Below are 70,518 nucleotides of genomic sequence, written 5' to 3' on the forward strand. Positions count from 1 at the left end.
GCCACGCTCTCAACTGAACGCAAGATAATGTACACTTGTGTAGTACTTTTGAAGTTATAGCCTAATTAAATGCACTGCAAAACAAAGCATGTTATGACATTAGAAACTATATGAAGGGTAAAGTCGTTAAACATAATCAGAATTTACAATACCATTGATACTGTTTGTATCCATTTTCATGTAGAATGCGATGTAAACACTATATAGCACAACAAAGCATAAAATTTAAATCATACGCCCTTGTACAATTTTATGAACTCTTTCATAACGAAAATCTTCAGCAAGATCCCTTGTTTGCTATTCAAAACATCGATATTCACTTCCATATCGCGTATCACAAAATCCTCCGCCTTCAACATCGTCTATTCCAGGGGTTTCAGATTTATCTTTTTAACAGTCAGTTCCAAAATAGCCTGCTTCGCATTTCCACACACCTATAATAATAATTTGATTAAATAGATAGCAAACATTAACACATGACATATGATTAGGAGAGTAGAATATTTCAGTTAAAATGTTTCAGTTTATATCAATTCAATCAAGCATTAGAGTAATAAATAAGAGTAACGGCGGTACGTAGGAAAATATGAAGCAATACTTTTTTAATTTATCGGACTTCTACATTTGAGTCTCATGGTACATCTACGGTCTCTTCCATGAACTATTTGAATGCGTAGTTTACATATGAACACGACATAGCAGAGTACTTCTTGATTTCGAACAAAACCTGATATACAAAAGGTAAAATTATCGCATTGTTATCAAAGACAACTCAGTGAACTGTGTAAGTGCAGAAATACAAAAACGTACAAAAATAATTTAACGATAAGTAGCGTATGTACATTTGCACTCTATAAATCCTATAAATCATATGAGTAAAGAAGTGTCTGTGAAACATTTTGTTTATTCTTACCATCTTCATTGCAATAACCATTTCAGCTGCAGTTTGATGGACAATACTGTATTTTGAAGTCGACCAATTTATGGTTATACGTCAAAGTATAGTTTATCCATCGAGGACTTTGACTGGTCTACATGAATGAGGTTACATAGTTTTTTAGACTGAGCTGAATATAAGGTATCCGAATCAAAATAGTATAAAATATATGTATATATATCTAAAACTGCTTTAATTACGTGTTATTTAATTGTTGCATTCCATTTAAGAATTTTACACTAAATTTCCTTTTTGTCTTCTGCTTTACGTTAATATATTTCTCTGAAAATAATTCAATTTTTCCACATTTGTGTATATATATTTAACATTTTCAATCTATCTTTACTAAAATATCCAAACAAACTACTCCATAGGATTCAGTATTATTGAGAGTTTTTCATTAATATCTATCTATGGCGAGCTGCCATTGTACCCTTTATGTGCTTAGAATAACTAACGTAAACATCCATAATTATGCATTCCTGAATGAACGTTGAATATTTGTATCCACCAAACAAATCCGAAAACGTTTGCACTGAAGCAATACCAGTAATTTTCTTTGTACTCATCATTATAGCATTCTCCTTTGAAAGAATGTATTCTATTTGACGTTGACATTTATTCAAAAAAACATAATAATAATTGAGCCGCACAATGAGAAAACCAACATAGTGCATTTGCGACCAGCATGGATCTAGACCAGCGCAAATGCATACTGTGTTGGTTTTCTCATAATGCGGCTCATATGGGGAGACACTCGAAATCCCTTCAGTCAAAACCCCCTTGGCTGAAAAATGATATGGTGGTCAGAAACACTTTTGCAGAAATAAGAAGGTGTTCATAATTTTCTCACTGGATAGTCAAAATCCACTTGGCAAAAATAATAAAATGGTCAAAATCCTCTTGGCAAAAATGATGAAGCAGTCAAAATCCCATAAATAAGATAATAATCCCCTTTATTCAAATATCAAATTTCTCTTTTATCTTTGTCATTTTGAAGACAGCAATTGTATTGAGTAGTGGACTATTCGGAAAAAGCAGGTAGTTTAGTAAGGGAAAAGAGTACAAGTTCACAGTCAATAAAGTTGACATTTCGTTGAAAAAAATAACTTTTAACTTTTATAAAAATTAAAAGACAAACAAATATACATTTCTTTATCATTTTAATTCAAGCCACCATTTTGTTACTCTCTTCATAACATTTGGCAAAATATAATAGTTTTTTCATGACAATATAACATTACATTTCTCCATTTAATTTCTAAGCAAATTGTTGTGAAATGTAACTATCAGAAATCTTTTAATAGACTAAGCACAAACCATCAAATTCTTCTTAAATCTGTTAAGGTGTTGACTGAGGGGATTTTAATATACACTCAATTATATGTTTTGTCTGTTGGTGGTTCCTATGTTGAATAATTTGTTATATGTACAAGTACAGCGCATCACATTAAATTACAGATGTATAAAGCTAATCTGAGTTTATAGATAATTTCAATGTGCAATTTGAAAGCTGCATCTCATTGCCTTTTATTTGATTTTATATGTATTTAAATAAAAGCATAATAACATTTGTAAAAAGATCCTTTTCAAACACATCTTAATGTATAAAGATGTTACATTTGGATATAGAAGCTATATAGAGTTTTGCAACGGAGCTAATTATTAATGATATTAGTATAGATCTGCATTTGGAAATATCTAAACTTATAAAAAATATAGTTTGACTGTGCCTACTACAAACAGTCATTTCTAAACAGCAATAATTATTGAAAGATATTTTACCTTTGCATAGGCAATTTTCTTGTGATTAGAAAGTTTTGCCTTTCTTTGCATTTCTGTTTCGGGATCAGACGTAAGCGCTTTGTATTCTCTGTTATGCATCGTTCTGTAAACTCATTACACAGTCTCACACTTGCTTCACGATTGACAGTACGGTTTAGATATTACGACGGAGAACACATTGCCTCAATTTTCACTGTGCCACAGCTAGTATCATAGCAATTACAGCAACAAAATAACCTTTGATTTTTTTTCCCATTTCATAACATCGGCTTTACAGGTTGTTGTCAAATAATTTGTATCAGAGTCTCTCAGACTGATTGAAATGGATAACAATGAATAATGTATCAAGACAAGAGGAAAGGCCTGAAAAAATAATCTCCGTAATATTTATATGTTATTAGACGGGGTGGCAACGGTTAACCGAGTACTCACTCGGTATTCCGTGCATCTATTACGAAATTTAGTAATCAAGTACTCAAAACAATTAAATAAATAAAAGTCAAAAGACTAGACAATTTCAACGCGCCCGGTTACACGACACCAACGTATCTACCTGTCATATGTTTGATCAATTAACCTGATTTTACAAACATGGAGCTGTAGTTTGATGCACAATGGTAAATAATGACGCCTGACAGGTAACACGTGTTTGCAAAATCATGTTCCTTTTAAGTTGTAATTATGCCGCTTATTGCAGTAGCGCTTATATAACAAACTGTTAGAAAATAACACCACACAGTGTTTTGATATTTTAATTATCTTAAGTTATTACGTGAACCAAAACGGTTACTTATAACATATCAATAAAGTTGGTTTTACATTCTCGAGTTTTCTCTTTAGCATTACAACTGTATCCGACAACAAAAACTGGTTTCGAAATATTATATCCCTGCTAACGGGAGCTAATGATTAAAGATTTTATTATATTTCCCTTAAATAGTTAACAAGTTCTTAATACGTCCGATTGTCGCCTTTTCGGGTACGGAAACCACTTTAAACGAGTAACCGAGTCTCTATCGAAAAAATTGCCATCCCTTATAATTAGCTACATTATGAATTTAACTGTAAATACACAACACATATAAATTGATTCTTAATTATTATATCTAAAAATAAAAACAACTACTAGTCGAACGGCCAGATGCATACATTGCAAAGGTATGCCATTGAAGCTTTTTGAACACATTTCTGCAAAGTTTATCTTAAAGAAAAAGATGACAGATAAGAATCATTTCGTTCCAAATTAAAAGAGATATAGATGTTTACTGTCCCTATTAAGTGTAAGCATGAAAAATGGTAAAGAACCTACTTCCACTTTTCGATAAATTGTGTCCTGTTTTGATAACCTATAGGATCACCATTTCTGTCATGAAAATCATGATTAGTGTCAAACAGGCCACACAATCCACGTATACATTCATAGTCTTTTGGTTCCATAACAATGTCAATGTTCATCAGTTTGTCAAAGATCAAACCAAGGCGTTCCTCATGAGGACGTATGCGAATTTTGATAAGCGAGCCTATGTTTGTTTGTAACTACAAAAGATAAAATGTTCGGCTACAGAAAACATAATGAATGTGACTCAAGCACAAGTAGTATATAACCGTAACATCATACATTTAACTTAATTGTAGCCGATACTGAGTCTATTTTGTCAATTCACTACAGGTTTAAATAATGAATGGTGACAGTCATGATATTGATTACCGACAGTTAGACCATTTGTAATAGTCTACGTTTTAGTAAATTTGAACGATACTATCTCAAAACCGAAAACTTATAAATATGTCTTTTATCTAATTTTCCGATTATAGAAAGCTTTTTATTGCAATTTCAAAATCTGACTGTTGGTACCTTTGGTCAAACAAATGCTTTTAAAGACTTACGTATCACAGTTATTATTTTTGAATATGATCTATTCTGTTCTAGAATATGTAGTCCGTTTTTGTGTAGAACTTCAAAATATCAAATAATGTTCTACCCTACCAAGTGACCGCTACTAAATTCTTCTACCAGTGCATTACACACTTTTTCATCTTTTATAAATGTAGTTATATCAACAATATTTCTACTAAATACCTACAGAAACAATCCGCATGTAACTAAAACGTGCAATGTCAATAACTAGAATTAAATAATTCAGTTTATATTACTAAGATCAGAAAGGTAGATCATATGTTGGAATATACGCCAAATATCTAAAAAAGAATATAAAAATATGGAAAAAAAATCTAAGAGGGTGTTAGAATATGTTACATAACAAGATAAAAAGTCAAGAAGTATTTCAAAACATAATTTTGTTTAACTGGTACTCCAGTTCGCTGTATTTTTGAATCACTAGAGAATTGTCCTTACACGAAGTCATCCCAATAAATTTAAGATCATTGCATAGATTGATAAGGAAAATGTCACCACCGGACCTTAGAGCAATAGCACATGTACAGAATGATCGCCGGAAATGATCACAAAGTGTTGTTCTTTCTTGTACCTCAAATCAAATCAGCACAAGACTATGTCTCTCATGTTCCATAGAAAGGTGATGATAATAAATAAAGATATGTGTATGCTTGAGTAGCATATTTTATTCTTTACATCAATATCATTTTGTGTATTTATCTTAAAGAAATTAGATATAAATGTTTTGAAATGACATATGGGAAATAAAATCTAACGTTTTTACATGACTTAGATAAAATAAAAGGCGGTCCCCTTATTTTCAACTTTGTTTTCATCCGTTTCGTGTTTTACGTTTCGTATATTGTCTTGTTTGTTGTAGGTGTTTCTTTCCTCTTTCCCTCCCCAACTCGCCCTCCCTCTTTTTTGTTTACATCCTCTCCTTTTACTATGATGAATGTACATTATATATTGGCCACCGACTGTCCCTTGCCCGTTCCCCACTGTTTTGTTTTTCCTGCCTGTCTGTTTGCTTTTTTATTGTGTAGCTTGTTTTAGTGCGTGCGTGCGTGCGTGCGTGCGTGCGTGCGTGCGTGCGTGTTGGCGCTGATGTAGTTTGTGTTGTGGGGATAACACGGTTATTGAACATAGCCTTCCCAAATGAATATTCATCCTTGCAGTTTTCACTTTCCCCAACACCCCTACCCAGTTTACTGAAATCTTAATTAGTAGTATAAGTTTACATATACATGTCTACTGAATGCTTAAATGCGATGGTCACAGGAATGCTTTGTATATTAAATTTCTTATATTCAAACAGTATATATTATATAGGTATATTACCATACTACAGTTCCACATTGATGCTTTCTAATTTATGATGGTTAGTGTTGACAATTATCTCTATACAGGATTAATGACTAACTTTAACCTTTTATGTGTAAGTTTCAGTTGAAAAATATGTCTAACCCCTGTTCGTTTGTATATGACTTTTTGGCTGCGTAACAGGAATATTGAAGCGTCGTCGATATACTTATTTATGTCTTTATGGTAAAAGGTGTTTTGCCAGAAGTTTTAAATTGTTATAACACTAAGATAATTCTGTTAAACGTCTTTCAAAGTTTTTTTCTTTCAATGGCGTTTATCTTTAGCTAAATATATTTATGATTTGATATCCATTTTCACTGTGCCAGTGAAAATAAATGTTTCTTCCATCTTCATCAAGGCTGAAATACAGTCTATTTAATCAGGAAAGATGTCAATAACTATTGGACTTTATTTTATAACAGGAAAAGACTTATTGGTATCTTTTATTTTCATGATTACAAATGTATCAATCTCGACGCCTCTGAACACTTAAATAATGCGAAAAAAATATTATCTTCGACGCCAGCAAAAAAGTCGTCACTTATTGTTAGATCGCTTTTCAGACCTGTAATACTGCTAACAGTTTTCACTCCGCATCGCATTTGCAAAATAAAATCAAGAATATAGAATATAGGAACGCCGAATGGAAACATATTAATAGTTGTTGCATAAAAGTAATTAGGGTCATGGAAAGGTTGATACAGGCGATAAATGTGAGCAAGGTAGTTCTTAATATACACTGGACGTTTCCTTATTTCTCTGTTTGCAGTTAAAATAACGTTTAAAGTCATGACTTGTTTTAATGTCTTTTCTTATTAGAGTGAAGGTTCTGCAAACTCTCTCATTTTTAAAAAGTTCAAAGTTATGGCTCAAGACAAGGTGTCCTGACACGGACAGGTTATCCCTCTACGTATACCTAGTACCAAAAAAATCAATTTTACTGACACTATAGTTGCGGTCCGTCCGTGTCTTGATTTTGCAGCTAGAGATGTATGACTATTTAAAGATATACCTCAACAATTATTGTCAATTGGAATCTAAATCTGTCAGAAATATTTTGAAATAACCCGCTAAGGTTTGAAAAGAAAATATCAAATTGAAACTACACTCAGAAATGGTTGATGTTGCAATCTAACCCTTTGCTGCTGAGATGTAATAAGAAAACGTATATGTACATAAAGAGTAGTGTTATTGTTGCGTTTCAAATCAACAGTGGAAACTAAAACGTTTATATTAGAATTGGCTGGCAAGACAGACAACCAACTATAATATACGATAAACGTTCCTCACAATAATTTCATATACCTTGAATGAAATCATAATTTGACTACCTGGACTAAATTTAGACTTAAATCACCAAACATTGACTTACAATATTCCTAGGCTATATCCATTACTCTTCAGATCATTTTCAGATATTTTGGATATAAATGCATTGTTGCCAAACACAGAAACAAGTTCATGGTCAATATACCTGTAGTATATTTTCATTGATGACAAATCAAGTGTAATTTTTGTATGTCTTTTAGTAATATTTGCTGTCTGATCCTCACATAGTAAAAATAATTTCTAAATTTAACTTGCTTTGCAAAATATTAAAAATTACCTTCCCTTCATTGACCTCACGCGATAATGTTTATACTTGTTTTAATACCATGAAATATTTTGTTTTGTTACATATAACGCTGTCTATTTTAAAAAGGGAATGTCCAGACATTCCCAATTAAAATCCAAAATATGGCCAATTTACCCTGCTAAATAATGACCTTATTTTACCTCTGATGATAAAAGGACAACAACAAACACGTATAATTTGTTAAATAATTTATTTCAATTTAATTAAAAGTCATTTAATCTGAAAATAAATAAACAAAAATATACATTTATTATACATATTTATATCATTTGTTAAGCCAGCATAACAACTGAGCTGAAATGTTAATGTTTCGGTTAACAACTGTTAAGCCAGCTTAACAATAACTATCTGTAACAACATAATTGTTATGCTGGCTTAACAAAATCTTATCATGAAAAATTTACCAGTCTTTTTAAATCATTTCTTAAAGCAGAATTTGTTCGGCAAGCGGAATTTTCTAGTTGTAAATTATTTTCTATTCCAAAAGTACAAGTTCGCTCAAGGAATCGTTAAGCCGGCTTAACATAATCTTATCAAAAACATCGATGTAACAACTATGTTAGCAATGAGACAGATTCATTCTGGTGGAAGCCTATTTATTTTCAAAACAAGCAGCAAGGAGCTAACATTTGTTTGGCTGGCTTAACAAAAAGATATACATAGTATCTTGAAACAAATATGGTAGAAACTATGCATTTCTTACAATTTGTTAAGCTGGCATAACAAATTAATTTGTGATAAAAGCACTTGATATAATACAGTCAATACTATAAATAAAGAGCTAACATTTGTTTGGCCGGCTTAACAATGAAACGTGTTCAGTTTCTTGAAACAAATATCGGATGGTAGAAACCATAATGCATTTCTTACAAATTGTTAAGCTGGCATAACAAATTAACTCGTGATAAAAGCACTTGATATAAAACAGTTCTGTACAGAAATGATTTAAAGAGGTGACATTTGTTCGGCCGGCTTAACAATGAAACACGTTTAGTTTTTCGAAACAAATATGGTAGAAACCATGATGCATTTCTAACAATTTGTTAAGCTGGCATAACAAATTAATTTGTGATAAAAGCACTTGATATAATACAGTCAATGCAGAAATAAATAAAGAGCTAACATTTGTTCGGCCGGCTTAACAATGAAACATGTTCAGTTTCTCGAAACAAATATCGGATGGTAGAAACCATAATGCATTTCTTACAAATTGTTAAGCTGGCATAACAAATTAACTCGTGATAAAAGCACTTGATATAAAACAGTTCTGTACAGAAATAATTAAAAGAGGTGACATTTGTTCGGCCGGCTTAACAATGAAACATGTTTAGTTTCTCGAAACAAATATGGTAGAAACCATAATGCATTTCTTACAAATTGTTAAGCTGGCATACAAATTACCTGGTGATAAAAGCACTGGATATAAAACAGTTCTGTACAGAAATCATTAAAAGAGCTTACATTTGTTCGGCCGGCTTAACAATGAAACATGTTCAGTTTCTCGAAACAAATATGGAAAAAACCATGATATATTTCTTACAATTTGTTAAGCTGGCATAACAAAGTAACTTTTGATAAAAGCACTCGGTAATTATAAAACAAATCCGTACAGAAATAAATAAAAGAGCTAACATTTGTTCGGCCGGCTTAACAATGAAACATGTTAAGTTTCTCGAAACAAATATAGTAGAAACCATGCATTTCTTACAATTTGTTAAGCTGGCATAACAAATTAACTTGTGATACATGCACTTAATATAAACAGTTCTATACAGAAATAAATAAATGAGCTAACATTTGTTCGGCCGGCTTGTACAAACCATAATGCATTTCTTACAAATTGATAAGCTGGCATAACAAATTAATGATACATGCACTTGATATTAAACAGTTCTATACAAAAATAAATAGAAGAACTAATTGTTCGGCCTGCTTAACAATAAAACATGTTCAGTTTCTTGAAACAAATATGGTAGAAACCATGATGCATTTCTTACACTTTGTTAAGCTGGCATAACAAATTAACTTGTGATACATGCACTTAATATTAAACAGTTCTACGCAAAAAATAAATTAACAAAAGAGCTAACATTTGTTAGGCCGGCTTAACAAAGAGACATGTTCTTTTTTTTTTAAACAAATATGGTAAAAACCATGATAAATTTTTTAAGCCGGCGTAACAAATAAACTTGCGATACATCCACTTAATATTTTTAAAATAGTTCAATACAAAAATTAATAAAAGACCTAAAATGTGTTTGGCCGGCTTAACAAAGAGACATGTTCAGTTTCTTGGAACAAATATGGTAAAAACCATAATTCATTTCTTACAATTTGTTAAGCTTGCATACCAAATGAATGGGTGATACATGAATTCATGTGATATATATATAAAAAAAAGAATTGTATAAAATAAGTTAATATTTGTTCGGCTAGCGCAACAATGAGACATATTTAGTTTCTTGGACATCATAAATCAACCTGTAGAATTTATTCAAAAGACCTGAGAAATGAATTGATTTGTGACACATGAATTCATTTTTTTAAAATAAATATTTCTATACAAATATAAATAAACAAGAGGGTCATGATGACCCTGAATTGCTTACCTGAGTAATATGAGCCACATGTTTCAAATGACAAACTGATGCTAAAATATTAGAAAGTAGGTCAGTAGGTGAAATTCATGATCACTGAAAGTCAGTTTTAAGATTGGGATGCAAAACTGTACATGTCATCCAAATTTCAAGGCTGTATCTTAAAAAAAAAAAAAGAAAGTAGGTTTGTAGGTCAAGGTCACAGTAAGGCGAGTCATAATCACTTGGGTACATCAGGTAAATATAATTAAACAGTCTAGGAAATATGATCTGATAATTTTTTAAGTATCTTTTTTCTATATAATTCATATAACAAATGACACCCCAAGCTGGGGCCTCTTTTTACCCCAGGGGCATAATTTGAACAATTCTGTTAGAGGTCCACTAGGCAATGCTACATACCTAATATCAAAAGCCTAGGCCTTTCCTTTTCAGACAAGATTTTAGATGTTTTTTTTCTTATATAAAGCTATGTAAAACTTGGAACCCCTAGGGTGGGGCCTCTTTTCATCCCTGGGGCACAATTTGAACAATCTTCATAGAGGACAATTAGATGATGTCACATGCCAAATTTCAAGGCTCTATGCCTGTAAGTTTTGGACAAGAATACTTTTTTCCCTTTTGGTTACCATGGCAACCAGAGTTCTGCATGGAATTCAATTCTTTGAACAATTTTGAAAGGGGACCACCCAAGGATCATTCCTTTTAAGTTTGGTGTAATTCTGCAAAGTGGTTTTCAAGATGAATTTTTTTTAGAGAATGTTGATGGACGAACGACTGACACTGCACGACGGACATTGAACGGTCACAAAAGCTAGCCATGAGCCTTTGGTTCAGGTGAGCTAAAAACTACTTCATATAATATTTATAAAACACTTGAAATCAACCTGGTCGGTTAGACAGCTTATCTTATTTCTGAAGTATAAAAAGGAACACAAATTGCAAATAACATTTGAGCAAAAATGAACTGTACAATTAACTAGCTTATTGTAGATCACTGCCTTTGAACGGTTATTTTTTCTCAAAAAGGAGATGGAGTATTTCGCACTAACCCTAAATTCACAAAATAAAATTCCCCATGGAGATAATATCTTACGCTTGTATTTTATGAAATAAAAACATTTGTTATTTAAATAGGTACAATCCAAGGCATTAGTACACCAATAAAACAGCTAAAATTTGTTTGGACGGCCGGCTTAACAATAAGACAAGTATGGTTAAAACCAACATGCATTTCTTACACTTTGAAAAAAAAAATGTGTTTCTATTTCAAAAACTTTTGTCCTATAAGAGATGTAGCACCTGGTTTGGAGATGACCTTATAATGATTGTATTGATACTGTTTGATACAGATTAATCAAGCGGTTCATGAAAAGAAACTTTTTAATTAATTTATTTTGTTAGATTTAACTGGCACCAACACATGATAGGTCATATGGCGACTTTCCAGCTTTAATGGTGGAGGAAGACCCAAGGTGCCCTGAAACTATTTCAAATGTATATTCATTTTAGTACTAGAGGCCCTTAATAGGCCAGTAAAGCCCCTATCTCAACATATTTGGGAGCCAACATGATGTTAAATACTAAGAGTGATTAAGACCAAAGTTAACATGAGATTCATGAGAAGAGTTAATAAATGTATTTTCTGTTGTTTATTTAAGTTCTACGGCCCCTTGCCCACATTTTAACAAATTTGATAGTGGACCTTATAAAGATGTCATTCAAGCAAAAAGATGCCACATTTGAACATACTTAAGACATGACCTCATATAAACAATGTTTCATAAGATGCATAAAGTTGTCAAATAAGGAGAAATTGTTCATTTTTCTCTTGTTGCTCTGGTGGCCCCTAAAAGTGGCCAAGCTCAACCATTTGAACAATCTTGATAAAGAACCATACCAGAATGTAACTTACTATCTGAACAGTGTAAATACTTAAAATGTTTTCATTAAGTAAGAGTGTAACATCAACCTTATCGAAAACAAAATACAAGGCTGGTATTTTTCAATTCTCTTAATTTACACCATTCAGTTATGATGCATAAATTTAAAACATGAAAATGTATAGATCCATAATTTGCCCAATATCATTCAAGGTCCTAATATTGTTTCAAATTAATTTACACAAAAACCATTGTCAAATGAACTTTAAGAAATGTAGTGGAGCAGACTGACTGAACATCCAATACATGGAATATAACAGTTTCCTTGCAACTTTTGTGCTATTAGTATACCAGTAACAAGCATAATTCTAAGTTTTATAATTGATGTTATGCCCTCACTTCAGGTCACACGAACAGGCAGAACTAAAACCATCACATATAACACGAAGGTTTATAATAAAATTTTATGTTCAACCAAATCGAAACACAAAAACATTTTCAATCAAAAATTCCAGGTACAAAAGAAAAACACTAAGTAATATGTGTATATCTGACAGTAAAATTCTACTAATTAAACAATACAACTGTGTTGACCTTTAAACATACCCGATCTGATTTAAGTCACTGGATATTTCGATTCATTTATCAATATCGTAATAACTTGATCACATTTTAAACAACACAGCTAACTCTGTATCCATGTTTAATACTCTCATTAACTGTAATGCTCAAGGCTAAGTGTCCAGTATGACTTTCCACTAAAGAAGCGAACAATGCCATTAGATAATGTAACAATTCCAATAAACAGCAGAGCTTTATATAATTCAGGAAGATCAAAAGAAACAAAAACATAATCATACATTTTTCAAACAAATCTAACAAAATTAGAAGCCAGATATGTTTCTTTATCTCATCCAGTAGTGGTATCTGAACTAGCCTGTATGACATCTTCCTCAATCGTTTACGAGCATGGCCTACAAAAAAGAACACAGATTGAATTTCATTATTGGTAATTTCAATAACATAATTGCTTGTTTATTTATAGGGTTTTATAAACCAAAGAAGGTTCTACTTAAAAGTTTAGCCGATAAAAGTATCTCTAGAAAGCTGAAAGTACAACACTCTTTTTAAGAGTACTACAAATAGTCATTTACCTAGAAATATGTAACATTAAGGGCTGACTTTCCTTATAAACTGGATGTATAGAATAAGGTGTGACATTGTTCCATCAAGTACACAATAAGTAAAATATCTCTGCCATATACTGTTAGGTAGGAATAAAAACTGTACTGAGGATGGCCCTGATAAGCTTATCGGGAGGCTAAAACAAGAGATGTCATTCACCAAGTTTGATCGTAGCTTGACATTTGGATGCTTAACTCAAAATAAAAATGGCAACAATTTTGTTTAAAATTTTTTTTTCGTTTTTTCCAACCTAAACCTACTTAAAATCAATAGCTGTCCATAAGACAGCCAATGCTCAATTATTCGAATTGCCAATGCTCAATTATTTGAATTATTGTCCCACAAGCAGGAAAATGTTACCCTAAATGTTAAAATATCTATAGAGTTTCAACCCAGTGTCTGCATTAGTTATGGAGATAGTAACTTGCATGTAGTCTAAGTCCAAAAGGGGGCATAATTTGCCCAAAATACATATCAGAGTTATGGGACTTGACCATGTGAGGTTGGTAATTGATCTAGAAAAGAAAAGATAAGGTTTAAATCTGAATGCCTTTTAGTAATACTTCTTTGACTTACACGCAAAACATTAACCAGGATTTTCTAAGTCCAAAAGGGGGCATATTTTGGCAAAATGCAGGTCAGAGTTATGGGACTTGATGCTATCAGCTAATTTATAACCCCAAAGACACATGTCAATTTTCAATTCAATATCTGCATTAGTTTTGGAAGACTTGGTAACTTGCATGTAAAACTTTCACCAGGAATTTCTAAATCCAAAAGGGGGCATAATTTGTTCAAAATACATGTTAAGAGTTATGGAACTTGACCTAGTGAGGTTGGTAATTGACCTAGGAAAAGAAAAAGTAAGTATCAAAGCTATATGCATATAAATGATAGCTGTATGTACTTGCATGCTAAACTTTACCCAAGGTGTAATGCCGATGAAAAGTGAATAGTATAGCTAGACTTTTATTCGAATAGTCAAGCTAGAAAAACTTCTGTCTATTGTTATAAGAAGAAAAGATAACCCGACTACATACCCTTTGTGGATGAGTTGGTCTTACTCTTTGGGTTTTTCTTCTTTGTTTGCCCTGAAATTTTTTATAAAAGAAACAGTACTAAGAGTATGATGTCTTAAGTTAAATCAAAATAATCACACAGAATATTAAATTTCTGTCTTCAGCATGCATTTCCAAATGTCAAAATATTTTGACTTTAAGCAGTCAAATGTAAATTTTATCTACTTGCAAGCTTAATGCAGTGAAATCCCTCTTTATGGTCCGAAACTGTCTTGAATAGGTATCGCAAAAATATGTAATTTGAACTAGGGTAATACTTAGTATTCTTATCAAATCTACAACACAAAACTGGAAAATTTCATGCTTTACTCAGGGAAAAAAAATGTGTTATGAAAGCTGTTAAAACTTGCCAAATACAAATAATAGAACTTAAAAGAAGACCCTGTGGAAGTACAGAACACAACCAAGCAAGTATTCAACCTATAACACAAGGTACAAAAAGACTGATCTAATTACCAGTATTTTTGGTTCCACTGTTTTGTGTCTTTCTCCTTTTATTGGCTGTGTTTCTTCTATCTGCTGTGTGTGCTAATCTCCTTGGTTTCTTTACTGTCACCTGCAATTATCATGAATATTATATCAGAACTGTCACTGTAATGTAAGAGCCTTTACTTAAAAACCAATACAGATATTCCTTAAGTGCATCTTTGTCACTGTGTAAAATTTGAAAGTTTAAGCTACTATATACTTCATATTTTACATACTGGAAACCATATCCAGTTACATGATCTTCATCTTAGCAAATGCAGTCATTTTTAAAACTGGGCTTACATAAGAGATTCTAACTAAAAAAGACAGAGCTCCGAAAGAGCTGTATCATCTTTTGTCTAAAGACTTTAAAAACAATAGGGGAACGATCAGGTTGTGTTTAGACTTAGAATACTGCCTCAATTAGAAAAGCTCGAAGAATGTTATGCCCACAGAAAAAAAGCACTTATATTGATAATAGCAGATTTAGACTGAAATAACATCAAAACTTTCACCTGAAATTTAACAGAAAAATGAACATAATTCATGAAATATTGGTGCAAAATACCTTTTTGTAAAATGATATAGGTATTTATGTGGAACATTGCTAAAATTTGAACCAAATCCTTTTAGGAATAACAGAGATGTGAAAAGTACACAAAAATTAACCTTAAATTCATAGTAAAAAGGAGGCCAAAAAATAATGAAAAATTGCCAAGAGTTTGCACTTTCTGTCATTTGATGTCCCATATGATGGGGTATTGTTTTTATGTTAATTCAATTTAAAAACAGACTTAAATATGAGGAAGTTACAAACATTTAAATATTTGATTAAAATGGAAGTCATTTTGTTTCCATGGCAACATTACTGGTAAAGAAAATGGTTGATTATTGAATTTCTAAGTGTGCATTTAAACTGTATTTACTTATTTCAGTGAAATCATTTCTCTACTTTTTTTCTAACTATAATCATGAAAACAAATGTTCTACATCTTATAATCAAGAAACATTGGAAAGTAATTTATTTCATCGACTATTTGCTAAACAAGAGGGTCACTGATCCTAAAGCGCTCATCTGAGTACAAGACTTAAGTGTGCCTGTGTAGGGATAACGCATGTTTTTTCGTGTTATAACATCTGCAGAATCCCGAGGGATTCTGAAGATGTTATAACACGAAAAGAATATGCGCTAACGCTATTCTAGTGTCGCAGGTGTGATAGAACCCTAAACGAATGTAAATTATGTATACACTTACCGACATATAAATCAAATGGTAGTGTTTGGTGAAATTGTCGTGACGTAGGCCGTATACTTGCAAGTAGGTTGTATACTTACCTGTGTTTCAGTTTTCGGTGTATACTTACCTAGCCCATTCTTACACGTGTCCATACTTACCTGTGTCTGTAATTACCTATGTCTATACTTACCTTTATTCATTGAGAGTCACCAAGATACATTGAATCCTATAATTATTTCCTATATTTACCTATCAGTAGTAAGCCGTAACATATACAATAGATGACTAACGTGACTAACAAATTACCTGTCCTTTTACCTGTATCTTATTATCCCTTTGTTATGGTAATTATTTATTATTATTCCTATACTTTTCAGCCAATCGTATCAACGTATTAGTTTACGATGATATTTTGAAAGGGTATAGTTGTTCGGTTTTTATAACCTAAATAAATTATATTACATATTATATAATATATTAATAAAGGGATTATATATTGTTACAGTTACAGTCGCTGAACATCCCCAGTCCCCAGATAGTAAATCACTCTACCGCTGAGACGAATCAGCATCCCTACTCAAACAAAAAAAAGGGACACAAGGCGCCTCGGCGACAAATGGCGCCCAACATGGGACAACGAAGATCATCAATTCAGCTGACGATACGCCTTATGGGAATCTGTAATTCTACATATGAATTCCTCTATAACAACAAACATCAGAACTGCATAAACCTAGGTATGATTTATCTGGCCGGCGAATAGATACAGCATCATAGCGTTAACATCTGATCAGGAACAGGTGCACTAGAACTTTCTGATCGCCATTGGAAGAAGATCCAAGGATTCCAGGAAGTGGTGTGAATTTGACTATTTGTCAGTTTTGACAGATAGCAAAATAAACAATAAATGTTGGAACTGACATATTCAGTGTATATCTCTGAAACGGTGATAATTCTGCGTTTTATACGTTGATGTGGCCGACGATGAATGTAAAGTATTTACTTTTTGTTCAATTGTTCCTGTAATGCATATTTGAGTGATTTTTAATTGTTTACATTTTTGACAGTTGTCTAGATTATGACATACATATATTGACCAGTCTACCCTGTACTTGTTGTGGTCAGTCAAGTGTATAAGGTCGTCTGTTTTATATATCAAAGAGATAAGTGTACAAGCTTGTTATAGATCTGTGATCAGTTGTGTTGATGAAGTATATATATAAGGGTCATATATTTATATAGGACTATATTTGCATATATTATATTTATTCTCCTTCTTTCTATCTCTCCCTCTCAGATTAATAACCTACTAATAAAGATCAGATTTAATACTTGGCCTATATAACCCTTATACAGGTATAGTAAGTAAATATATGAGGTATACTATAGATACCAGTGTGTTTTGTTTTGGAACTAAAAGTACAATTCACCGACAAATAATGATTGCTTCAATATATAGCTTATAAGTAAAAGCAATATATGAGTGCACGAGTAACAGCGCATCTTCTACAGGACTTATATTGATAAGTGCTGTAGTCTAAATAAAACTGATCCAACAGATCCGAAAAAAAAGATATGCTGGATTTTTGATAGAAATTTAAACAATCGTAATTTTAAGAAAAGGGTAAATATACCTTGGGTGCGTATGTAGTCAAGGAATTTTACCTTTTTGTGAGTTGAAAAACGCATATCGGTATTATTATATTTAAGAGATCTACCTGTATAAAGGATATTCCTCGGGTAACCGATTTAACACCGCTATCGGCAATAAGTATTGATAAAAGCGTAAAGTTAATCTACGTCTTATCAACTGTCCCCGTAGCTCAGTCGGGAAGACGTTTAGATTGTAAAGCCAGAGGTCTAGGGTTCGAATCTCAGAAATTGCCAATTTTTTTTTTCAGAAAAAAAAAAAAAAAAAAATCAATTAATTGGTATATATAATTATAAATTTCTATAAGAAAGAAAGATAATAATAGATATCATTACAAGTTTACGGTACTATATAAGAAGGGAAATATAAGAGGTTCGAATAAATTGTGAAAGTAGAAATAAGAGAAAACTGAAAGAGTGAATAGTATTGTTAAAGGAGAAGTGTAGCGAAAGGAATAGTATTGTTAAAGGAGAAGTACAGCGAAAGGAAAAGTAAAGTTAAAGGAAAAGTACAGTGAAAGGAGAAGTTTTAGTTAAAGGAGAAGCAACATTGAAAGTAGAAGTATTTTGAAAGAAGTCTTGTAAAAGGAGAAGCACATTGAAAGTTAAAGTACTGTTAAAAGGAAAGGTACTGTGAAAGAAGTATAGTTAAGGAGAAGCATAGTGAAGGTTGAAATATAGTTTAAAGGAGAGTGAAGTGAAAAGAGAAATTTAGTTAAAGGAGAAGTAAGTGAAAAATGAAATATTAGTTAAAGGAGAAGTGAAGTGAAAAGAGAAATTTAGTTAAGGAGAAGCATAGTGAATGTCAAAATTAGGTTAAAGGAGAAGTAAAGTGAAAAATGAAATATAGTTAAAGGAGAAGTGAAGTGAAAAGAGAAATTTAGTTAAAGGAGAAGCATAGTGAAGGTTGAAATATAGTTAAAGGAGAAGTAAAGTGTAAGTTGAAGTATAGTTAAAGGAGAAGTATAGTAAAGGAAAAGTAAAGTTAAGGAAAAGTACAGTTGAAGGAGAAGTTTAGTTAAAGGAGAAGCACATTGAAAGTAGAAGTATTTTGAAAGAAGTCTTGTAAAAGGAGAAGCACATTGAAAGTTAAAGTACTGTTAAAAGGAAAGGTACTGTGAAAGAAGTATAGTTAAAGGAGAAGTATTGTGAAAGAAGTATTGTTAAGGAGAAGCACATTGAAAGTTGAAGTTTGTAAGGAGAAGTATAGTTAAAGGAGAAGTACAGTGAAGAAGTATAGTTAAAGGAGAAGTACAGTGAAAGAATATAGTTAAAGGAGGAGTACAGTGAAAGAAGTATAGTTAAAGGAGAAAGTACAGTGAAAGAAGTATAGTGAAAGGAGAAGTACTGTGAAAGAAGTATAGTTAAAGGAGAGGTATTGTGAAAGAAGTACAGTTAAAGGAAAGATACTGTGAAAGAAGTAGAGTTAAAGGAGAAGTACAGTGGAAGAAGTATAGTTAAAGGGAAAGTACAGTGGAAGCAGTATAGTTTAAAGGAGAAGTACAGTGAAAGAAGAAGTATATTGAAATATAGCGAAAGAAAAGTGAAAGGTACAATAAAATACAAGAGTAGAAGATAAAAATTAGAATATTGTGGATTGAAATAGAAGAAGTTAGTTTGAAGCTGAGCAATTTTATTGTGGAAGGAAAGCTTCTGTAAAACATGGCTGAAGGTATCTCACCGAGAAGACTAAGAAAAACCACACACGTACGGCAACAAAGTGAAAGTATGGAAAGACAGAGACAAACGGAGAGAGAAATTAGAGCATTAGAAAACAGATAAAAGAACAGCAACTAAAGAGATTAAAAGCATCAACAAGAAATGATGCGATCTGGAAGAATGAGTGCTTCAGCATCCAGACAAACGGATAGAAATGTTAACAAAATTGAGGAGTTACAACAGAAACCAAGCAGAGATTTAGAAACTTCGATCAACAAAATGGTACTCAAAGTAGAGAAAATCAAGGTGACGTACCATCTTCACAAGGCCAAATACAGGAGGAAAGATATATGTTCAAGGAGCCAGTAATAGATGTCTCAGACATAGCATTCTCACCACAAGTGGAGGCATTAGATAAGCGATTTTCCTCATATAATCAGGAAATGTATTCCAACTCCAGACAGAAAGGTTCCAACTTCGGAACATAATCTGAAAAATACAAACAGATGTAGCTAGATTAAAGCTAAATGAGTAAACGTGACAGAGAAAAATGGCAGTCCATGAGTTTCGATACAGGGTTTTCGAAACACAGACCTAGCCATCCGTTAAAAGAACAACCATTATATAAAGAAAGTGAACTGGAGGGAAACATGAGAGAAAAATGGTTCATCAAAGAAGATAGTGCTCTTGACACTGCGGATAAACAAGATGACTGGACAAAGTGGAAGACAATCAGTTGGAGATAGATAGCCAGACATATGCTAAAAAGCAAGGTTATAGTGATGATTGGGGTGGAAAGCAGGAGGACAAAAGTGAAACGACTGAGTTGCTAGAGCTAGAAGAAGAAAAAATTATTGGTAATAAGGCAAGGAGAAAGGAATTGCAAGGATTTATTAGAATTGGAACGAGGACAACAGCTGAAGATTGAACAAGAGAAACAGAGACGAGTTCAAGAAATAGAAAGACGAAGCAGTTACTAGAACAGTATGAAATTCGCGAAAGGGAATTAGCATTAAGAGAACAAAACTTGGATAAATACGAACAAGAGCTAGAGACAAAGCTAAAAGAGTTACAACAGTAACAGGTTATAAGAGAGACAGAGAACAGGATTGAATGAAAGCAACAGTATTGAATTGTTATTGAAAAGGAAAGAAGATGAAATGCGAAAAAAGGAATGAAGCACTGAATAATAGAGAGAAAGAGTTAGAAGATAGAGAAACTTTGTTTAAGACAAGTACACTCTGTTGAGGAACTTCAGCATATTCCAATAGAAAAGATACGATTAAACATAAAGATACAGCACAAAATACAGAAGTAAAGAAGAAGATAACAAGAACATGAAAAAGAACCAGAAAGGAAAGAACTTGAGGACGTAAATCCCAAAAGAACAAAGAGAGGACATACATACATTTGGTCCTAACTTAATATCAGTCAGTTTTCCGGAGCAGATCCGAAACCAAAATCTGAGTCTTCTTTCGAAGAATGGAAGCGAGAAATAGAAAGTGTTATTGCTACAAGATTATACAAAGAACATGTAATGCACAAGCCATTAGACACTCCTTGAGGGGCAAGCAAAGAAGCACTTATAAATCTACATCCTACTGCTTCACCAATAGAAATTGTTGCTCGTGTAGAAGACATTTTTGGTGATTTATCCAGTCAGCAATTCATATATACTGAGTTCTACACAGCAGAACAGAAACCTGACGAATCCATCGCTGAATGGGGTCTTCGCCTAGAGAAATCCTTCTTCTGCTTCCAACAACGTCAAATACCTGAAAAGAAAGAAATGCCATGTTAAAAGATAAATTTTTTGGAGGTCGTTATATAATCAAGAAATTAAAAATGCAACGAGAAATAGCTTTGAAAGCAGTGACAGTTTTTGAAGTCTTGAGACGGAAGGCAAGAGCTGAAGAAAATGAAATGAAGCTAACAAAACAACGGAAACAACATACTGAAACCAAACTTGCTACGTCAGTGAAAACGGAAAGAGTGAAGATATGTTGGCTAAGCTGATGAGAAAGATGGAAGACTTGAAAAGAAAATTACAGGATATTAAAGAAGACAAACAAAAACAAGATACTTCGGGTAACAAATATAACAGATACGGAGGCTCATCGAGTTTCAATAGAGGCAGAGGACATTATTACGGTGGCTATAGGGGAGGTTATAGATATGATACAACACACCCCAAAACCAAGGCAACAAGAAAGAAGGGGAATCCTCAAAGGAAAACATAGACAAAATGAAAAGAAGAATTTAAACGACTAGGTGTCTCCATTGAAGGGCAAATGGCAGACAAAACAAAAAGAAAGCCCTAATGAAACAATCAACATATTTGATAGACTGATTGGTCATGCCAATGAAACATCAGTGGTCATTAATAATGTGGAAACAACATGCATTTGTGATACAGGATCAATGATAACCACCATTTGTGAAGAGTTCTATGAAATCTAGACCCAAAACCAGCAGTTACATTACCTTAGAGATTTTGTTTATTAACTTACCTGATGGAATAGTCTGCCGTATTCTGGTTACATAGAAGCAATAGTTAAAGTTCCTGGTTATCGGACATTGACTTACCTGTACCAATCTTAATTGTTCCCAATACAGAATACAACTTAACAGTACCAGTAATAGTAGGCACTATGTTTTACGGTATCTTCGAGAGACCCAAGAGATTCCCTACCAGAACAGTGGAAATCAGCAGTAGAAAATCTTGTTGAAAACACCTGTAATTGGAAAAGTTAAATCTGCAAGTAAGAAAGATGTAGTTTTTAAAGCCATACGAAACAAAAGTTATCACAGGTTTTATTCGGAAGAACTTCGATGTGGAATCAGCCGTTACAGAATCTTCTGATGAGGCGTCTTCAAGAATAGGCATATGTCCTAGGGTCGTACAGCTAAACAGACCGGGAACCAGAGCTAAAATACCTGTTAAATTATTTAACATGTCAGCAAGGCAGTTAGTATATCACCTAAATCTGTTCTGTGTAATCTGGAACAAGTGAAACTTCTGCGGAGCTGGAATCCATCTGAAAATAGAAAACAGAACAATTAGAGAGCAATAAAGAAAACATATCAGAAGAAGAAAAGGTAGAGACTTTTGTACAAGATATTAAAGTGGACTTAGACAACGTTCCTAAGATCATCTTCCACAAGTCAAAAAGCTGTTTTACAAATGGAAAGATGTATTTTCTTCGGGACCTTTGGACATAGGAAGAACAAATTGCGTTGAGCATGAAATACATTTAGAAGATGAGAGACCTTTTAAAGACCGTATCGACCAATACCACCTGGTCTTATAGAAGAGGTTCGAGAACACATTCAAGAGATGTTAGCACTTGGAGCTATTAGACCATCCAGAGTCCATACTCTTCTAACGTAGTTATTGTAAGAAAAAAGACGGCACTATAAGATTCTGTATCGATTACAGAAATTGAATAATCGAACCAGAAAAGATGCCTACGCCATCCCACGCATTGAAGATACTCTCCACTTATTATCCGGTTCGAAATACTTTTCAAAGTTAGATCTTAAGAGCGGATATTGGCAGGTTGAAATTAAGGAGGAAGATAAGTGTAAAACTGCCTTTCAAGCTGGAAATCTGGGTTTCTTCGAGGCAAACAGGATGCCTTTTGGACTTACGAACGCGCCAGCTACGTTTCAAAGACTGATGGAACGCTGCATGGGAGACCTGAACCTACGTCAATGCCTCATTTATTTGGATGATATAATTATCTTCAGTTCGACATTTGAAGAACACCTAAATCGATTAGAAGCAGTTTTTCAACGCTTACGAGAAAACAATCTTAAACTCAAACCAAGCAAATGTGAATTCTTTAAAAATGAGGTTATCTATTTGGGACATCTAATATCTGACAAAGGCATTGGCACCGATCCTGATAAAGTAACTGCAGTAAAGAACTGGCCTATTCCAAAATCATTAAGGAGTCCGAAGTTTCCTTGGCTTCGCGGGTTACTACAGGAGGTTCATTCAAGGCTTCTCCAAACATGCCAGACCTTTGAATGACTTACTTCTAGGAGACAGTCCCAAGAAAACCAAAACAATGAAAAAGAACAAGATCAAGAGAAAGTTTGAATGGGGACAGAAACAACAGCTAGCCTTCGAAACAATTAAAGAGAAGGTGTGTACAGCTCCAATGTTAGCATACGCCGATTACAAGAAAACCTTTTAAGTTGCACACAGATGCTTCAGGACTTGGACTTGGAGCTGTCCTCTACCAGGAATTGGACGGAAAGAACGAGTTGTGGCTTTCGCAAGTAGAAGTCTTCGACCAGCTGAGAAGAATTACTCCGCACACAAGCTTGAATTTCTTGCCTTAAAATGGGCAGTGACGGAGAAATTCCATGATTATCTCTATGGGTCGGAATGCTTCGTTTATACAGATAATAATGCCCTCACGTATTCCAAGACATCTGCGAAACTTGATGCCGCTGGCAACGTTGGATAGCAAGTCTTGCCAACTACAATCTTAAATAGATATACAGAAGTGGCAAGAAAAAACATCGACTCGGATGCGCTTTCAAGAAAGTTTCTACACTGAAGAACCAGGCATAAATACAGAAGTTGTGAAGGCTCTTGCGATGGCTGCACAAGTCAACATCCCTATGGTTGAAACCATGTGTAATCCAGAGTCGATTCAAGAAAACCCGGATGATGTACCAGAAGTACCTGATGATATGATCATTGCATCAAGTCTGTCACAAAAAAGACTGGTTTAAAGCACAACGAGACGACCATATTATCGCAGTAGTAATTAAACACTTAAAGAATGGCACCAAACCGGCTTCTTCGACCTTTGGTACCGATGCGTCAGTCGTGTCCTGTTATCTGCGTGAATGGTCGAAACTAGTCTTACAACCAAGGTGTTCTTTATAGAAGAACAACTATTTCCGGACATGAGCGCCTTCAGCTGGTCCTTCCACCAACATTAAGGTCCGAGGTTTTTCAGGCTTTACACACAGACTTGGGTCACCAAGGACGTGACAGAACTTGTCTCTTTTCCGTGAACGTTTCTTTTGGCCGGGGATGGAATCGTTTGTTGCCAGCAAATGTCAGATCCTGTGACCGTTGCATAAGGAGAAAAGCCAGAAATGCTAAAGCACAGCTTTGTACCAATACAGTCCACTTTCCTATGGAAATCCGTGCATTGATTATCTTTCCCTTGAACGTTCCAAGGGCGGCTACGAGAATATCCTCGTAATGACAGACCATTTTAGCCGCTACGCACAGGCTTATCCAACACGAAACCAAACTGCAAAGACGACAGCTAAAATAATATTTGACCAATTCGTAGTCCATTACGGATTTCCAGCTCGTATCCATAGTGATCAAGGCCAATCATTTGAGGCTAACATAATAAAGGACTTTGTAGCATAGCTGGGATCGACAAATCAAGAACAACACCATATCATCCTCAAGGAAATCCAGTAGAAAGATTCAATTCAACTCTTTTGCAATGTTAGGGACTTTAACGGACAACAAGAAAGCTGACTGGAAGTCACATTTCCTACGCTGGTGCATGCTTACAATGCAACCAACATGACAGTACTGGCTACTCACCCTATTTCTTAATGTTTGGTCGCCACCCAAGACTAGCAATAGATGCCTTCTTAGCACTCCCGACAAACGTAATGAGTCAACATCACACTCGGAATATATAAAGAAACTTAAAGAACGCCTTTCAATAGCTTACGATACAGCTCGAAAAGTTCCGAACATGCAGGGAAGGTCAACAAACAGCGGTATGACCTGAAAGCCAGAAACCTAGTTTTAGTTCCAGGAGATAGAGTTCTGGTCAGAAATGTGTCAATCCGAGGCAAAAACAAGTTGGCTGATAAATGGGAATCAAATCCATACATTGTGATCAGTCAACCGAATCAAGATATTCCAGTGTTTGAGGTAAAGAGAGAAGGAAGTCGGTATAAAAAGATACGAACCTTCACAGGAACCTTCTCCTTCCTTTTATGAGTATTGATTCAAACATCCACGAAACAGCAGAAGAATCTGAAACTACGGATATCAACGAGGAAGCTGAAAAGAAAAACATGAAAACAACTGAAAAACAAAGATACTTACCAAAACTCCTCAGCATCTCCAAACGATACTTACCAAGATTCCCCTGTGCCTGATGCTGAAATTCCGAGGTACATAATTCCTGCACGGAGACATAGGCAAATATTCCAGATGAGGCATCAGCGCTAGATAGCCCAAATAGACGAATCTGACAGTGAGGGTACACCACATATAAAAAGACCTCAACGACAAAGAAGGAAGCCAGTTGGATGAGAAACGGTGAAATGGAGTCTATGATCAGTTAGTGACTATAACAAGACTATAAAATATATGTGTATGTGAACTAGTTATATGAATTGAAAAAGACAGTCCAGAAGTGTACTGCAAATTATTGTAAATAGTTTTGTATATTTGAAATTTCAGGTACATAATGCATTCTTCGTAACATACGCATAGGATGCCTTATAATCGTCCTTTACTTGTTTCTCAAGTGGAGAAGTTATGAATAATTAAACATGTTGAAAAACAATGACAGCAACTGTTCTAGTGTTGGATTCATATTTTGAATTAAATGTAATTGGTGCACTTTAAATTTCTAAAGATTCCGTGGAAAGGTGAGATAGCACGACAGATAACACAGTAAATGTTGGGGACAACATTTATTCGAGAGGGGGGAAATATGTCGCAGGTGTGATAGAACCCTAAACGAATGTAAATTATGTATACACTTACCGACATATAAATCAAATGATAGTGTTTGGTGAAATTGTCGTGACGTAGGCCGTATACTTGCAAGTAGGTTGTATACTTACCTGTGTTTCAGTTTTCGGTGTATACTTACCTAGCCCATTCTTACACGTGTCCATACTTACCTGTGTCTGTAATTACCTATGTCTATACTTACCTTTATTCATTGAGAGTCACCAAGATACATTGAATCCTATAATTATTTCCTATATTTACCTATCAGTAGTAAGCCGTAACATATACAATAGATGACTAACGTGACTAACAAATTACCTGTCCTTTTACCTGTATCTTATTATCCCTTTGTTATGGTAATTATTTATTATTATTCCTATACTTTTCAGCCAATCGTATCAACGTATTAGTTTACGATGATATTTTGAAAGGGTATAGTTGTTCGGTTTTTATAACCTAAATAAATTATATTACATATTATATAATATATTAATAAAGGGATTATATATTGTTACAGTTACAGTCGCTGAACATCCCCAGTCCCCAGATAGTAAATCACTCTACCGCTGAGACGAATCAGCATCCCTACTCAAACAAAAAAAAGGGACACAAGGCGCCTCGGCGACACTAGCATAAAACGCGTAAAATACCAAGTAAATGAATATATTGTCCCTCAACGTCATTAAATTTCCATGAAATGCGTGGTAAAGTTTACGTTGTTTCACGTTGACGTCAATTCCTACTGAATTATCCGTTTTGGGGCCGTAATACGTTTACACTTTGCCACGAAACGCGCATATATAAAAAGGTGTTATAACAGCTCGTGAGCGCGAGAATTTCTCTGTTAACACACGTTTTCTCTCCTGTTAAAACACCCCCGAAAAGTGACAATAACAGCAGTTTTATGCTAGAATAAAAGTACAGAACTAGGTTTCTTCTATATAAGCCTATATTATCATGATTATATGCATGTCACTCACACTTTTGAACCGAGGGCAATAATTTGAACAATTATGGTAGACATTTCAAGTCTGATCTCACACGCCAAATATCAAGGCTCTAGCTATTATTGGTTCAGAGAAGAAAAGTGACAAAGGCCCCTGGCAGCAATTTTTTTTAACGAATCGGAATAATTTGAACAATCTTGGTAGAGGATCACACAAGAACCATTTGTGTAAAATTATTTCTAAATCGTACTTGCAGTTTCACGCATTGTCAAGAAGAGTTTTGAAGTTTCTGTTATTTACATTTAGAGAAAAGTGACCACGCCCTCTGGTGGCCATGTTTTCACGAATCAAAATAATTTGAACAATCTTGGAAGAGGGTCGCACAAGGACCATTTGTGTAAAAATATTCTAAAATTGAGCCAGCAGTTTCACATAAGAAGATTTTTCAAAGTTTCCACTAAATACATATGGGAAAATGTGACCACACACTCTAGCGGCCCATGTTTTTAATGAATCGAAGTAATTTGAATAATATTGGTAGAGGGTCACACAAGGTTAATTTATGTAAAATTAGTTTAAAATCGGACCAGCAGTTTCAAACAAGAAGGTTTTTGAAGTTTCCACTATAAACATACAAGGAAAAGTGACCATGCCCTCTGGCACCATGTTTTTTCACAAATCAAAATAATATGAACAATATTATATATCTTGGTAGATAGTGACATAAGGGCCATTTGAGTGAAATTATTTTAAAATCAGGCTATCGGCTCAGGTGGAGATGTCCCTTGAAGATTTCTCTATTTTTTTAGCTCCAAAAGCCCCTATGTGGAACCAAGCGAAACTGTTTGACCAACCCAAGGAACATCATGGCCAAGTTTCATCAAAATCAACTTAGTGATTTTGGAGATGTCGTTTAAACATAAATTTCTATGACGGATGGACATACGCACGACAGACACCAGACACAGCGTGATCACAATAGCTCACCATAAGCACTTTGTGCTCAAGTGAGCCAATACAAAATTCAGCAGTGTGTAAATGACATCATAAACATACTAAAGTTGCTTCCATCATGATCAGCAATTTTCTTAAATCTCAAACCATATCTTTTTCAGTGGTGTCCAATTTAATTTTTTTTACTGTTACAGCATTATGAATTCTGGTTGATGGATTATACTTAAAATTAACTGATTGTCAGGCATTCTTTGCCCTTTAGGTTTGTTCAGTAAAATTCGAGATAAAGTTAAAGTGCACCAAAACTTTAACCTTAAAATTCATAGCAAAAAGGGGGATAATAAATGAAATATTTGGAGAAAGTGCATCAAAACTTTAACCAAGGTTTCAACGTCAAAGGATGTTGGTGCTGGATCAAGTAGAATAACTCTCTATATAAATATACACTTTATATACTAGTAGTTAAATCAAATACTGCACATGTGATTTGTGTAATGTATTATACTCTGAAATCAATCTAAAACTACCATTACCTTTGGTATAACTGTTTCTTTTTCAATCTGCTTTCTAATTTCCTCTGGGATTTCTATATCTATGCTCATTTCTCTCGGTTTCTGCCTTGGCAATTCATTCATAATCCACACAGCACTATTTTTATTGTTTTCTTGACTTTCTCCGATTTTCTCATAAAATTCTTGCCATTTAGAGAGTGAATTTGATTTTCTGAATAAATTTTTTACAGCTTCAACTTGTTTTAATTGTTTCTGCTTATCAATTCTAGAAAAATCTGGCAAGAGAATTGAAGGTTCACCCTTTGGAACTGATTTTAAAATATTTTCTTCCATAGGAATCCAGGGGCAATTATGCTGCCCTTTATAAAACAATGAAATTCTCTCATTTACACTACTAAATTTGTAATGTAAAGGTGAACTAACACCAACAAGTTCTTTAATTTCTGGTGAGAGCCAACTTTTAATGTCAAACATAATATCAATCGCTTCTGAACTTGGTAACAAATCAAACAAATCCTGTAAAATTTCAACATCTGTCTTCCTTAATCGTTCTGCTACATGACTGAAGGCCGCATCCACATCTTCATGCGTGTGTCCAACGTACAAGAAAGACAAGTGTACCTTTAAAATAAAGAGAAAGAAATTTAATGCAATTTTTACTTCTGAATACTGGTACCCATAGCTCTTTCGTTTTGGATCTGTTGGACTTATTCATGCTCTCAAGAAAAGCTCCTCATAACAGTGTATATTTCAAATATCATCAAATGTTTCTGTAAGTGTATTTATATTAGCGCATACGCCTTGAATTGAGTAGTTTCGACTTATTAGCGCGTAGTTGTATTAGCGCAGTATCACCAGCGCTAAAATATGGTATTCGTAATGAAATCGACCAAGCACGCACATAAAAATGCATAGGTCTACAGTATGACATAAACTCTACATTCGTTTAGATTAGTGTTAATCTGTATGCTGTAAATTTGTACATGTACACAGTACAGAATGCTGATAATTGTTTGTTTTAAAATTTGCACTTGGTTTTCAAAGCAGTATAATGGTATGTTAAGACTTGTTATTAGCGCTACTGGACAAACTGGCAATCTACTCCGAAGGTTTTATACACCATGTTTACGGACAGTGGTGAAGAAAAAAAAGCAGCTTAATTTACAAAATTGGATGACTTTTGTACAAATATTCAAACAGGTTAAACTATTATATTCAAAACATTTTGCAGAATAATAGTTAGAATGCAGTTATTGTCGTATTTACACAATTAGTATATATATTTCTCTGTGTTCTGTTGCATTGTGATAATGGTATTTTCAATACTATAAATAGCACTTTTTAAGCCTTTCATTTCAGTCTAATATTAGTGCTAGACATGAATTAGCGCCTGCCCGAGCCCGCCCGCTTAGCTCAATAGGTAAGAGCGTTGGTCTACGGATCACGGGGTCGCGAGTTCGATCCTCGGGCGGGACGTATGTTTTCCGTGACTATTTGATGAACGACATTGTGTCTGATATCATTAGTCCTCCACCTCTGATTCATGTGGGGAAGTTGGCAGTTACTTGCGGAGAACAGGGTTGTACTGGTACAGAATCCAGGAACACTGGTTAGGTTAATTGCCCGCCGTTACATGACTGAAATACTATTGAAAAACGGCGTTAAACCCAAAACAAACAAACAAATGCCCGATCCAGCTAATAGCGCGAAAATTAGTACTCCGCTAATATTAAAACATTTACAGTATTAGTTCTAATTTTATTTCTGAGACTAAGTCACAATACTAGTATATGCCCCAAAGCATGGACATCAGACTGTAGAATGTTCTCTTTCTCTGGCTCTTCAAAAAGCAAAATTTTGGCCATTATTTCCAATTAGGTAAAAAAATTACCTCATCAAAAATCCTTTCCGTGACCAGAAGCTCACAAAATGCCATAACATAGCGATTTTTATTTTCCCTCCCGCAGTTATCTGCCTGGATGTATAATACAGGAGGAAGTTGATTCATCTGTAAAAATACAAGTTCCACTAGAAATGAAACACTTATAATAAATAAAAAAAAGAACACCAGTTATCTGAATTAATAGCTTTTTGCTGTACAAGAAGACCAAAAAAAAAAATGTTATGGCAAACATTCAGAAATCTTTATATTGTGATGCTACTTATAAGTCAAACCTATCAAACTGTTTCAATTAGATTTTTTACTTTGCATTATTTCTATAGGCATTAAATCAAACAGTTAATCAACATCAAATCAGTTACATATACACATTAAACTTGTTTTCTTTCTGTCAAGGCTTTAATATTTCAATGATGCATAAAAGATGACTACCTCTCTGTTCAAGGTCATATTCTGATAGGTTTGTGCTGTATATATAGATGTCATCCGTAATAACAAAGAGATCAGTAACACTGATGGATGCTCCTCGAAGCAAATATCGGAAATGGGGAAGGGCAGCAATAATAAAGAACAGGGCCATATAGAGTTATGGGTCTTAGTTACTGCACTTGCCCTAATTGTTTTCTACAAGAATTTTAAGTTAGGATAAAGTATCTCTGAGCATATCTCTTGTAGTTAAGGAGAAAGCCTCTTGACAAAGTTTATGCCACAAAGGGATGTAATTAAAAATGAGGTCAGCTTGTTATGGTTCATAGTTATTGAATTTCCTCTCACTGGCCTACATAAATGTGTAAAGTATTGAGTCAATCACTTATATACTTTTTTTATTAATACGTCGTAAAAGTTTTCATTCATAAAGAGAGATAATTCAAAACAGGAAAATCTAGAGTTATTGTTTAATGCATCCCCTCTCACTGATTTCCCTCAGTATCTTCTAGATAAATGTTACAAAAACGACCACACAAGCAGATCTACCTTAAGAGATAATGCATTATTTTTGCATTTCTTTCTTTCTGCAGAAAGATGACAAGGAAATAAAATTTAAAGAAATATATGAAACTTAAAAAAATGTACTACTTTATGTGGCCATGGAGAACTAGATGCCCACGGGCAACATGTCCAACACGCCAGCAGTCAAAAGGACTAGGAGTTGCACATGACACCCTGTCTCATTGAGGCAAACATTTATGCCAAGTAAAAAATAATTGCAGAAGTAACAATATAAGTTATTTATAAATAGTAACAACTAAGGGAAGTAAATCTTAAAAAAAATCTAAGTCCACACAAATGCACAAAATGCACCTCAAAATTGGATGTAACATGCATATTGTACTACAGAAAAGTGGTCTTGAATTTTCCCTACGACCAGTAATAAAAGAATTACAGTATAAGCTATTTATAGTTACAACAAAGGGAAGGAATTCTAGGTTCTTGCACATGGCATTCTGTCTCGTGATGGTGAACAATTGTGCCAAGTTACATCAAAATCCATCCATGCATGAAAAAGAAATACTCTAGACAAAGTCATTCTTGTATCTGACCTTTGACCTCTAAGTGTGTCCTTGACCTTAGACCTAGTTTCCTGGTTCTTGCGCAAGTCACTCTGTCACATAGTTGTGAACATTTTTGCCAAGTTACATCAAAATCCCTCTGTGCATGAAGAAGAAATGCTCCAGACAGTCATTATTGAATTTAACCTTTGACCTCCAAGTGTGACCTTGACCTTTAAGATAGGAACCTGCATTTGCGGAAGACACTCTGTCTCACTGAGGTTAACATTCAAGTCAAATATAAACGGAATTGCTCCATGCATGTCAAAGTTATGGTCCGGACAAACAAATCCGGACAGACGCACGGACGGATGCACATACACCAAACAGCCATTTGGACAACTATGTCTTCGCCTCCGCGAGCGGGCTCGACAATAAAATGACGGGTCATCTATTGAAATGCTCATAAATTTCTCATATATATTTTAAGCACTTGAAAATTCTTTCCCTTCTTCAAATCATACAAGACAACCTAGCAAACAGTAACAGAATTTACAAATACATACATGTTGCTGTGCAGTTCTCTTCAACATCTTCAGTAAAACGTTAATAGTAAGATTTGGATCATGAGGATATTCATTCAGGTCAACATATGTATGGAAGCCACCATGACCATGATTGATCACTCCTGTGATATGTGTCTTCAATAAATCTGTTCCTTTGATATTCTGAAAAAATAAAAGCGAACAATAGACTACAGTAAAAACACCTGTCTCCCCGTATCATTTCATTCAACAGAAAAGTGAAGTGATATGCCGTAAGGCTTGTGATGCTTATTCCAGTCTGGTGTGCTAAAGGCACGCCAGTTGCATATGTTCCACTCTACTTTAACAGTTTTATTTAAAACAAAATTAAAAGTTTTTGTACAGGACTGAATATTCATGTAATGCATGAGAAAGTCACATTTGTCTGATGATGCTGCTGACAGTGTTTCCTTCCATCAGCATTTGGTATAAAATTATTCATTCAAGGGGACTTTTTTGTGTCATCCAGAAATGTGCATGATATTGCTACAAGTGTACCGATATCAGGCACACCAACTCACATAACCTCTGATATTGGCCTCATACTGCCTCAGAGCAAATATGTTAGTATATTAAGAAGCATATCATAATTCATGTTTAAAATCACTCTTACATTATGCTCCAGACAATTTTTTTTTAACTAGAGCTGTCACAGGAGTGACAAACTATACCCCCACAATATGGCCTTGTCACAGAACTAAGCCAATGTCAAAGCAGAACTTGCTTGACCTTTGACCTACTGACCTCAAAATCTATAGTGGTCATCTGCTGGTCATTATCAACCTCCCTATTAAGTTTCATGACCCTTGGCCCAGGCGTTTTCAAGTTATTGTACGGCAAAGGTTTCAGTTTTTTTTTGGTCATCATGAACTTTGACCTTTGAAACTCTAAATAAATACGAGTCATCTGGTGGTCAAGACCAACCTCACTACCATCTTGGTAGAGGATCACTAGATTTTGCTACATACCAAATATCAAAACCCTAGGCCCTGTGGTTTTGGACAAGAAGATCAGATACCATTTAACTCTTCCTGGCCAATGTGACCTTGACCTTTCACCTCAAAATCAGTAGAGGTCATCTGCTGGTCATGACCAAACTCGCTATCAATTTTCCTGACACTACGCCCAAGTGTTCTTGAGTTTTTGCACGGAAACCATTTTACTGCTCCTGGTCACTGTGACCTTGACCTTTGACATACTGACCTCAAAATCAATAGGGGTCATCTGCTGGTCATTACCAACCTCCATATCAACTTTCATGATCCTAGGCCTAAGTGTTCTTGAGTTATCATCCGGAAACCGTTCAATTGTTCAGGGTCACTGTGACCTTGACCTTTCACATACTGACCTCAAAGTCAGTAGAGGGCCGGTCATCTGCCTGTCATGACTAACCTCTCTATCAACTTTCATGATCCTAAGCCCAAGTGTTATTGAGTTATCATACAGAAACCGTTTTAACTATTCAGGGCACTGTGACCTTGACCTTTGACATACAGATCTCAGAATCAATAGGTGTCATCTGCTGGTGATGACCAACCTCCCAATCAACTTTCATGATCCTAGGCCCAAGCGTTCTTGAGTTATCACCTGGAAACGGACTGGTCTACCTTCCTACCCACCGATCGACTGACATCGGCAAAACAATATACCCCTTCTTCTTCGAAGGAGGGGCATAAAAACACCTACGGTTCTCAATAGGTTGTTCACCAAGAATTTTTTTTTAATTGCAGTGCAGCATTCTTTCTGCCATTTTCCTTCTAATCATACTTAATACACTTTGGATACTGCTATTATTAGTGTTTAACAGAAATAATTACCTTTGGTAAGCGCCCAGTGAAATGAGGTAGATTTGTCTTTGCTGAAAACAAAGGAATGTGATTTTAGCTTAGAATCAAAATAAACTATCAATTTGTAAATCCGTATGCCTCAAAATGACACAAATTACACAGAGAATATTTTCAGCTTGCTTAACCTGAGGGTATAAATCACAACAGCCTGTCTTAAGCATTACATGCTTAGGCGAGTTGAAATGACCATTTATTATGGTAAGCATTAAATTTTGTACCAGAAAGAACAATGTTCAGAGTTTGAAAAATGGAATTTAAACTTGTATGACTGACATAGCTAAACATTGCATTTTGCACATTGTTTCTTTATTGTATACATTGATGCCACATAATTTAGAATAAGTCTGAGAGGTAAAAGTGACAAACTGACCTATAATAATATGTCTCCAATGATTCTGTCAGACACAGTCATATGTTTAAGGACATTCATTAAAACCAAAATCATTCACTCTATGTTTTTCTAAACACAAGAAATGAAGAAATATGCTAGAATATTCTCTTAAATTTGTAAATACTTACATTGATCCATACCATCAACTATCAAAGACATATATGCATCTGGGTTCTTCCTACTAGCATTCCTTTTTCTGTAATAGTATTTTCGCTCAAGCCTAATAAAAAGGAAAATACCATTTTTGAGCTGTGATTCAGTTCTGAATTGTTAATATAGAGTAAGGTATATATACATCAGTTCCAATTTTATACAGTAAAAGATTCCTTGCCATGTACCTTTCAGAAAAATAGCTAAATTCTATAAATTGGCATGTTTCAAAACCAAAGAATAGTAAAACCTTGAATACTGCATATTTGTTGTCACAAAGGAACTTTGTTCCAACTTCCTTATATTACAATGGTTTGTTATGCACTTATTATTGATGGAACTAGTTTGTAGCACTGCTAATAAACTGCAATAAGAACATCAAAAAGAAGTTGGAATTAATTTTAATTTTTGTTCTCTCAATTCTGAAGTTAAGGTAGTTTTTCAGATATTTGTAAAATTTAAATGTGTTAAACATTTATCAAAAGAGAATAAGATGGGAAACTATAACTGTTTTTGAGAAAAGCAAATGTCTCCCACAACTGACTAATCATCTAAATAGCAAGTCAGTCTTTATCTACTGTTTACACACATCAATTCAAGGGCCAGAACTCCAAAATGCCTAGACCGATTTGGCTCATTATGGAACTTGGCTGAGGTCTTATGGTCAAACACATTTTTATTCAAGTCTGGTGAAGATTGGATGAGAAATGTTCGACTTAAAGTGCGGACAAGGGTAAAAAGACTAATTTTTCAGTAATTCAAGGGCCGTAACTCCAAAATGCCTGGACCGAATTGACTAGTTATTGAACTTGGCCAAGGTCTTATGGTCCAACACATTTTGTTTGGCGAAAATCGGACGAGAAATGTTCGACTTTAGAGTGCGGACAATCTTTGTGACAGACACACAGACTGGAGTTAAACAATATGTCTCTATACCACTTAGTGTTGGGAGACATAATTAATAGCTACAGTTTCCTTAGGCTGTTTGTGCTCTGACTTTGTAACAGACACACTTCTTGAGTATATCTATACTATTATCTACTTACATTTGTCTTTTATTATGTTCATCTTTCTGCTTTTTGTACTCGGCTCTTGTTTGTACACATGTTGTTTTCTCTAATTGGCGTTCCAATGTTGTACATGTTGTACACTTAGAAAATGAATTAGTCTGAAATAGAAAGAAAATGCTTGGTTATTATACTCGTGTAACAGGCAGTTTATGACACTCAAGGGTGTTTTAGCCCCAGTAAAATTCAGTAATTCTGATGTCGAAGCCTAAAGGAAGTTAACCATGTCAAGGTCATGATTTGTTAACAGACCAACTAAATGACTCAAACACAGACCATTTGTGTATTTTTTTTAAATCTGGCAAAGCTTGTAACTGCCATTGATAGGAAACCTGTCATTTTATGTTCAGGAACATGTGTAGTCAAAATAAAATCACAAACAAATAAAGAATACCTTTTTTATCTTCAAATGTGGAAAAAATTGTTCCCAAATTTTAAAAAACTGGGATCTGCTGACTGGATGCTCCAACCACTGTCTGCTCTCTGTGTTATACTTCCAGTATAAATCCGTTTTCACAGTTTTGTATGGAAGGAGAATATCTACCGTATCTGGCATTCTGTCTCCATGGTAGGTTCCATAATCCTCCAGCCAGTTAATAAGTAACAATGTTTTTTCTGACATATCTCTAGGATTTTTTCCCGGAACTGTTGCAACATTTTTGCTGTTCATTTGTATTGCACGTGAAAGCGTGTTTTTGTTTACCCGGAATACTGAGCAGAAAGCCTTGGAACACAATGTAAATTGTTCTACATGTATAAATCGAAATATACCTTTCTTCTTCGAATGAGAAATGTAATATTTAAGCAGCTGCATTCGCATTGTCTTCGAATGAAACCAAAAAGAATTTCTAAGTTCTCTCAGTTTTGAAGTTCACATTTTCTAAACATTTTTCACCACATACACATCTGTCTTTCAACGCACTTTTGATACTTAAAAGGCTTGTGGCTTTTGACTTCATCTTATTCCCACTGCTTACTTCTGCTGAAAGGGAAAATATCAATCTTCAGAAATTTCTGCAAATGGCAGAAGATGTTATCTTTGGATACTGGGTGGAGGTTTTTGGTATTTCACTCAACAACTGGTGTAAGTTCACATCGGAGCTCTTGGGAAGACTGAAGAGTAGGCTGTTGTGTAAAAATGATACTTACTCCCACCAGTAAAGTATTTAACCAATCAAAAATCTACTCTACTCTGAGCTTTGATGTGAACTTACAAAATGGTGTAGAATGACTTTCTTAATGTAACTGATAAAGTAACCAACTACAAACCTTATATTACTGGTGATAAATAAATGCTGTGGAATCAATATTATTTTAGGCATTACATGTTCATGGTCGCATCATTGTGAACATTATTCTAAAGAGCATATTTCTATCAGTTTGTGTTATAATCTTTACAAGGTAGTCTGAAAGACAGCCAAAATCTCCTGCCACTATTATGTAGTGAAAGCGTAAACCTCTAACTTTGAGCTGTGACCTTGACCTTGAACTGACATGACTGACTCATGAATTCTGCACATCATCTTGATGATGTGATTATTGGACCAAAGTTTCATGAAAATTCTTCAAGGGGTTTAGGAGATACAGAGCTCAAACATTTGACCTTAAGTTGTGACCTTGACCTTGAGTTAACATATCTGAATTGCAAGTTCTTGATTTGATAATAATTTGACCAAAGTTAAATGAAAATTCTTCAAGGGTTTTAGGAGTTACAGAGTGGAAACAAAATGTTAAGATTAAACCTTAAACCTTTGTGACCTTGACCTTGAGCTGGCATGGCTAACTCATGGGTTCTGCACATTGTCTTGATGAGGTGATCATTTGACAGAGGTTTCAAGAAAATCCTTCAAGGGGTTTAGGGAATACAGAGCAGACACAAAATGGAAGGCTCAAACCTTTGATACTGAGTTGTGACCGACTCATGAGTTGAATTGGTGAGGTGATCATTTGACCAAAGTTTCATAAAAAAATCCTTCCAGGGGTTTAGGAGATACAGATCGGACACTAAATGGAAGGCTAAAACATTTTACCATGAGTTGTGACATTGACCCTGGGCCAACATGGCTGACTTATGAGTTCTGCACATTGTCTTGATGAGGTGATCATTTGACCTAGACCGATTTGGCTCATTATGGAACTTGGCTGAGGTCTTATGGTCAAACACATTTTTATTCAAGTCTGGTGAAGATTGGATGAGAAATGTTCGACTTAAAGTGCGGACAAGGGTAAAAAGACTAATTTTTCAGTAATTCAAGGGCCGTAACTCCAAAATGCCTGGACCGAATTGACTAGTTATTGAACTTGGCCAAGGTCTTATGGTCCAACACATTTTGTTTGGCGAAAATCGGACGAGAAATGTTCGACTTTAGAGTGCGGACAATCTTTGTGACAGACACACAGACTAGAGTTAAACAATATGTCTCCATACCACTTAGTGTTGGGAGACATAATTAATAGCTACACTTTCCTTAGGCTGTTTGTGCTCTGACTTTGTAACAGACATACTTCTTGAGTATATCTATACTATTATCTACTTACATTTGTCTTATGATGATGGGAATGATGAGCTGGAAAAATTTATTTAAGTTCCAAACAAATCCTCCCCCCCCCCCCCCCCCCCATCCCCTCCACAAAAAAAACAAGAGGGTCATGATGACTCTGAATCGCTCCCCTGAGTAATATGAGCCACATGTTTCAAATGACAAACTGATCAATGCTAAAATATTAGAAAGTAGGTCAGTAGATCACGTTCATGATCAATGAAAGACAGTTTTTAGACTAGTGTGCAAAACAGTACATGTCATCAAAATCTCAAGGCTCACGGTATCTTAAAAAACAAGAAAGTAGTTCAGTAGGTCAAGGTCACAGTCAAGTGATCCCAAATCGCTTGGGTCATCAGGTAAATATAATTAAACTGTCAAGGAAATATGATCGGATAATTTTTTAAGTACATTTTTATATAACTCATAATTATAACAAATGACCCCCAGGGCAGGGCCTCTTTTCATCCCAAGGGCATTAATAGTAAAATTCACATAACAAGAGGGCCATGATGGCCCTATATCGCTCACCTGTTATCATTGCACTTGAGGACAAGAAGGTCCTCAGAAAAAATATCTAAGTCCAAAGGTCAGGAACAACAAAAGGAAGAAATTTAACCAAAAAGAAAAGAAAAAATTCTTACAAGGTATAGATATGTCAAAATATACCTAAAAATTGGAGGTACAATCCATGTTGTACCACAGAAAAGTGGTCTCTGTTTTTCCCTACGGCAAGTAATAAAAAAGTTACTAAAAATAAGCTATTTATAGTAACGTAAATGTGAAGTAATTAAAAAAATAACATTATAAGTGAACAAAAGGATCTGCCAAATAAATCTGTTGATATAAATCAAATTTCAGATCAGTATCTTCATTAGTTACGGAGATATACCCATTTTAATTTGAAATAAAGGGAGGTAATTTGACATAAAATCAGTACATAGTTATCTATCCTGATAGTCTCAGTCCAACTAATAACAATAATGAAATTTCAAATAAGTCCTGTAAGTATTTACTGATATAAATCCATATTTATTACAATCAGGGGAGGTAATCAGATATAAAATAACTCTGGAACCTACGATTGGATCTGATTTGTCATGGAATCCAAGATTTATTGTTGTTGAAGAAATTTTGGAAGTTTGTATCAAATAAAACCATAAACGAAGTCTCTATATGGCTGCAAAAGCCAAAATAGCCAATTTTGGACCTTTAAGGGGCCATAACTGCTATTTTGCAGACAAGGTCAAAATAGCTAATTTTGACCCTTTCAGGGGCCATAACTCTATAACCCATAATAGAATCTTGCCAGTTCCAGAAAGGAACCAAGATCTTATGGTGATACAAGTTGTGTGCAAGTTTGGTAAAAATCAAATCATAAATAAAGCTGCTATTGTGCAGACAAGGTCAAAATAGCTAATTTTGGCCCTTTCAGGGGCCATAACTCTGAAACCCATAATGGGATCTGGCCAGTTCAAGAAAGGAACCGAGATCTTATGGTGATACAAGTTGTGTGCAAGTTTGGTTAAAATAAAATCATAAATGAAACCACTATCGTGCAGACAAGAAATTGTTGACGCACGGACGGACGAAGGGTTATCACAAAAGCTCACCTTGTCACTATGTGACAGGTGAGCTAAAAATATAACACTTCAGCACATTGTCTTTTTTTATATACTTGTACTGGTCAGTCTTTTATTTTTCACGGTTTAATTTAATATAATGCTTTTTTTTTTGAAGATGAAAGTCCTTGGCAAAAAGGAAAAATTTATCCTTAGTAGGGTTTTTAATTTTATACCATACACAGGATTTAATAACACTTCATCAGAGAGTGTTGTTTTATGTAAAGATTCCATAATGATCAATTAAGATCCAGTTTAGGGGTTTTATGGTCCCTTGTATATTGGCACACTAGCTGTTGAGAAAGTGTGATTTTGTGCCTGTGTTTTATGGCCTGTTGTTGCCATCTCAATAGGTGACTTATTAATGAGGTTGTTTTAATTAAGGAATGATTTTGATGCATCTTATGACCCTTTATTTTGTAGATGAAAATATAAGAGAAAATATAAAAGATAAGAAATATACAATAGGGCATTAGGGGAGGGGGATCAAGTGTTTATGGTAGCATTTCAAAAAGCTTTTGTAATTAGGGAAAAAGTGGGGCAGAGTTTTCTGGATATGATGTTAAAACCTATAAATTACAAGACTATAAATTTCAAGAAGACTGACGAATGAAACTCTACTTACTTCTTTCAACATGTAGTTTTAGTCCAAAAATGTAATGATCCCCCCAACACTTTAAATGTGCTTATAGATATGTTTGGCAAAGTTTTACTTTTTATACATACTCATTAGTCTTTTTTATGTTTGAGCATGAGTTCTTTATATGAAAGTAAAATTCATGAATGAAACTGATTCATTTTGCTGAAGATTTCAACAAATTTTGACATTTTTTTACACACACAGTGTTTTTTAAGAAAAAATGTCACAAAATAATGTATTTTACTGATTTTCAATGCATTCTTTTTTAAATTTCAGTTCTTATTGGTAGAAAATAAATAAAAGGAATTGAATTTGATAGAAAATAATAATATATATACAACATTCAAAATCAATAATAAGTGGGGACGGACATTATGGGGACGGACATTACAGATAACTCTTACACTTTTGTCAATATCTAAAAAACTGCTCGATGGATTTCAACAATTTTTGGAATGTTACTCATGTCATCATATGTAATAAAAATGTGCTGCAAATTTCTAGTTTTAGAACACTTAATGAAGTTTATGGTAGGGGGACGGACATTACGGATTTTTTGTCACAAACTAACTTTTAATGAGATATTCGGCCATATTTATTTATAGACTTGATGTACAGAAGTGATACTTTGACTATTTCAACTTACATATATAAAGTATTTTGGCAGAAATTTCGGTTGTGACCCAAACGCCAATGTGGTTTCTTGGGTGTGTTGTTTTCAGCTATGGTAACTGATTGGCAAAATCTCTAAAATTACACGGATGTGTTTCTCTCAAAATACTTGATGTGCTAATTACATATTTCATGTTAATCAACGCATCAAGTTTAAAACCGATAAAAACATCCCACAACTTTAAAAGCGTTTTCAGAGCAAAACACGTTACCAGAATATAATCCATTTCCGAGTGGTTATTGTTGCTGACTTCATAATTATCACTTGACGCCCACCCCTGTGGATTCGAAACGCCGATTAGGAATTAAAACTATTTCATATGAGTACGCAAATGGAAGAATCGGTGATTTACCCAGGCGCCTTCTTGCGCCTAAGATAATGGTTTGAGAGTGAGATTTGTCTCAAGAACAATGCCCGTCTCATAATGCGACCGCTTTTAACTTTACATGTTTGAATGTAGACCAAAGGTGCGTGATAAGTTTGTAGTTCAAACTGTTGTCCATAGAAGTACTTGTGGAATTTTGTAATTCCGAAAATCATAGCTAGACACTCTCTGTCTATAACTGAGTAGTTCTTTTCCCTTTCCAATAGCTTCTAGCTTGCATATGCAATAGAAAACAATTCGTCATCGAACCTTTGTAGAAGCTCTGCTCCAATCCTGGTATCTGAAGCACTGCAACACAAATAGTTTGGAGAAGTCTGGGAAACATTATATCAGTGCACGAGTCAATAATTGCTTCAGTGTTTCATGGGCTGGCCTCGAGACTAATTTATTTATTCGACCTTTCCCCGTAAGGTCAGTCAAAGGGGCGAGGCGGTGATCTCTGTGAAGGACCCTGTGAAATTTCTATAGTATCCTGCTAAACCAAGAAATGACCTAAGTTGCTTCTTAGTTTTTGTCCTTTCAGCATTACGTATCTTGTCTTGAGGAGTAAACGAAATTCCACCCAATCATACATTTCGATGGCTTTACTGTTAGTTGTGCCTCCCGTATTCTGGTGAATACATTTCTTAACATCAATCCGTGACTCTCCCAGGTTATGGTATTCACGAGAACATCGGCAACATAGTTATCTGCATCTTTTATTCCAGCCAACAACTTCCTCATCATTAAATTGAACATTGCTCCAGAATGTATCATCCCAAACGGCATTTATTTCTGAACTGGTAACTACCTTCTGGAGTAGAGAATGCTGTCGAATGCCTTGACTTTTCTTCAATTAGTATCAGCCCATAACCTTTAGTAAGGTCTATCTTTGTGAAGTATTTGTCTTCTTGCAATCCGCCATAAAGTCCTCTACGTTACCGTTACGTTACGTTCCGTATCGAACCTCGTGAATTTATGTGCCTGAAGTCTATATAAAATCGGTTTGTATTATCTGTCTTCTTCACAAGAACAACCGGGGAGTTGTAATCTGAATTTGCTGGTTCTATGGTTCTTCTTCAACGTCTTTTCTCTCTGCGTAAGGTATAGTGTACTGTCTAACACGTATCGGTGTCTCATCAGTCAATTCAATTTTATGTTCTTCAAGGTTAGTTGTACCTAGTATATCAGTGAATATATCTTTAAAGTCTTCAAGCAGATCAAATACTTCTTCTTGCTGCTCTGGACAACTGCTCATTTTCACAGACATCTTTATACGTCTCTGTGCCACAGGTATTTACTAATTTCAGTAAAATCGCATCCTCAACTACACCTGTTTTACTTTCATTCTCTGCTTCTATAACTGCTACACTTGCACAGAACGTATCTTCTGTATCCTCATATTTCTTCATAAGGTTTATGTGGTAAACACCTACTCTTTCGCTATTTTCACTTTATCATCAAATTTGTCCACCACTTCAAATGGACCATACCGCTGCAACATGAGATTGTTGTGAGATGTAGGCGGGAGAACTAGAACTTGCCTTTTTGTCATAGTGATGCTTCTATTCTACTTGTGCATTGCTGAGGCTCTCCTTTGCAATTGTGCACGTTTCTTCCAGTCTGTTTGGTAGATCTAGCACGTATTCACACATGTTCCATGTTTCTTGGTCTTCAGTTTCTGTCCAGAGTTCCTTCAGTGCCTCTATTGGACTTTTCAATGTTCTACCATATAACAATTCAAATGGCGAAAATCCTGTACTGGCTTGTTGGACTTTCCTGTATGCGAATAATACAGTAGATATATATCTATCCCAGTATTCGAGTCTCTCCTGGAACATTTTCTTTAGCATACTTTTGAGAATTCCATTCTTCTCTCACAAAGGCCGTTACATTTCGGGTTGTAAAGTGTCGTAAATAACTGTTTAAGGGACACCAGCCTGCATACTTCTTTCATAAGTTGCGATGTAATTTGGCTACCTCTGTCCCCTAAGTTTTCAGCTTCTGGAATACATGTAGCATAAATAACTACGGTCAATAGGTAACGGTTTCCTTTTTCTGACACGAAATTGACCTAATCGAATCAACAGTAACACGTTGAATGAAGCATCGGTGATTAGCATCTCTACAAGAGGTACCTTTTGAACCTTACATTCGGTACTGTTTCCTGGCAAATATTGCATCAACGACAAAACTTTGTCGCTTAATATTCCTGGCCTCTGAAAGCTTGACTGTATTCTGTCTACAGTCTTGCGAACGGACAGATGTCCACCAACTAAGGAAGGACATTACTTGTTTCTAATATATCTTCGGGACCACTATCTGCTTGATTCCTGTTCTCATATTGTCCCTCACTGTCTCAAAGATTCTGTACAATACGTCTTTACATATCTCGTATCTGTACTTATTGCAACCTTTTGTTATGGCACAAGAATCCTCTTTCCCTATCCAGTTGGCTTACGGAAGGTCGGTGGTTCTACACAGGTGCCCGCTCGTGATGAAATAATGCCCGGATGGGGCACCTGGTGTCTTCCTCCACCATTAAAGCTGGAAAGTCGCCATATGACCTATCATGTGTCGGTGCGACGTTAAATCCAAGAAGAATCCTCTTTCCACTCTTGGTAACGTGCAAATCTTTCAAAACGTTCAAGATAAGCATCCACGTTGTCTTAGTTCTCTTCGAATTTTGAAGCTTTGGTATAAGATCTCTGCTATGCGCTGCCTTAGCAGAAGGCTTGATATAGGCTGACGCTCCAGCTTCGATCTTCATTCGCATATGTCCAATTCCTTGATCTCTGAGTTAGAGCGCTGTAAGCTTCTGCTTCTATGCCTCTATAGTCATGTACTTGCATTTTTCAAGCTCGAATAAACGTTTCTTTTCCTCAGTTTCAGCTTCTGTGCGCCGACGTTTTTCGTCGCGTCTTTCCCTACGTTCGTCCTTCCCAATACATTCAGCTTCTTTCTTCTGCGCGTATTCAAGTAAGGCATCTTCTTTTAAGCCTAATCTCTCACCCATAAAACCCATTTATCATAATCCATAACTTAACTTTCAGTATTCCACAAATAGTGTTCAATTAAAAAAAAAACACTGTTGAACGCCGTTTCAACAATTTTCAGTACTTCAAAACTACGTAAAATAATACAATGTACAATATTTCAACATACAAGCAAACAATGTTTTGCTAGTTATTTGCCAATTTGGTAAAGATCCCGGACAAGCCACCAGTTTGACCGGATATTTTTTCAATCAAGACTTTAAAATTAAATTAGAAAATCTGGCAGATAAAAAGATAGGGTCGTGTTTTCAATATTTTGTTAGACTGATTTGAAAATAAAATGATCTCGTACAAAATTTCAAAATGGGAGTCTATGGGAAAATCACAATTTTGATAACATTTTAACGATGAAATGAAGCTTCCCACAGTCGTCATTAAACATATTGCCTTTAATGTTGTGAAATAAAGTATATAGGTCCATGTGCTTGTTTTTGAAATATTTGCCCATGATTAAAAGAATCTAATTTTAAAATATTTTTTATGGGAAATATGCAATATGGTGCCCCACTGTGTTCCTGTATTTGTTTGTTTTGTCCTTTTGTATCGATTTTTGTGTGTGGTGTGCGAGAGATGTTCGTGTGTGTCTTTGGGGAGGCTGCGTTTTTTGAACGTTGCTTTCCCTGTTTGATATTCTTCCTTGTTTTTTTTTGTCAGATGTTTCAATATCATATTTTGACTTTAGGAGACAGTTACATGCCGATGTAATAAACTTACTCACAGATAGCCATTAGTTCATAAAAATCGAATCCAGACTTTATACTACGTTTTCCGAGTACATCACGCTACGTCATGACTTCCGGTTTATCAAACTTGATCCTGTCTTTTGAATGTCTATTTATTTGCCTAATATATTCGTAGTAAAAATAAGTATCCCCAAGTACATTATTAAAACTGTAAACCTGATTTGAGATTAAAACTAGTGCAAACTATTCTCTAAAACATACTATTTATAATTATGTTGAAACTTGTCTTTATAAAAAATCTTAATGAACCTCAAAATGAAGATATCATTAAATAATAGAATACATTAAGCTGGGTCTTGCTTGCTTAAGTGATTCGATAAATAGATAATCAAAATAATTAGGATTATTCACTCCTTGAAGGGCCTCATCTATGTTTGAGTCTCAATACAAGTAACTGAATAAATACTGTGTAAAAAATAATTACCCATTCAGTTTATAATCTTATTTTGAAATTCTTTTATATTTTATACAACGAAAGTTCCTTTTCGGGGCCTTTTCGTAGGCTAGTTAAGGTCAACGAATCGCTAGTCTACGTTTTTTAGGGTCCAGCTTACTTCAAAATAGTATTTTTGTAAAATTTCATGCTTGTTCTTCTTAAGGGAACATTTATTTTCCTATAACATAAAGACATGTATCAAGGAAATCTGGTCAAAGCTTATTAGCACATACTGCATGCTGACCATCACCTAAATTATATAAGGACTAGACTTTAGAATCTGTCCGCATTGAAAATGGGTCATTTTCATACAGAACAATGTATAGATAATATTTACTTCAATTGAAAAGCAAAATGTAAACATTAGTTCAGAAATTAGTGAAACAATCTTGTGCTTAATATTAAAATGTTTGTTTGCTTGTTTTTGGTTTAACGCCGTTTTTCAACAGTATTTCAGTCATGTAACGGCGGGCAGTTAACCTAATCAGTGTTCCTGGATTCTGTACCAGTACAAACCTGTTCTCGGCAAGTAACTGCCAACTTCCCCACATGAATCAGAGGTGGAGGACTAATGATTTTAGACACAGTGTCGTTTATCAAATAGTCACGGAGAACATACGCCCCGCCCGAGGATCGAACTCACGACCCGCGATCCGTAGACCAACGCTCTATCTACTGAGCTAAGCGGGCGGGCTAAATATTAAAATGTCTCAAAACACATTCGCCATTTGACTTTCAACCGTCATTGAGTGGTTAACTCGGACTTTAAGGTTACTCTGAGGGTTAACCATGTTAGGGTTCTTTCAGAAAGATGTGTATAGAGGGAGGGGGCGGGGGCCTTTTGAAGTTTGTGTTTAGCATTCCGCTGTTTCAATGCTCAATGGTTTAAGACTAATGAAAAGCGGCGGGGGTTTTGGGCGGCAGCCCCGATATAGGCTGAATGATTTAAGCATGATATAGTCTAATTCTAAATGATTTTCTTACCTTTATTTTATTACTCTTTTCCTCTCCATGATCTATGAACAGAATTAAAATCCCAACCCAAATCATAAATGCTAATTTTTAACATCCGAACAAAAAATGTTAACTTCCTAACTTTTTAAATGTTATTCAAAAATGTAATTTATTTAAACACAGTATCGTCAATGAATCACTTTCATGCAACGCCTGTGTGCATAATCTCAAAAAGAAAACAAAGACAAATATCAAACAGGGAATGCCACGCACCAAAAACGCAGCCTCCTCAAAACGAAACCCACAACACACAGACGCGTGCACCACACACACACAAACACACACACGCACGCACACACACAGCCAACACATTAGGACAAAACGAACAAACAAAGGAACACACACACACACACACACACACACACACACACAAAACCAACACATAAGGACAAACGAACAAACAAAGGAACACAGTGGGGCACCGCCTTGGAACGGTCAGTGGCAAAAACACCACTTCCATGAACAGGTCCTCCCCGAGTGTATTCTCTTCCACATAAATACGGAAAGGTATCTAAAGAAGATTTTGTGTCAAACCTAGGGAATTCAGCTTTCAAATTGTGCCAGTCGCTTTCAGTTCTGTTGGTGCAAGTTCCCGTCTCCAGATCAACAAAGGGCTTTGTCGGTGTAAGCAATAAGGCACAATTTTGAAAAACACTTGTTATTGAAATATAATGGTGTCTGTTTTTTTTAAATGATTATGGCATTTTCTTCGACTATGCTATAGTATCCATCGCCACGAGGTTATCCTTCCCCTTTTTGCTGCAAGCTATGGAGTCACTGAAAATATTTTTCACGTTTTTTACCCACCCCTAATTCTTACGGTCCCCATTTTTTGTATTTTGCATATAGTTAAAATATACTTGTTGTTGGAATTTTGAAGCAAACCGTCTACAATATTTTTTCGTTACAGCTTCTCGTTGATGGCCTATTTTGTGATGCATGACTATGTGGCTGTGTTTTGGGTGTCCTGGGCTTCCGGAAAATCTACCATTAACCTTTAACTTCATTAGCATATTGTTGAAAACCTTTTCTGTATGTTTTGTCTTTTCATCCGTCCTACATCAAAGTTGTACTAATTGCAATTTTAGAAATAAATGAACTCACAATTTGTGTAGAATAATATGCATTTCATAACATATAAACTAATTATTACAATTTTGGACAATTGTAAAGCAAAGAACATCCAAACATCAGGAAAAAAAGAATTGTCTATGAGAAAAGTGAAGACATTTTTATGATTTGCAATTTCACCGATCTTTACTTATTTAGAATGAAATACCAACTAGGGGCTTTCTATGGCATAGAGGTATAAGGTCGCTGACTTCAAATCACTTACCCCTCATTTTATATCCCGGGCTAAATGAGGACTCCCGTGGTTTAAATGACGTATAAAGGGCTACATCTATGAAAAGATTTTACACAAGATAAAATCAAATACCTTGGGGGTTCCCCTTCGTTCCTTAAAGTATATAATCTCACATAAAAACGTTATTCTATGAAAGAACGTAACATTACGTTTCATATGATTGCGGATGGGAATATTTGACGTTTTGGCTTTTCCAATCTGCACCTACATCCATTGAAACAATATAAGGACATCCGATCTTGTTTCCTTTTGTTAAAAGAATGTTTCTGCAATATTAATTTATCTGTTTTGACCTAGCAATTGTAACAGGCTGAAACGACTTCAGGCCTGAAAGGGAATCGAACCCAGGACCTTTCACACCTGTGGTGGAATTTAACCACGCCGCTATGAAGGCTAGGTCAGTAGCAAGAAGTAGAAGTGCGATTTTATATTCAACCTTACTATGCAAACATTTACTATCATGTTTATAATACGCAAAACACCGAGGGTATTTGAAGTTGCTGTAAGATATAATGTTCAGGAATTAAATAAATCTATAAAATTAAACTAAACATTAATCCAAAAGCTTTAAAATTATACAAAGTGTAACGTCAATACAAAACGAAATAATAGCTTGTATATCGGCGCTACAACTAAATTGATTCACAAAATTATACAGACAGATAATGTGTTTCTGTATGTTACACGATAAAATGCACAAAAACGTCCTGTTTGTACTAATAAACAGGTTATGTCAACTGTGTCAGGTACTATTATTCATACATTCAGCTAAGATTCAGATATTACATAACGCCTGTTAGCATTTTAACGTTGTCCCAACAATTGTTAGCAAGGTGAGCATGGTTAATACATTTGAATGAGCCCATTCTTGTCACTGGTACCTTTGACTGAAAATTCACAGGTCTGAATCCTAACTGGTGTATTTTAATATACCTTATACAGCCCAAGTTCGTTACAAATATTTTTAAACAGAAAAGTTCAAATCCTTATTTTACCACCCAGCTTCGTTACTGGTATGTTTTTATTGAACAGGGTTAAGGTTCCATCAATAAAAACCGAAGTACCACCACACTATTCATTACTCAGTATATCATCATTAAATAAACAGATCAAACTACAATTTAAAAGTGATAATTGTTTGCTAAATAAACCTCGGTTATTAGCAGTTTAGCAATTTAGCAGTAAGGAAACGTCACTATATTTTAGTTGTGCTTTCAGGAAGTTTTAAAATAACCATGCATCGTCACAATGTCTTATTTTTCGACTGTTACGATATATGTTTATCCCATATCCAGACTAAAGGATAAAATCGATACAACTACGAATGCAGGACAGATACTTTATAGCCGTTCTATGATTTCAAAAACCCATTTACAAATTCAAACTAACATGTTCCTAATGACTATTTTAAATGCAATACCTATTACCTTTTATTCATACTTTGACTATGTTGAAATCCTTTATGTCACTATTTAAAATATAAGATCTCTCTCGAACGAAAAGTCAAATAAAAAGTAAACTTTAGTGTGTAGGAGCTGAAATCTGCTGATCACAAAAGAAACTTTTCAACAGACCTCATGATTAAGTGAATATGGGTCTTTATGATTTATCGGTAAATAATCGATAAAACTGTGACAGGTTATTCTTTTAAAAGTCTTATTTGACTTCTGCATAATCAGTTTAATTAAAGACGTACAAGTACATATAGGTTGGTAAATTTGGACTTGAGTCGTTCGCTTTTTGTGGTCAGGATCCATGCTGTTCGCTTTCAAACCCTTAACGAACAACATGGATCCTGACAAGACTGCGTAGGCTGGTCTGGATCCATGCTGGTCGCAAATGCATTACGTTGCTTTTCGCATGGTGTGGCTCAATTGTTCTGTTACATGACTAAATATCTAAGTCTTTATCAAATAGAATGTATTATATATAGTAGACTTGCTGCGTAGACTTTACGTATTTGCCAAACACTTATTATGTTTTGTTATTTGATTTATACGAACATGTGAAATGTAAAGTTTAAAGCAATTTAATTATAGCCACGTTGAGTCATCGTTCTGCAACTTATAACGATGTACGTTGAATGATATACCTACCTTTTTTCCAAATCGAACCTTATAATGACATGGAAAGAGTAAAACAGGAAGAACATCACAATCACAAGTAGGCAATTACTAGTATTTATTATTTCATTTAAATGCACCAATAAAACAGATGTGCTGTTGCATGTATATATCAAACCCAATTGTAATCTTTATTTCCGTGGAATAGTTTAAAATTCAAAAAGCAAAATATCGCCAGATGTCAAATCTTACGCTGAAGAATCAAAATGATATCATTTGTGCCTCTGTAATACTGTTAACGTTAAAATAAAAAAGTGGAAAACCACAGGTCGCCCAGAACGGCATAAACGAAAATGTTGCAGGCTCGATTTCATTGAGCCTGTTCATGGACGGTAGTTTGTGTTCCCACGTTGTCTAGCCCGGGTTGAGCAAAACTTAACAATTACTCGTATTATAAGTACATGAATGTAATTAAGAGATATCCGCAGCTGTATTCATGCGGCTGTACACAATGAAGCTGTATGGTCTCCAGATAAAATAATGGCTTTAAACTCAACTTAAAACAAAAAAATCATTTATTTACATTTACACTGGTTTAACAGCAAACATTTTAATCCACTCTAAGAGCGGAGTGATACCTCTTAGTCAGATTCGTACGTTATCAAGTACCAGTTTTTAAGCAGAAGCTCTCGAGTATGCAAACATGTTTGCAAAACATGAAGATGAATATCCAACACGAGAAGCCACGTTCAAAAAAACGCAGCCTCCAGAAACGTAAACCCAGCACGTGGACGCGCACACGACCATCACACACTCACGCAATGCAAACACGCAAGGACAAAACAAATAAATAAAGAAACACAGTGGGGCACCACAGATGTATAGCTCGGACATTTTGGGAATTTGCCCTTACGGGGAAAAACCCATGGCTTTAAAATTGCGCAATAATATGGCGGACAGGTCAATGCCCTAGAACAACAGAGGGAGCTGCGCCCTCGTAGAGAATAATTGGAGCCCGACACGTCATAACCTATATAAAACAATGAGCGCGGTTATCGCGGAAATTCGAATGACGTCATGGCCGCAACCAATATTCCAAATCACAAAAAAGAGTCAATCGGAAATTTCCATGACGTTACGGCCGCACTCGTAACATTTTGTTACCACCTAGCTTCTCTAATTTTAGCATTTTATTCTTGCAGATTAGTTTTCTTGCATACCGTATTTTACAAATAACAGGTATAAATACTTACTTTGTAGCACTCATTCCTATAGAAGAGAATGAACACAAAGCGCGGGAAATTAACGTCCGTAAGCAGAAATGACGTCATGATGTTATGCGTTACGCACAATAACAAAGTTCCACTTTAGTTTTATCGATTGTAGCGTAACGTTATATTCTCAAGGTAAACTAACGTATTTGAATTGAGAAATATACTATAAGGTACGGAGAGAAACTATCAAGGTACCTGCTTTTTTCGTATTTTTACATAAACAGTATATGATCAGTGCATGAACCACTAGTTGTCATTAACAGCACGAGAGTCATCTGATATTTGCGGAGCCAAATGGGTTTGGCCGGCATGGATAAAATCCGGTATGCAAGAAAATACGTATCGTATACTCAGTTTTGTAGTAGATCAGATCGATTTTTTTTTCGATGAACATTAGTTTATACAATCTTTCAATTTCAGAATTAAATCATTATAGGCAATCTGCACAAAATCATGAGTAAAATGTAGCATTATTATTTCAAAAATACAGATTATTGAATAAATTTGTGCTTGTTTATTTTGTTTATCACATGATTAAGTGGCACTGTTTTAAAAATCCAAATGCTGAAATATCTAGAAATTGCACTGAAGTTAAAACAAGTGTTCTGTTATTGACAACATACATTCTAATAGGGATCTACCTCTGTTATGGACATTTTTGTACTAAAGTAAGTCTCAAAACAAATATACGGAAAGTGAAACAAGGTCATAAAACGTTGCCATCTTTAATGTAGAATAACTTCGACGCAATGCTATATTCACTTCTTCGAGTGGTCGACCTTTCGACATCTCAAAGTCTGGTGCTCTTGCTATTGAGGTAGTCGGAGGAGCGTTGTCAAACAGAATTAACAAAACAGCTTCTATGCTTCCTCATCACTTAAAACGGTCGACCTAGTAATTTACACATTTAATAAAATGATCAATTCCTATACGATCCGATTCATTTGCAATTAAAACAAAGAAGGCTGAAAACAGTGAATTATTATTCAACAATTCACTGTTCTGACGTCACAATTATTACGTCCTAGCGTCAAACAGCATAGCGGCACGCTCGAAAAGAAACTGATTGAAAACGGGCTAATATTTAATGAATGCCGTAAAGGATGTCCTATGTAACGCGTTAGAATCGAAATAATATATGTCAGGATACTGGTTATATGACCAAGGGAAGTGCCTACGCCTTTATTATCTTGAACAATGGTTTAGGTCCAATCGCTAAGGTCTTAGACTAGCTGACAAATGATGTAGAATGTCCTTTGTTAAAACGTAGAGCTGGTGAGACCAAATATCTCATATATAGAATTTTCCTCTGGCTACCTTGCCTAAATGATTCGTGTACCAATGATTCGTAAATGATTTCTATTATGAGCTAGACAATTTCAGGGATCAGGCAAATCATTTAATGTTTCAAACTAACAATTTTCAATTAGCTCAAACTCCTATAGGCTGGAGACTCTATACTTGACTGGCCTTTTTGTCGAAGTTCCAGTCAGACAATGTCTTTGAATCACCAACATACGAGTCCTATCGCATAGATGCTCGGCCTCTGTCCTCTCAACTCTATTAGATTGTCCTGACTACCGGATGCTCAGCGCCATTATGCTATCATATGTAGCATTCAACTACCATATAGGTATATCCCCGATTCCTTGGCTGTACTTCGCCAGTAATGCTGAACCGTCTGTAAGATGGAACTCTCCTACTCTCAGTAGATTACCAAACTCTGGGGCTCAGTCTCAGCTTTCCGATGCTCAGCCTATATTTGCTATAGTCTATAGCATTCCACTACCATAAAGGTAAAACTCCTATGCGCTGGCCCTATAGCTCGAAACTTTGTTGAAATTCTGCAACTCTTCTTTAGTCTATGAACTTCCAAAGTCTTCTTTTTAATAGTTTATTCGCCCTGACAGGGTAACTGCAATAGTCTCCTTATCAAGGTACTGGGATAAATTATAAGTTGAATCCTCGATGTGTTTTCTTCGACCGTTTGGTACCGAATGCCCTCTCTGTCATCCATCTACCTATTTATACCTCAGCAGACGTGCTATTTTTAGAACTTGTTTCTGATTGGTCCAAATTTAAACATAACGTTTTACAACGAGTACTTGCTCTATCAAATATCTGGTTCCGTTTAACTTTTGTATATGACATAATGTGCGAAGCTGGGACCCAGTCATCCACATAATGATCCCAAATCAGCCACAAATGACCCAAATTCTATTATTAACTACAATTCAACAATAATTATAGCAATGATAGCATGAAAAGGGAGTCAAGCACTATCTGTGCTTAATGCGTTACGTTATCAATATATCAAACATACAAATTATTCTGACAATATATCTCATTTAGTGATTTGCTCTTGTTGTTATGTTAAACTAGATTTATATAGCGCCCTTTTCATGATTTGCAACACTAGACCACCGCCCCACTTATGCACCTGAACTTCAAACAATGATTTATTCATCGACAAATCACTAAATGAGATATATTATTTCTTCAATAAAACTATACTAAGTATTTCAAATATAATAAACGAGATGATTTTCTAATATAGCACTTGCATAGATATCTAACAGATGCATATAAAAACAAAATTAAATCCAATACTAAAGTCTGTTCCGACTAGTGCCAATGACATGCATTCAACGGAACAAGGAAGTGAAATTACCCAGTTTATATTTATGAAAATGGTACAATAACAATTCTCCATACTTATATGAAGTCAAAATAGAAATATTTCAAAACAAAAACGTCACTTGAATATTAATGTACTTTCTTCAGTGTTATTTGTCATTTCTGCCGTTCATTCTGAGCAAGATGTCAACTATTGACGTATTTACGAAACATTTTATTATGTGACTAACGCAGTAGATATCTATATGTGTTACATCTCTTTATACCGTTCATATAGAGACTTACCCTAAGCCTTCTTTACACAAGGGGAAACAATCTGTTTATATACTTTAGTAAAATTGTTGAGTGATCACCGTTTGTTAATCCTAATCCTGTTCATGTTATATCAGTGCAAAGGAAAAGTATCCTATCTATGTTAAATGTTATGCATGATAACACAGTCATGCATCGAACAGTCATGAAATTGATTTCTTTGATTTCCTCATATATATTTCTAGATATTTTCCCATACTTTGACGCATACATATATGGACAGTAGAGATTGTTCGCTTTCCGACAGTAGCCTTTTCAACATATTTCACCATGGGAAATTCTGTTGGTTCTGACTGTTGAAAATCATCTGTTTGTTGACAAATTTCACCGCAGAAAATGTCACACTTTCCCCAGGGCTTTAACTTATTTGAACTTTATATAGTTTTCTATTCAGAATGCTAATCCATGTGGCAATTATGCATGCTTATTCACTCCATAGAGGTAAAATGTGCATGGTTTGCATGAGGTTCTAGGTCAATAGCCACCGAAGCCTTCCATAAAGTCTTAGCGGAGTTGTCACCATTTTTCCAAATATTTTACCCGGGATCATTTTTTTTCAGCCCAAATAACTTTTTTTTAGAAAATGATACTTTAATAATTTTTTCAGTCTACGTACTTTGATGCCGTTAACTATACATATATCTAAAATAGATAGTTCCTACATGAAGTTTGTATTTTTAGTTACACTGCCTAGTTCATAGAATTACTTGACTTAATTTTTAATTTACAATCACTAACTTTCTCGCTAATTCCTCAGTCGTTCAATGTCACAAAGCATCAAAGTACAGTTAACTAATATTCTTAACGCAAAACTTTTAATTTTTGATTTTTTAAAGACATTCACTTTTTATGTTTTTGTTACTAAATTTCAACCATATATGTACTTCCTTAATTTACGCACTATTTCAGCAAATAATCAATTACAGTTCACCATGAACTGCGTGAGCCTATAGATATATTAAAAAGAGTGCCGTTACACGAGAGAATCGTGCATTTTTCAATTCTGAAATTTTAGTCAGCAATTTTACAGACATTTTGACTACATAAACATAACAAAACAAAAGGTAAAATTTTTGCTCTCATAGGAATTGTATCTGTTTTGTGAAACGTATTAGTTAAGGAAGGGTATTTAGTTACCATAAATTATACAAATATTATTGCAAAAAGGAAAGGTTAACCCTGATAATTGAAGGTCATAGTTAATTTTCATGCAAAAAAATGTGAAAAAATGTTACCTTTACTTTTTCTCATCTTTTTATCCGTCTTCACATTATTAGTCACTGAAGTTAATTCGTTTTAATGTGTGTATGTCAGGCAAAGTCAGCAGTGCAGATGTAACCCAAAATTTGCCAAGGGTAATGCTAATATCAAAGGTCAAAGTTCAAATTTGTTCAAAAAATCGCATGAATACTTCCTGTTTAAAAAATATCAGATTTTCTTTCATAATTAGTAATTGCTGGTGATTTATTTTAATGTGTATATGTCCCACAATGTCAGTAATAAAAATTTTGCCTGAAATGAGTTCAAATGTGATATTAAAGGTCAGAGATCATTGTCAAGTAAAAGAATGAAAATAACAGCTCTTTAACTTTTTTCCTTGTTGATTATATCTTGCAGATATCTTATTTTCATTATTAGTAATTGCTGATGATTTATTTTAATGTATATATGTCCCACAATATCAGTAATAAATACATGTATATTGTCTGAAATCAGACAAGTTCAAATTTGATATTAAGGGCCAAAGGTCATTTTCAAGTAAAAGAATGGAAATAATAGCTCTTTATCTTTTCTCTTTGTTGATAAAATCTTGCCGATATTAGGCAATGATATCAATACATTTTAATGAATAAATTGTACGTGATGTCTGGTATGCACATGATGTCATGGAAGAGAAAATTGCCAATGGCAAACCTGGTATTGAAGGTCGGGGTCATTACTGATTAAACAATTCTCAAAATGTAGCATACTTACTCATTACTTTGTACTAAAATGGCTTGTCTGTATAATTCACTGTTACCAATTTACTTTAATGTATACATGTCAAGCAAGGCCAGCTATGTAGGTCTTATCCAAAAAAGTAAATGACAAACCTATTATCAAAGGTCCAAAGTCAAATTTGTTTTAAAAATCGCAAAACAGCGTTTTTGCAATGATTTTTCTTTATTGGTTTGGAGTATTTTTGTTACTACTAGTAAAACTGATCATTATTCACTTTAAAGTATTTATAACATGCGATATCACTGTTGAAATAATCATGAAAGAAATTTCTTATGTTTATTTATAAGGTAATGTCAGCAGTGGTGCAGATTTAATTTCAAAAACAGTGATTGGTACAGCTTATATCAAAGGGTAAAGGTCAAATTCGTGTAAAAGATCGCAGAAATAGCATGTTTGCAATACTTTTCATAGTTTAAAGGTACTTCGTCATTATTAGTATCTAATAGATACTACTTGAAGTTTTATAATTATATATATTGGTCAATGTCAAAATTAAAGATATCATCAGACATGAGTCTAGATCAGCCCTGATGTTAAAGGTTAAAATTCATTTTAGGGTAAAAATTCAAAGGAAAGCACTGTTATTTCATTTCTTTGTTCAAAATTATATGTGTGTCCATAGGACACAGGTGCTCCCACCACGCCCCCCCCCCCCCCTTCTGTCACTGTAACATGGTTTTATGACTCAGGTTAGATAATTTTAAGATGTTTGCAAAACAAACTTTTAAGAACCTTATGTGTATTTTTCACTTAGTTAGCCATAACTCTGGCCTAGCTGACTAAAATCCTAACACTTTACAGGCTATTAAACAATCATCTAATGTTTTATGATTCTAGGTCAAGTACATTTTAACATACATATTTCACAAACTTTTTCTTTTTGAGTAAGTCTGGACATACGGGGAAATTGGCAGTTACTTGCGGAGAACATGTTTGTACTGGTACAAAATCCAGGAACACTGGTTAGGTTAACTGCCCGACGTTACATGACTGAAATATTGTTGAAAAATGGCGTAAAACTCAAAAACAAAAACAAACAAAAACCTGCTTGTAGAATGAGAACTTCATGAGTTTTCATCATGTTTCAGATGTTTTTAAAGAATGCACTGTTACAAATTAACATTGTATTTGTTTGCATACAAATATCATATTTAATATTAATCCTACTTGTTGATAAATACTATTGGAACACAAAAAGGTACATGTCTGTGTCATAAAATCACCTGATGAATAATAATTGTATTCAACAAAATAATCATTTATATGTATGTGCGTTGCACGTGTGTGCGACAGTGCGTGTGCGCACAAAATGTGTGTGTGTTTGTGTGTTTTAATAGAGATGTTTTGCTAGATGATTTCATATTTGTATACGTGTTCGAATTAAATAATTTATATTTCAGGTCGAAGAGAAATATACGTCTCCTTGCGGTAAACAGAATACAGCACGGCATTTTGCTTCATATACGTGTTATTCAAAAGACAACAACAGTTTAAAGCCAAAGGAACCCAATCTAACAAATTGTGTCAGTCTTTGGACATTGGAAATTCTCCCCTTTGCTGATGAAATACCATCTATCATTTAATGGATATTTAACTAGAACAGAACGGAACAGAACAGAACAGAACGGACCAGAACAGAACTCTCAGTCAGCATTTACATCTCTGTAAACGGCATCGATATTGCCATTTAATTTATCATATATTTATCGATTTATAACTGGTATTCTGCGGACTCCGTAATTGATACATTGCCATTTTCTTGACAAAATATTGATAAATCAGTTGATAGACCGATACCGAAGTTGGATTTTGCTGTTATCCGAATTCAGAAAGCAGCATAATACAAGTACAATGATTATCAAGATTTATAAAAAATGTTTCACCTAGAGTTATTTTGACATAGGAAATTCTACACGTCTGACAAACCGGAAGTAAAGGCATGACGTCATTTAACCGGAAATATAACACAAAACCTGGACTCGGCATATGGATTCTCCTTTTCGTTTGCCTAATTTTCTTAAAATATCTATGGGTTTGAAAACTTAAGATTTTCTCAATTCGAGCAAACAACAACAACAACAACAACTACAAAACCACCATAATGTAAATTCTGTATGTTTTGTGCAAATTTGTCAAGAGGATACATGTATATAAATGTGTACATGATATTTTAAATTAGTTGTCAAGAATATTATTTTACATTTGTGATATAATAGATGAATCTAATATAATGAAGTTATACATATCTGTGTTTTATTTGATAATTGCAACTTTTCGCTACCTCGGACAGTGTCTTGGATACCTTAACATCATTAAGCTCATTTCGTGCAAGTACCTGACGTAACAGGAACATTTTGAGGATGAATTTTTTTCAGAATTTTCCTGGAGACATAATTTATGCTTCATCATGAATTAGAGTTTTGAAGTGTTTTTTTTAATACTTCACGACAGGTCCATTCCACCACATTTTTAGACTCGTACCCTCACCGTCCAGTTGCGTCAATTAAGTGTCGTGAACATTGCATGCCCCTTATTTGATAGCGATAGATCGGTGGCCATAAATCTAGCTTATTATTGCCTTTGCGGTTGCATATTTTTGATAAAATCAGATAACAGTTTTTAATAAGTTTGGTGTATAAAAGGCCACTTTCAGTGTTTTGAGATTTTTAACTATTTGACTTTTGGAGGTTATTGTTGTAAACAAGTTTTAACAACAGTATAATGTTACAATACAACCCCCTCCAATATTCATGGCTTTTATCCCTAGGACGACCGACATATTTTTATTTTAAAACAATCTCGCCAGGTATACATACGTCTTTGACAGCGCAAGAAATGACGTCAGACGACCTTCAGCTTTTCGCGGAAGCAGTGAAAATGAAAGTACATAGGTTAAACTCGGAAAAGAAAGTCGCATTTGTCTTGCGCAGGGGCTACTACGCCGTCTAAATGTATCAGCGTGGACTTCATTTTTATTTGCTAATATGGGGTCAATGTTCATTTTCTTCGAATGATTTGAAAATACCTGGGCTTTTGTAAGACATGCCAGCTTTTCATCTACGAAAAAATGTTTGCACTCGGAAATAACACAAGCTTCATCAAATCATTCCAAAGATCTTTTCTGATATTGTCTAAAAGTGTTAGCATATACCTCTGATGTCAGATACTTTATATTTTGAGCGCTGCATACCTACATATTTCAGAAATATCCTAAAATAAATGAGCCGCACCATGAGAAAACCAACACAGTGGCTTTTCGACCAGCATGGAGCATTCGCGCAGTCTGGTCAGGATCCATGCTGTTAACTAATGGTTTCTCTCATTGCAATAGGCTTTAAAATCGAACAGCGTGGATCCTGACCAGACTGCGCGGATGTGCAGGCTGGTCCGGATCCATGCTGCTCACAAAGCCACTATGTTGATTTTCTCATGGCACGGCTCATATATCACGTGGCGGAGCTGATCTTTTTAAATAAAAAAATAAACATTTCACGCGATATCTAGTACTTTTAAATCAGTAAGAATTAATATACATGCACTTGGAACTTATATTAAGGGAAATTTCCTGTTGATTCTATGGAAGCGTTAAATAGCCTTCAGACGGTAATACGTTTTATAAGGCCGCCTGGGATATACCAAAGTAATGATATTTTCATAGATCACTTTATGTTCTTAAAATGAAATAGACTAGCCACTAGACTGATGATAGATATATTTCTACATTCCCCTTTTTTCGAATTTAATTCCATAAAGACAAAAGCCAGTCTGTTTGAGAGATTTTACAGAGGATATTGAACATAGGATATTCACTACATTGTCAAAAAATGCAAAAAGATATCATAGCCTATGAGCTTGTCTAAAATGATACTGAATATTACATTCAGCGGGACGGAATTGATAAATTGTTTGTATGATAAATAAAGGCCAAGGTTTCATAATGAAAAGCAGACGACCGCTTTGCACTTGACTAGAATCCACTTTTCCATACTCAAAAGTCAAGTTAAACATTCTACACAGATTGAGAAGGTACAGCTACAGTAAACAACAATTAAGTTAATATTTTTCGGCGACGCCGTCTAAATTCGTTTTCGTTACCTATGCCACGTGACTTCAGTTAGCAAATCAAACTACTTGATAACGCATTATAGATAATTTATCAAAATGGAAGATTTATGCAACACTCTGCCTGATTGGACGAGAGTGTCAATTTCTTTCACTCTGTTGATTGTGCTACGCTGAGTGAAATGTAGACAAAGCGTTTATCCTAAACGACGCTGTTCACAGTTTTAAAGCTAACTTTGGCTCAGTATATTTAGCAAGAATATTGATATATCTCAAAATGATAAGTAAGTTTAATAAATATGATAAAAACCTGTTCAAATACCAGCATATATCAAATTAAAGAAAGAGCTGAATACGGTCTGCGTATCACATGAATAAGGGTGTGATAAGAGTCTTTTATGTAGAGAAGTGCTTTTTAAAAGATTTTCCTTGTTACAACTGTCGTCTGTATATGAAAAGGTTTCTTGCTTTTGTGACTTATTCAGATTGCATATTAAAATGAGTACATGTTTGCTTTGATATATTTGTTATAAATTATTTAACTGATTTATTATATATGAATATCTTTCTTTAGTATGGTATGCAAATATTGAACTCAGTTGAAATCTGTTTTATTATATATGTGCTATATAATGACTTAATCTCATTACACTGAAATGAAGGTACGCTGCATACAGTTTATCTGTGTGATATGACTACGGTCAAACTTTGCTTATGAAACAGAAATATTGAAATAATTACAATTGTATGTTTTGCTTGACCTTCACTTTTTTATAGGTGTGACGTCAATGTCCAAAGATTCATGAATAGCGAATATGCATTTGTTAAAGCGGGATCAGTTGGCCTATTTTAGAAATAAATAAAAATAATAAATAAAAAAGTCCTTTAATTGATTTTTTTTTTCATGTATTCTAATCAAACTTGATTTGTAGCATCTTTATTAGGCCCGCAGCCAACTTTGTTCAGCTGGGACATTTAACCCCTTGTAGGGGCTGCTAGACCTAAAACTAGAAATGCCTTTATACAGCGTCTCATGAACAGCTTGGTGGATCTTTGTCATACTTGGTCTGGAGCATCATTATAAGGTCCTCTTCCAAATTTATTTATATAGGAACATGGGCCCTATTAGGGACCACTATACCTAAAAGTAGATATGCCTTTCTTCGCATTAACCACTAATATGTAATGGATTTTTATCAAACTCGATGTGTAACAATATCGTAAGGTCTCTTGCTATTTTGTTACAAATGGGGATAGGGACCAATTTAGCTAAAAATATAAACACGTTTAATGACCTCTTCTCATGAACCGCTTCATGAATCTTCATCAAACTACTGCTGTAATTATTCGTCTAAGGATAAACGAAACAAAATTGCAACCCTACGAAACCTTTGCGAAAAATTAAAAGAGAACCATTTAAATTGGTAAAGTACGGTGTTTTGTTTTGCAAAATGTTAGATGAAAGATGAATGTTAGATGAAAAATTCATAAACTTCTTTCCTTATTACAATTCGCCGACCATCATTTTTAAAGATATTTCTTGTTTAAGGTTCTTTGCTGGAGGATTAACTTAAAAGGTTGCATAAAACAAAACCTATGTGTTGTTTATGCTCATGACGTATACATAATACACATTGAAGGAACCACATATACACTGCGAGGCTAGTACTACCTACGGTAGCACAGATGTGGCATAGATGTTTTATTACCTGTTTATGTTTTTATTTGTTTCGTGCTCACATGCCATCTAATACCTGCGTGTATTGATATAAAGATAGCATCTGCGCACGTATTAAGCAATATGTTCGCAGGTAATAGCTGGTAAGTGCTTACACAATAGAATGTCAAAACACCGGTACTTTCCAACACGGCGAGTGATACATTTTTACATGTGCGAGGATATATGAGCCGCGTCATGAGAAAACAAACTTAGTGGCTTTGCGAACAGCATGGATCCAGACCAGCCTGCGCATACTCTCAGTCTGGTCAGGATCCATGTTGTTCGCTTACGGTTTCTCTTATTGCTATAGGGTTTGAAACCGAACAGCATAGACTCTGGCACAGACTGTATGGATGCGCAAGCTGATCTGGATCCATACTGGTCGCAAAGCCACTATGTTGGTATTCTCATGGCGCGGCTCATATATATTTTATATTGATATTTGCGCAGCTATTTCAATACAAGTATGTGCGCGTTTAAGATCTAATACGTCCGCCCGAAATAATTATTGTCTGCTCACGTATTTGTATGAAATACAATAATCTTTATTTCTCCTCGGGTAACATTCTGCCCTCGGGTTGACAATATCAATGTCAAACACGTACGCTGCCATATAATATTTATATTATGTGACCTCTGTGCCACCGTAACAATCACTATATTCCCCGATATTTAAGATTAGTACTGTTATTTTAGGAAACGAAAAACGGCATAACACCTCTAAATTTTATCACCTCCATTTTCGGATTGATGAATGTTTATTTCAAAAAAGTATTCACTAACAGAGCAGACAGCCTAAACCGCACCCACTTCTTATATGTGAGGTCGTGGGTTCAATCTCCGACCGCTTATTTATGAAACTTCATACTAAGAAAATATTTTAAACGGTCTAGTAAAACATGGCATTTATTCTACAATTAATGAAAAAGCACTTATCGAATGGTACGTTAAGTACATACAGATTGTAGGCTTTCTGCATCATTAGTACAAAACACATTTTATAACATGTAACGGACATATAGTAAATGAAAGAAAATAGCATAGATAAATGGTTCGGAATATTTAAACTCGATATTAAAATACAAAATATGGTACGAAAGTCTAGTGTTTTTAATCATCAAAGTAGTATGATTGTTCGTAATTGACAGAATAATGCCTTTAAGATTTTGACCTCAAATACCACTGAGCTACCGAGCGTACCGATCGCGTCAAAGCAGAAACTAATTCTTACATAAACAAGTTATTAATTTTTAGTAGTTGCGTTGCTCAGAGGTGTCTTTCATGCCTTTTTAACATTTGAGGAACCAAACATTTTTTTCTTTGAAAATGCCGCTTAAACACTATCAACTTGAAAATAACGCCGAAATGCAGTTGATTCTTTGGTAAAACATTCAATGTGTTACTTTCAATTTCACTTTACAGCAAACTCGTAGCTATTAAAATTTCTTATACCCCCACCCACCCAGTATGTATCTTTTTATGTACGGTTGCTTAAGAAGAGATAAGTGCGTTATCCTGTTTACTTCAAGTAAGCTGAAACATTCTCTTAAAATGTTTATTTTAGTAACTGCATTCTGACTTGATTTAAGTTTTTTAATCCTAGTATTAAAACAGTTATGATCTCGTAAGTTTTTAACAGTTAAAGTTACAGTATTAATTTTTCAAATTCTTATCAAAACTGGGTGGGGCATTTTTCAGGTCTTATCATTATATCGTCCTTTCTGCTGATTTAATTTCTATAATGGTTCTTGACTGGGCAAATTACGGAGGAGAATTTTTCCAGAAGGTGCGGTATGTTTAGGTTGTTGGAGGATGGTCATTATGTTTTGAATTCGAGTTTATTTTGTTAATGATGTCATTATATTGAAAATTATTGATTTCTTCGCATCGTATTTTTAACAATTATATGAAGAATACTAGTACATTTGATGGAGATATATTAGGCATTTCAAATAAGAAAGGAAGTACTTAATAATGATTTAAGTCTTTGACACTAGCATTATGACAGAGGCAGATCGGGTTAGATTTGGATATGTTTTTCTTTGTGAACTTCAATTTAAAAGGAGAGTTTCCTCTAATCTCCTGCATTTTTTAAATTTTTGGATTAAAAAAAGTCCCGCGGTGCATATTTGTCATGTCAAATATATCGTCTATGCTTCAGTAAGTTTTATGACCCCGTCTTATTATGTGACATCGTTGAGATCGCAATGCTACGGTCATAATCAGCAAAGCGGCCTGTGTTTAATCGTGTCGGTGGCACTGTAATTATACAATGTATAATATTTTCGCTGAGTAGAAACCCAGATGTTACTTTATGATGGAATATTAGTATTAAAATAAAAAACTGATGTTTTGTTCTGTCAAAATGTCACAATATTTATTTTTTATTTATTTTCTAACCTCCCACGGGATTGTGCTCCCATTTAAAACAATGGGAGGTTTTCACCCGTGGGGTTTACGATTATTTTTTATTTCGCACAGTAATACATCTTTAAGTTAAATTTGAGTTGATATTGATAAAATTATAATTAATTAGCAAAAAGTGAAACATTAAATGCAATTTCAAAAATTCATCGAGTCGCCAGTGGGGGGTTTCCTCCCATAACGAAAATGGGAGTTTTTTGCAAAAGTCGTTTTTCAACGCGAAATCATGTCACGACAGTTTTTTATTGTATAAATTATTAATTTGAGTTAAAATATTTTGATTTGAAAATTTTAGAAAAAACCCACGGTTTTTTTCTCCCGTAATTGGTAAAGTGGAAGAAATCCACCCGTGGGACCTCCCATGGGTTAGCAAAAACCCCATGGGAGGAAAAAATACTCCCATGGGAGGACCCACTTTGAAAACCTCCCATGAATTCATTCTTTAACATATAAAGAAGAAAATGACCAATTATTACTCTATTGGATTAGAACTATCGTTTAATGTAAAAAAATCAGAGAAAAGTCAAAGGCAAAAGGTAGCTGAGTTTGCGAAAATTCCGGATTTGCAAACTAAATCCGGAGACTGTTACAAGAAGTCTGGTCTTGTGTAATGAAAAAAAAAACTTAAAAAAAAAACAAAATAAGTCATGGGCCATAACTCCTACGCGACTGAATGAATCCGAACGCGAAACCCCAGGTGCACAACTGCACATGCTGATCGACATTCCTGTAAACTTTTGTGACTCTAGGTCAAATACTTTTGGAGCTACGCGCGACACAACATTAAAATGATCATATTTTTACTAAGTCAGGGGCCATAACACCTACTCGACTGAATGAATCCGGACGCGAAACCCCAGGTGCACAACTACACATGCTGACCAACATTCCTGTAATGTTTTGTGACTCTACGTCAAGTACTTTTGGAGCTAGGCGCTACACAACACTAAAATGATCAATTTTTACAAAGTCAGGGGCAATAACTCCTACACGACTGAATGAATCCGGACGCAAAACCACAGGTGCACAACTACACATGCTGACATGCTGACCAACATTCCTGTAAAGTTTTGTGACTCTACGTCAAATACTTTTGGAGCTAGGCGCGACACAACATTCTCGGACGGACAGAAGGAAGGACGGACTGACGGACGGACGGACGGACAAGAGCAAATCTATAAGCCCCCACCGCTCATGGGGGGCACAAATGTCTTGTCATTTAACTTGATGTTAATTCATTTTAATATTGACCTTTGCTTATTTACTTACTGCGATCCATCTTCTTATGTTATATATCTTAAGATTAGATTTGCAGGTATTTTGCAAGTCGCTGACATCTCCCCACAGCATGGTCTTAAATGGACTGTCTGTGGGCCAAACTTTCTGACGTGTTTCTTCCAGATAGGAAAAGCTCTGCAGGATGTGGAATGGTGTCTGATCCGCACTGACATTTAGCTGTCTCTGCAACATGCAGCTTCTTCCTATGTTTTCTCAGGCCATAGTGTCCAGTGCGCAGACGGAGGATAGTTGTTTGGCTCTTTCTGATTAGCTTGTGTAGACTGTCATTATTGGGCAGGTAGCCTCCATTTATGTTCTTTTAGTCTGACGCAAAGCTGTTCTTCAGCTAAGTCTAAGCTTCTCTGTATGAAGTTGGAGGTTTGGCCGTATTTTCTTGGTTGCTTCCTTTGTAGGTTTGTATGCAGCTTCATTTCCGGCTATGCCCACAGGTGCAGGAATCAACTGAAATGCTTCATTGTTGTTCTCAGACAGATGATAGATATTACCAAGCATCTATCTCTTGAAGACGTCTGACGGACCTGCTTAAAGAGCCTGAAGAGCTGACTTGGAGTCTGTAAGGAAAACAATATTTTGTCCCTCGCTCATACAGTTGAAGTGTGGCTGACGTGAAGGCTTGCATCTCGGCTCTGAAGTTGGAGCATCTTTTGCCGACTGGATGAGAGAGTATGCGAGTGAATTTGTCTGAACATTTGATGTAGGCACCACTCCCAGCATTCTGAACAGCTTTTCCACTGATCCATCGGTATATGCTTGGATCAAATAGTGTGCTGGAGAGCGGTGATTGATCATTTCTAGCGTGGGAGATTGTTGGTGAGCCTGATGTTGGTTTCCCGTTTCTTCTACTCCTGGCACATCCAATCTGATCTTGGGAGCATATTGTCTAGGAAACCTTTCATCGGGCACGAGCGGCACTGTGCTGCTGCGTTCCCATTTTGCAGTTCTCTGACGATATGGTGACTCTGTCGTTTCAGTCTGTTCTTGGTTCTGCTCTCGAGTTTTGAATGGAGTGGGTGTGATGATACTCTCTTTGCTCTCTCCGTCAGCACAAAGGCTTTGTTCTCTCGTCTTGTCTGTAATAGCTCAAGATTGGATATATTTTCCATTTCTTTTATTATAGTTGTTTTCATTGCTCCAAAAATTATCCTCAGGCCTGAATTTCGAACCTTGCACATCATACCTTTACTAGTTTTGGAAGAAGTAACCCATGATGTAGATGCGTACACTTCTATGGGCCGTACGGTGCCTGTGTAGGCTTGCCGTAGGATCCTTTCATTTGCTTCCCACCTTGTTCCAGCCAGTTTTTCCTAATTTGCGAGTTCCTTGAAGACCCACTCATTTGACCTTAAATGTCTGGTTTGACCTTGACTAATTTTTCGTTATTACGGAAGAATGATATCATCTGTTATATATACTTTGAAATTAATAATGATCAGTTACTAGTTTTGACAAAAATACCCTAACACTATAAAGAAAAACTCATTCCAAAAAAAATAAAATGCTGTTTTTGCTAATGTTTACACACATTTGACCCTTGAACTTTGATAATAGGTTTCCCGTTGACTTTTTGGGATAAGACCTACATTGCTGATCTTGCTTGACATGTATACATTAAAATAAATTGCTTACAGTGAATAATAGCAACAAGCTATTTTTGAACCAAGTAATGAATAAATATGCTATATCTTTTACTCAGAAAAATGCCCCCTTTAATACCAGGTTTGACCTTGACTTATTTTCTCTTCCATGACATCGTCTGACACGTATACAGTAAAATGAACAAAGATCAGTTACTAAAATGACAAAACAAATACTTTTAAACAATAGAAATTATTACAAATAGGCGATACTATTGCAACATTTTTCTCACTTTTTTATCTTTGACCTTCATATAATGGTTGACCTTGAATGTTTTGAAATTATATGTGCCTACCAGACATCACCTAACACTTATTCATTAAAATGAACTGATATCATTGACTAATATCGACAAGATTTTATCAACAAAGAGAAAAGTTAAAGCGCTATTATTTTCATTATTTTACTTGAAAATGACTATGGGCCCTTAATATCACATTTGAACTTGTCTGATTTCAGACGATATCTTTATTACTGACATTGTGGGACATAAACACTAAGGCCACACCAAATTGATAAGTTGTTCATCGGATTTATTTCTGAAAAAATTGAGGCGGCGAGCGAAAAAATAATTTAAATATTTGTTTAGGTTTTTGAGAAAATCAGGAGCGAGCGAAGAGCGAATGAATATATTTATCTTCATTTGGCTCTCGGCTGACTAATAAAAACCTTAAAATAGAATGCATAGCCCTTTTAAATTAAAAAGTAAGTCCCCAGGCATTGAGAAAATCTGACCTGCAGACGCACAACAAAGCGAACTCGTGAAAAAAAATGTATTAACAGTGTCATACAGTACACTGTAATCAAATAATGCATGCTTTTGAAAATGCTGTTAGAAAATATGTATTAAACAACAATGCATAACCTTACACCATACTTATCACATACATATGTGACTTGAATATTTACTGCTATGAAAATGTAGCATTCTTAGCTGACTTTACAAAGTTTTTGATACATCAAATATTAAGTTTTATATAATGACCAATAGCTCTGTACTTTCAAAGCTTCTGACTATCATGCCCCTTTTACTGGCAAAGCTCTAATTCAGAAAAGTCGAGCATGATGTCTTATTGTACAGCTCTTTTTCTAACTTTAAACTTTCATAACATATTAAATTTGTTGAAACAAAGTCTCAATTAAAGTCTGAAATGGAGATTAACGTGCAGTAAATGATTGGAAAATTTGAAAATCGAAACGGTTCTGAAAACAACTCATAATGTAAATTCCTTACCCCACCAACTTTCGTATGCAAATGCTGATCATTTGGACAGGAAAAACAGAAAACAGATAAGTGACATGCATCAATAAGTATTTACCCTTACCAAAATAATGTAGATTGATGTTATCAAATAAATTAGTAAGCTTTTCTTCATCCAGTTTTCAATGAAATAAATCGATTTTTTTAGCATGTAATTTGGTAAACATTTGAAGAAAATGGCGTAACTGCATAAAGGGGAAACAACTTTAATGCAACTAAATATAAGTGTTATGATTTATTATAGACGATGTGTGCGTAGTATGTATTTATTTTGATTAAAAATCCATTTGAGAACAATCTAGGACTGGAATTATAAGCATTTATACACTTTTACGTCCGTAAAAAGTAGCGCACCAAATGTTTGGATTGATTTTTTTCAATGGGGCGAGCGCAAGCCAAAAACAAAAAAAAATATTTTTTTTTGTGTTTCTGAAAATATACGAGCGGCAAATTCGATGAACAACTTTTTAATTTGGTGAGGCCTAAAATAAATCACCAACAATTACTAATAATGAAAAAGGGTATTGATATTTTTCAAACAGGAAGCTATTCATGCGATTTTTTCACACAAATTTAACCTTTGACCTTTGATATTAGCTTTACCCTTGGCATTGTTTGGATTATATCTGCACTACTGACTTTGCCTGACATACAAACATTAAAACGAATTAACTTTATTGATTAATAATGTGAAGACATATTAAACAGATTAGGAAAAGTAAAGGTAACATTTTTCACATTTTTGCATGAAAATGAACTTTGACCTTCAATTATCAGGGTTGACCTTTGCTTTTTGCAATAAGATTTGCATTTCTGACTGATATATATACATTACATATATTGGTGTTACATTATCACAACAGTTGTCCTTTCATAGAATGGCAAATGATCAAGCTTCTAAAGCAAAACGAATTCTTATATCGGTTCTGTCAAACCTACACGAGTATGGTCAGCTACCGCAAAAAGTATTTTTCAATATATTTGACACAAAAATTAGTCCAGTCTTATTATACGGGGCTGCGATCTGGGGGATATATAGGTTAGCACCACCAGAATTAGTACATAATTATGCATGTAAAAGATATTTATGTGTCAAACAAAAAACAACAAATGCTGCAGTGCTTGGCGATTGTGGGAGGTTTCCAATGTTCATAAATTCTGCAAAACGGGTCGTCAGATACTGGTGTAAAATTCTTAGAATGGGAGAGCATAGGTTGGTTAAAAAATGTTATCTTATGCTTAAATGCTTAGACAATAGCGGTCAAACAAACTGGTGCACGGGTTTAAGAAATATGTTATGTAGTAATGGGTTAGGGTATATTTGGTACAACCAGTGGGTAAACAATGAAGATTTTATTTTTAAAACTTTTGTACAAAAATTGACAGATCAATATTTGCAGGAATGGGATT

The 70,518-nt window shown here is 34.8% G+C and overlaps 1 protein-coding gene across 1 annotated transcript; it reads right to left on the reverse strand.

Annotated features, from left to right (window-relative positions):
* Positions 1-9,212: 9,212 nt before the first annotated feature.
* Positions 9,213-36,811, reverse strand: LOC123546805 (uncharacterized). Its single transcript, XM_053535364.1, has 10 exons — positions 36,361-36,811; positions 35,946-36,067; positions 34,878-34,969; positions 34,329-34,369; positions 32,494-32,655; positions 30,429-30,545; positions 28,559-29,158; positions 14,821-14,920; positions 14,326-14,376; positions 9,213-13,074 (listed from the first exon to the last, which is right to left on the reverse strand). Exons 1-10 carry the CDS (start codon positions 36,784-36,786, stop codon positions 12,773-12,775), a joined length of 2,013 nt encoding a protein of 670 aa, XP_053391339.1. The 5' UTR covers positions 36,787-36,811; the 3' UTR covers positions 9,213-12,772.
* Positions 36,812-70,518: the final 33,707 nt, after the last annotated feature.

The sequence above is a fragment of the Mercenaria mercenaria genome, unplaced genomic scaffold, assembly GCF_021730395.1.
Source record: "Mercenaria mercenaria strain notata unplaced genomic scaffold, MADL_Memer_1 contig_4734, whole genome shotgun sequence".
In the NCBI taxonomy this organism is placed as follows: domain Eukaryota; kingdom Metazoa; phylum Mollusca; class Bivalvia; order Venerida; family Veneridae; genus Mercenaria; species Mercenaria mercenaria.

Coding starts and splice junctions, on each gene's coding strand:
- LOC123546805 (XM_053535364.1), bottom strand. CDS start 36,786: ATGCGAATGCAGCTGCTTAAATATTACATTTCTCATTCGAAGAAGAAA. Junction 30,546..32,493: donor AGAGAACTGCACAGCAACAT/GTATGTATTTGT, acceptor GTATTTTTACAG/ATGAATCAACTTCCTCCTGT. Junction 14,921..28,558: donor AAGAAACAGTTATACCAAAG/GTAATGGTAGTT, acceptor TGATAATTGCAG/GTGACAGTAAAGAAACCAAG.